Here is a 65730-nt window from a genome sequence, read left to right on the forward strand (position 1 = left end):
GATGGGAACTCAATAAGGCATATCCAGTAAGTGGAACAGGTACAAAAGAGTATACTTCCAGTACAAATGGATTTATGAATTACAGGCAGATGGAAGGGGAAAGTGTGCCTTTACAAAAGGGAATTATTGACTGAGGCACATGCAGTTTAAGAGATGGCTGCCTTCTTCCACCAAAATAGGAAGCATAAATTGAAGATAATAACAGATTAAGCATGAAGAGTGTTTACGAAATTTATGCCTATATGGAAATGACTGGATGTGTGAGATGTACTAGTGTTAGCTACAAAGAACAAACTCACAGGATCATCATAAAATTCTAGTTTATTAGACAGATGCAAAAGTCAGATCATAAACCTTGGGGCTGATCCCCTGAAACACACGCACATTCATGCGCGCACACATACTCACAGTAGCTACCTATGAACACTAAGCACCAGTGTCAAGATATACCTACCCCAAGTGCTGGAGTCCGTCGTTGAGGCCAGTTGAGGCTCCTTTCAGTGCGATGTTGCTTCAGAAGGGGGTTGCCAGCTGGTCCTTCTGGCTGGGCAGGCAGGGTACTGGTCAGGTCAAAAAGGGCACCCTTGGGGGTCATTCTTCACTGCCTTTTATCCCTCTCTGGCAGACTTTGGTGACTCCCCAGTTCTGGGGCTTACTCAATCCAGAGGTGGTTGACCTTGTGGGACATTCCCCTTGGTGGTTGCTGGATGGCAGCTGTCAGCCCCAGGGGTCATGTCCGCAGGTATGTACAGTCTTGAGAGTCCATTGATGAAGTTTGATTAATATACTGCTGTGGTAAATAGGGCTCTGGGGGCGGTTGATCGGGGAGTGGATTCAGTTCCAAGAGTCAGTCTTCGGTGTTGATTAGTTCAAACAGGGGCTTCTGTACCTTTAACAGTGAAGTTTCAGGGAGTTCCTGGCTCTTTATTGATCCTTTCCTTGCTGCTTAGTCTGTGGGTGTTAATTGCTGCTCATTAATCTGTTAGCCTGTCTTGTTACACAATCAATCAAGATTCATTCAGGGACCCTCTCCATACAAAGAAGCCATGGTTTGATTCCCACCATTGCTAACATTATTACATGGTACAACTGGCTTTTAAATTTAAAGTACATTTATTACAAAGTTAAAAAGCATAGAATATAAATCATAAAAGGGTGAAATGCCATGGCACATACAACAAATAGACCAAATACAATGGTGGGGGGGGACATACTGATGCCAGAATACTATTTTATACCTATAAATGCATCTACAAACTATATTTTTATTACAAGTACACCTTATAGTCTATAAAAATAATAATAATATAATAAAAGAAGAAGAGGGAGGAAGGAATAAAAGGTAGAAAAGAGAAAGCATCCCCAAAAGTGGAACAAATACTGCAAAAGGGGATTTTTGCCATACGGAGAGGCTTCACATTGGAGCGGGGGAGCAGGCAAAAAAAGTTTTCTTGCTACACTAGCAAAAGCAGCAAATGTTGCAATTCTGAATACAGTACAATCAGAGACTGTAACAGAAACTGAAATGAGAGCACTTAGATCCCATAGTGTTGGGCATTATATGAAACCCAAAATAAAATGACAGGTTTGACACAGAAGTATACACGCATATGTTATATGTATATAACACACAGCCCAGCATGCTCCTTTCACTTTGGCTGTGGTCTTCGAAGTAACATTGTCTTTTTGCATGTTTTAAGGTGCCCCACATGCACAACATGCTTTATGAAAAATAAATCATAATAAATTTGGAGTATCTTCATTTGTTTAAGGTAAGTTATGCACCCCTGTGCTCACACTGATACAATTATTTTTACCTTATCATCTTCCCCACTAAGAAACCTCCTAACTTTTCCTAATCACATGAATTTGACATTGTTTTGTCAATGTAAAATGTGAAAAGTAATGTCAAGAAGAAACTCAGAAGTTCCCAAAGACAAGTGGAAGTTACAGTGAATTTGGTTAAAAATAAATACTGGTAGCAAAGAAAGATTTATTCACTTCCTATAGAAACTAAGAAAGCACTGTTCTTGCAAAATGTGGGTCTTCAGCCAGCAAAATTTATGACTTAGTGGATGAACTTACAGCTCCCTCCAAATAAGCTCAAATTAATGAGCGGGTTAGTGGACTTAAAGCAGGAAACCGTGCTTCTGTAAGAGAGACTGGCAGCCATAGAAATTTCTCTGATGCTCAGGTGATGTGTAACAGCCTTATCTCCTCCAACTAGGTAGGATAGGAAATACTATGGTCTCTATAGTGCATCCCACATTGGCCTTTGCTGAGATTTCATCAAGGGGTTCAACTGTTATTGTACTTCAAGGACTGAACACTTGACACCAAGAATTAGACGGAGATAATTCATTTCAAATACTATAAAAATTCCTGGATAACTGTCAAATGGTGTCAGTTTCTGCCACTACTGACCTGGGCCGAATTGAACCAATTACCTAAAAATTGGTATTATGCCTATTTACACCAACTGAAGATATGACACACTGAAATTCTGCCATCATTCTGCTTAGTTAAATCCCTCTAGTGCTCTTCACAGATGCATGACATAAAATTGTAACTATATCAACCCTCTACAAACCTCTGCTAATACATGTGGGTCAGGAGGGCTAGAGGTATGATTCTTGACCAACAAGGCTGTGCTGGCCGAAGCCTTTAGTGGATATGCAGTTATACTGGCAAAACCATGCATTTGCCAGTATAGCTTATTTTATTTAAGGCAAAGTGTTGCCCTAAATAAGACAGCCCTTCACAGTCATACCAGGAGTGCTTTGCCCATATCACTATACTGGCAAAGCATTCCTAGCACAAACCTGGCTTCCAGGAAAAGTGGATGAACGGTAAAAATTACTATGACAGAATAACCTCCACTTGATCAGTCTGTGCTAGCATTAAGCTTCAAAACCTGTATTTACACAGCTGCCATCTGTTACAAACTATTCCATTCTGATTTTGTCGTTAATTGTACTTTGAAAGATTATAAAGCTCTGCCTGCTAAAATTACCTATTAATGTTCAGGCGTTCTCTGAGAGCAGTTTTCTACAGCAGGCCTCTTTTCATCTACAGCATCCTCCAAAATGGAATGAGTCATGAGAGCCAGGGACCTTGTTCAGAGAGCAATAGGTATGAATTCTCCACTTAAGATTCTGTAGGCAAATCTGAAAAATAAAGAAACACTATTTGAACTTGACCAGGGACTTCTCATCCAAACCAAAGACTTCTTCTGTACCCCTACGATCCAGATATAGACAGAACAGGAAATCCATGTTATTTGCATATAGGGTTGAATAAGACATACTAAAAGCCAATTTCAGATACACAAATATGGCTCAGGAATGGCTAATTTAAAAATGATGAGAATCTCCCACTAGGGAAAAAAGTAAACTATCCCCAGTGCTTTTCATAAAAAAATCCCCAAATATCACCATAGTTCCTTTTGAGAGCTTGCAAATAACCAACAAGGAACCAAGGAACTTGCAATGCAGCTAAAGTAAAACGTCTCTTCTTCAGGTGAAAAAGCATTTCCAGTGTTTGATGTAAACAAAGTAAGGTGGAGCATACAGCATCTCTAGCTGTGTTTTTTATGGAACAAAGCTAGATATTTCCGCACTTACTTTACTCATGGCATACACAGATCCAATCCTCCTTTTTGCTGATTTGAGCACTGGGGTCCACCCTTACCTTTGGTGGATTCTTCTAAGCATGCATCTGACAAATGGTCAACATGTTCTGAATACTGCAGTTCAGCATTGTAAGAATTTTCTACTACAGTCACATTTCCTCTGAAGCTAACAACCTAGGAAGATGACCTACACTTCCACAATCTCACAAAAAACATGCTTCTTTATGCAAGTTAACCTTGTGATTAGTAATTTTAAAAAAGCTTTTTAGGGCTTGTGTACACATAAAGCTATTCTGGAATTACTTCATATGTAGACATATATGTTGGAAAAAATACAAATTTATTCCAGATTATCCATTCTCTTCTAAATTCATACTCTATTTAATGCAGAATAATTTCCATGTGCATACAAGCCCTTACAATATGATTTTAAAAGCAGTCAGTGTTGGCCTAACTAGATTCCTACTGAAATCAATGGTAGAACAGAACAAGAGGACTTCTGAAAATCTTACTCTTTGGGCCTTTTATATAAGCATGTAACTGACTATAGTTCTGTACGGATGATATGTGGCTTTGTCTTTGAGTTGAGGTTGGGCCACAGGCTGAATCTGGCCCATGAAAGGATATTATCTGGCCTGCAAAGCTGAGGTGTTGGTAGCAACTTAGTGGCAGTGGGGATCAGCAGTGAGGGAAGTAATGGTAGCATGAGGATTTGTTGGCAAAGAAAGAAGTGGAGGCAACTCACTTTCAAATCAAGTTTTGTTACTTTGACTTGTTGCTGCTAAAAGGTTGCCAACCCCAACTTAAAAAGTAAAACAAAAAATTAATGTTGTAGAGAATAAGGTAGACTATAAAGATATTGAACATGAAACAAATTAATCCTATATGTAGAAAAAATGCCTAATTCTGAATAACAGTTCTGTGACATTTTAATTTACAAATAGGACTGCCTGAATGATTCTCTGTAGCCTGTACCCAGTTGATGGGCAAGATGTATACTGCAGTGTCATTTAATGCAGTATTTTTATGAATGTGACAGAAGAAGGTTGAATAGAGGTATGGCAACATTTGAAGTTGCCACAAGCTTTTAAAATTTGTCAAGACCAGAGAGAGCTTAAGGAATTTCAGACTGACCTACCAGAGCATAATTACAGATGAAGTTCAGTAAAGGCAAGAGCAAAGTGAAGCATACTGGAAATCCTTATTAACCAATCACCACTCCAGGAAGAGCCTTGGACATCCCTATAGAGAGAGCAATTAAAAATTATCAGTTCGTTGTGCAGCACCAATCCAAAAAATTGAGATGCTGGTTTCCCATGAAACAGAGATTGAATAATAGTGAAAATCTATTAATGCTCAATAGCGTACTTTATCTCGATTGCAGTGTTCCAGTTGGTTACTCAGGATTTTCAACAGAATCAGAATCATAAATGTTCTGCTTTCATTTTCACATTTTACCCTTGAAAATGCACACACAAAAAGAGTAAGCAGAAATAGAGAAAGCTCAGTGGTAACCACTGTATCTAGGTGCCTATGCCTCTTTAGAGGAATAAAAAAGATACAGACTGTTCACTTTAAAAGAAATAAACAAGAGGCGACATAGTGGATGTCAATAAAACAGCAAACGGTACACAGAAGTTTGCTTAGAGGTTGAAATAAATTCATTCTCATAACACACAAATAAAGTAGCAGCTAATTACATTCATGGATGGCAAACTTAAAACTGACAACAATCATAACATGAATAATTAAGCTGTAGAACTCCAAGCCATAAAGTTAGCATTCAGGTATAGAGTTTAAGAGAACTGTAAAAAGATTTACTTTTATATGAACAGTAACAAAATCTGCAATTACATCTATAAACCTGAAAAAGAACATCCTGTATTCGAAAGCTTGTCTAACTCTATCCCAGCTACACAGTTGGTCTAATAAAAGATAATCACCCTAAGAAACCCTTTCATCCCACATAGCTTAACTGTTGGGAGTTTATTGAAAGTGGTACAATTTTGTCAGGTAAATGAGGTTGTAGAAAGCCAGATCCTATTCTATCTATTGGATGTTTATGTGGGTGTGTCTATACATGCATTAGTGTGCTGTTGCTACTGTACATTTAGTTTAGTACCTCTACTATGAGGTACAGTAGCAATGGCACGCCATCTTTTTGTGATGCTTAACACACAGTAGACTAATTCTACTGCGCATTAGCACAGTTTTTGCTGTGATGCACTAATGTGCAATAGAATTAGTCTACTGTGCATTAAGTATCTCATGCAGATGCGCTCAGTGGCACTTTAGTGTGTACATACCATCCTGTGGAGTCTCTAAAGAGCCAGTAATGTATCTGCTTTTGTGAGATGCCTTCATCAAGTGGCTCAGGATCTGATGGCTAATTGCCTGTGGGTGCATCTACACATTCATTAATGAGCTGTAATTACAGTACATTAAGTTTAGTACCTGGGGCACTAATTAGCATGGGTTGGAGCAGACTAGATTAATGGAGTCTGCTACAAATCTGCTGGAGCATGCTAATTAGCGCACTCCAGCAGCCTCTATGTTGTGTATTCAGCGTCCCCAACACATTTCAAAATGGTGGCAGGGCCGCTTTAACTAAAGCTCATCGAACACGTTTTACTGAAAGCGCCCTTGCTAACATTTTGAAGCATGCAAGCTAAATATGCCTGATGTTACCGGCACTTTAATTAGAGTGGCTCTCAAAGCTACTCTAATTAAAGCACTCCCCTCCCCACAGGAGAGCCGATGCATACAAGCCCACATGTTATTACAGGGCATTTATACAAACACTGTTCCATGCCAGAGGTCCACTGCTCTGCAGCAGGCTCCACGAACAGAGCCTGCTCCACACAAGTGCTGACACGTGCCGCACCGCGCCGCCGCGCCTGCAGTTGTGTCAACAGCCAAACGTGTCAGCACACAGAAAATGGCAGCGGTGTGCTTTCGAACTAACATACCTCCAATGTGTTTTAGTTCAAAAGCGTGTCGCTGCCTTTTTCTCAGCAATGCTGGCGCTGCGGCACTTGCGTGCATAAAAATGCCCACAGGTACTAACGTAATGGGCTCTAACTGGCTACTATGTCTTAGTGCAGGTGAACACTTTTTATGTGATGCTTAATGCCCGCTGGACTAAAATCCTGCACGTTAGCATTGGTTTTGCCATCGGCTTTAATGCGCAGTAGAATTAGTCCGAGGGGCATTAAGCGCCTCGTGTAGAGGCGCCCTCCGTGTCTCGAGGGCAGGCGCCCTGGCTGGGTGCCGGGGAGGTCACGGACGTGAGCTGGAGGCAGGCGGGGCCGGGAACGGACTTGAGGGCGCAAGCTGACTTCACCGCGAGTTTCACAATGCGAAACAAAAGGGAAAAAACCCAAAACAAAAAAAAACAAATACGGGGCTTCAATCTGCTTTCTCATGTCGGATTTTCCCCGGGAGCAATGCGGATAAATACACAGCAGGGATGCCCGCAGCTCATTCTGCCCTGCCGTCCCGGGCCAGCCAGCCCTCTCGGAGCGCGCGGCGAAGGGGAGAGCGAAGCACAACAGAGGGCCATGCCGCGCAGTGAGTGCCAGCCCGCACTCCCCGCCCGCCCGCCGGCCGGCCGGCCGGCCCTGCCTCTCCGCCTGCCCTGCCCTCACCGCCCCTCTCTGTCTGTTTCCTCCCCTCAGGCGCCGCCTGGGCAGCCGCCGCCGTCGCTCTGCTGCTGGGAGCGGCGGCTCTGCCCGTGCCGGACTCGTCCGGGGAGGAAGACCTCGTGGACGAGCCGTCGCCCTCGCGGAGCTCCCCGGTGCCCGACTACGAGTCGCTGGCGTGGCTGCTGCGCACCCGGGCGGCCAGGCTGAAGCACGAGGTGAGTGGCGGGTGAGGGGGAGCAGGTGCCTGCGCCTGCCGGCTCCACCCCGCAGTCAGCATAGCTAGCACTTTCCCCCTTGAGCTGCACCATGGAAGAGGTGCAAATCCTCCCTGCCCGCTTGCCAGGACGGTGCCCACTCCAGAGGCCTTCTGACAACCAGGAAATGCCACTCCCCCACCCTTAGCCTGGCTCAGGCTGCGGAGCCTCGATGATAAATCATAGATAACCCCAGACGCTGGTCAGATTTGAAAGCTGTTTCTGCTAGGATCCATAGCCTCCCAGAAGGCTTTTATTTTCAGCCTATGTTGCCTAAAGGACCTGGGCCGGAGTCCTTAAAACAAGCCCCCTCTGAAACATATCTAGCTCCATCCTCCTCCAAACCCTGCTTCAGATAGTTGAAGGCTGCTATTAAATCCTCTTCAGTCTTCTCTTGCAGACTGAATGAATCGTTCCCTCAGCCTCTTCCAAGAAGCCAGGTGTCCCAGCCTCCTACTCATTTTCCTTGCTCTCTGCTAGTTGTCTACATCCTTCCTGTAGTGGAGGGCCCAAAATTGGACATAGTACTTCACTCACCTCAGTCAGCTGGCAATGCTTGTACAAATACCTCCTAGTATGCCGTTAGCCTTCACTGGGCCACACTGTTGGCTCATATTCAGCTTATTGTCCACCATAATCCCCAGGTCCTTTTGTGTAGAGCTGCTGCTTAGCTAGTCAGCCTCCAGCCTATGACACGCATGGGGTTGTTCCATCCTAAATTCAGGACTTTGTACTAGTCCTTAATGAATTTCATGTCCAAGTCCCCTGCCATCACTATGCATCACTACCTTGCCTCTTGCCTTGAATAAGGTAATGTGAAACAGGTGTAAAAACAACTCTTTTTCTCTTCACAGATGTGTGAAAAATTTACTGTGTGTGAAAACAGCATGGAAATGCTTGTCCAAAGCCACCTGAAACTCCCCAAGATCGTGGAAGAAGACGGCTGCTTACCGTCTGGATTCAACAAGGCAAGGAATCAATAACTTCACTAGTATAATGCTGTCCCTGTGTGACTGGTTCCTCTTGAGTCATGGGGGGCATATGCCCTCCTGCCATCAGCCAGCGATTGGGGGGGAGGGGTGTCCCAGCAGCCAATCATGCTGACCCCGGGGGGGGGGGGGACCATCCCCCACGGCCAATCTCACTCACCAAAAAGGAGCCACGCCACTTACAGAAGTCCTGTGGCCACTTCCGGAAGCGACACAGCCATTTTTGCTGGTGGCCCCGCTTCCCGGCCCGTGCTCACAGGGGGAGCACTGGCACTTCTGCCTGTCTGCCACCGAGCACAGCCTGATGGGGGGGCACCAGCGCTCTTAGGGGGTCCATGTGCACCCTGTGACAGCGTCAGTGGTGACAAATAAACAATGCTACATTTCTGGCTTGGTGCAAAGGCCACTAAAATCAATGGAAAGACTCCCATTGATCTTGATGGATTTTTGATCAGGCTTTCACAGTTGTGACCTAGTAGTCAACAGCAGCAGTTACTAGCGAACTGATCCAAAGATGAAGTGATCACCTCATTTTTCAGCAATAAGTAATTATTTTACTCTTCTTTCATTTCAGGAGAAATGCTTGACAAAGATCTCCAGTGGCCTTTTTGCATTTCAAACATATCTGGAATATATACATATACAAGAAACATTTATTAGTGAAAAACAAAAAATTGAAACCATATGGTATGGCACAAAGCACCTGGCAGACACTGTGAGGCAGATGGTGAGTTATCTACATATTTACCCATATATAAAACAATCACTTTGTTTTTAAATGAATTATATTTCAACAGGTCAATGTAGGATATATTCTGATCCCACTGGTTTCAGTGGGAATAGTTTGGTACTTCATACTCTCAGAAATTCATCAGGAAGCATATCTAAATTAAGAGGCTTTACGTTTGTCTGTGAAAGTTTAGATAGGAATGATCCTGCCTTGAGCAGGGGTGGTAAGACCAGATAACCGTGGAAGATCCTTTCGGTCCTGTTTTTCTACAATTCTAAGCAGTAGGCTTTTCATTCATCTATCTGTTGTAATCTGTAATTAGCACACCAGGTTTAGCAAATAAGTATGCTCTATTGTATTCCAAATGAAAAGAAAAAATATCACTTTGGGATGGATGATAGTCATTTCTTCTATTTTTTACCCTAGTCGTTATAGAATTGGGACTCAGTTCTAGTCTTTTCACACTTCAAACTCCTATTGAAGTAAATAAATGCATTCAGAGAAATAATAAAAAAGATATTTAAAACATTGTTAAAAAAACCAAAAACAAGCTTTTGAGCAGGATTATATGACACATTCTCAGATCTGTAACTTACTATCAAATGTACGACTAACAAAACTTATTCTGAAATTAAAAAGTTAATAATGTGGCTAAGAAAGAAGTGCCACCTACAGAAAAAAACACTTGCTTTTTGCCAGCAATCAGATTTACTGAAATCATAACATTTTATAAAAGCCTGAATATTTTTGAACATGGTAAATTAAATGCTGTTCATTTCTGATAGCAGTGTTCTGTGATTTGCAATGCATTTAAAGAGCATATTTTAAAAATCTTTCAGTTTCTACAATTCTTGTTCACATTAATAGCTCTTTATGTGAATAGATTCTTTATAGGCAGTGAAACAACCTGGGTGAGTAAAAACCACTCAGGTGACCAAAGGGTAGCAGGAGCAAGAATTACAGAAGTCATAAACCATTATGTCCTACAAAAGGTTATTCAGTGCTTTGAAAAGCCTATTGTACACAAAGTACTTTTTATGCAACATTCATTTTCATCATTCCGTAAGTGCAAGGGAGCTGAACTACATTTTTACACTTTGAAAGCCTTGAATAATAGACCTGTTATGAAAGATAACAGACTACTGACTTCACATGGGTATATTGCAAAAATTGGCTTGTAGCAGTTGTATTTTGTTTTATAACCAAGTGAGACTAGCCTTCCTGAAAAAAAAATAATTGAACAGTAAGAACTCAACGTCAGGGGACAAATACACAACTCGAAACTAAAACCTGTGGCTATGGAGACTATCAGAGATGGAGGGTAGTAGAACAAAGTCTTTCTTAATTTTTAGTTAGGAAGTAAGGTTTTGTGCCACCCAAATGGCCACCCTGTCTCAGCTGCTACTAAATGTAGGAAGCAGTAGTGGGTACAAGCTGTTGCTCATGTGCAACAGTTTGTAGTCAAGTGAATGAATTGGTGAGCATGGCACTCCATGGTACTCTGAAGATGCATCACCCAGAATCTCTGCAGTATGCATCAGCAAGTTAAAAGAAAAAGTTAAGATGCTCTTTCAGAATCCACCTTTTCAGGGGATCTAAGCAAAGAGAACATGCATTTCTTGTTGAATTAATTAAAGTAATATTGAAAGAGAAATGGTCTAAATGGTATACTTGCTTCTGGTATCTCTTAGATGGTGGTCGAGGACAGGGGTTGCCTACCCCTGGTCTAGGACCTCTGGGAGAAAGAAGCAGACTCTTCTGGCTGCTGGTCTTTATATTTCATTAGACTCATAGGACTCAAACTAAAATGGCTGTGGAGCCTAACTCATTCTCTCAGAAGTGCAGTAGTTTAGGCACTAAGGTGTCAGGTTTTAAAAATGTATTTGGGTATTTAACACTCATTGAAAGAAATCAGAGTTAGATACCTAAATACCTTCTAAAATCTTCAGTGAAGATACTAAGTCTTGTTCAAAGTCAACAGGATTTCATATCCCACAGTTTAAGTATCTTTAAAGTGGGAGTTTGACTGCTAAATCACTTATACATGCTCTAATGTTTCTCCTTACTATAACATTTGATTGTGTTTGAACACAGTTGTGAACTTTGGGGCCTCAAAGTTTAGTGGTCAGGAAATCATACTCAGCATTACATTGGTAGCAGAAATCACGATAAACAGTTGTCTTGGTCTAAATAGCAGTGTGCATCTGATTCAACGGTGCACACATTATATTCAAACACAATTTTGTTTAATGTCATAGACAAGACCTTATTATCAGATTCTAAAAAAGATTGCCAGCAAAAGTGGCACTAGATATAAATAAAAACAGGTATGTAGATGTGATGGAGATAAAGGTATTATGGATTACCCAGACAATGTCAGAATATCTGATGCCCCAACAGATGCATCAGTGGTCAAGCAGGTACTTTTCTAAGTATCTCCTGCATAAAGACAGATATTTTCCAAGACCATTTTACAGCACAGTAACCAATATACTTATTTTCTTTTCCATAGATGAAAAATCCTGATGTGGTGCCCATACCAGACCAAACCAGTCAGAAAACACTTCTTGAAAAACTGAAGGCAAATAAAAATTGGAGAGAGAAAATTGCCACTCATTTCATCCTCAGAGATTTTACTTCATTTATGGAGAAAACAGTAAGGGCTCTTCGATACATAAGAAAAACCAGGAGTTCAAGTGCTTGAATGTTTTAATTCAGACACCTTCCTTTTCACAAAATCTGTCATGTGGCAGATGACAGTGTTGTTCTATTTTAAGAACCAAAGCTCTAATAATAAAGGTTTCCATTTATAAATTGTAAAATCACTAGGATTTTACAATTTTGGGGAATATATTTATTATATTTAAAATATTTATTCGTTTATAATAATGCTTATTTATATTTCCAGTATTTACAGAAAATTTAAACAGAGTATCTATTTTATTTGTTTCTACTGACATTATTTGCAATATCAGTTGATGTCACTTCCTATATAGCCAACAAAAATGCACGTGGAAGCGCTGTAATCTAGAAAAAACTGAATGTATAACTTATTTTCTTCATGTCTGAAATTTTGTATTTAAATCTATTTATATTTTTTAAAAAACAAAATATAACTCTTTTAAAAGAAGTTTTTGGCATTTAATAAAGGTATGAAAATTCTCAAATATCCAAGTTTCTATCTCTACACCTATTTATATGGCAGTTCATCATCATTCAACAGCCATTCTGGAAGTATCTGATTGTTGCTTATTTTTGGAGTGAGGTGATATGAAGGGTTGGTTAGTTTTGTGGAACTAGATAAAAGCATAAAGAACTAGCAACCTTGCCAGAGAAAAGTGTGGAAAAATCTTAACAGCAATATGACAATTATGCTGGAAATGTGGAAACTGCGAAACTTCTTAACAGCAGTTATAAAAGCAGTTATGACAATTTGCCCCAAACAATGCAAAGACAGAAAAAAAAACCTACTCCCAGCAAGCAATAATAATTCAGCAATTTATACCACTACTTCCAGTGGAAACAGGAATCTTAAGTTTTGAGTGAGTAAGGCAAACATACCACAGAACATCAGACTTGATGCATAAATTCCTTTCCTGAAGTCCTACATAAGACCATCTACTAACCAGCAGGGCCAGCCTACACTTAAAATGCAGCAAGGAACAGGAAAAGGGAACAGAACTCCACTATAGATGCACATGCTTCATGCACCCAAGCTTGAAGAACATCTGGGCAGTGGTACACATATGGCATGTGTGTATTCTGACTCTGTATGCTGTGCATCTAGGGCAAAGCTGTCCAATATCTGAGTAGCTGGGGACCACAGGCCACCATGCGGTGCCACACACCATGGGGCATACACCATGCGGGCCACACACTCCTGGGCTACATGCCATGCTGTACCACAGAACCCCATTCACATGGGTCCCTGACATCTGAACACTACACATTGCACAGGCCACTAACAGGTTGTACAAGACCCCAACACTGAATGAACTCTTGATGTGCCATGCAAGCCCACCCAGCTACATAGTCCCTCCTCCCCGCAGCCCAGGCCCCTAATGCACTGGGAGAACCCCAACATCACATGGGCTCCTGATAGATGCGCTGCAGCGTGCAGGCCCCTTGTGCATACAGATATAATGCACTGCAACAAAGTGCAACTTGTGCCCCTCCACTGCACGGTGGGCAACTCCTGCTGCTCTGCACTGGAATGGATACCACATGGGGTCCCCAGGTGCCCCGAGACCTCCAACCACAGTCTTCCTCGGCCTTATGGACCATGCTGCTGTGCCCTACCCCCAGGAAGTAGGGTACACAGCAAGCTGGAAAAGGGAGTGGGAGTCCAGAGACTGGTAACAGCAGCAAGATAGCACCAAGTTGGAGCCAGTGCCCAGACAAGAAGCCTGTAGTTTAACCACCAGTTCGACAGCACTGATCTCAGGCGTAAAGGGCAGAGTGCACCTACCACACCTCAGCTTCCTCTCAGGTATACATGGGACTTTGAAAGTAGGGAACAGAGGAGGATATGTTATAGAAAATGCATGGAGGGAACAGAGGAGGATATGTTATAGAAAACCCCCACAACTGCTGGTACTGCAAGGACTTCTAGGTCTCTTTCTTCGTTCATACTCACATTTAGTATGGGTGACTCTCCCAAAGTAGTGAACAGTTCATTCAGAGCTGGAACCTCAGCCTGCAGAGAAAAGGGATTGAAGTATTGTTTTTGGAGGCTTCAAAAATTGCATAACGTCTCATGAATGAGTGAATAGTACTTGAAAGCAGCTTTTTATAGCTACTTAGGATAGATGTATTTTCCAGTAACATGGTGAATGTTGTTTAAGATATGGTAAGTGCACTTTAATAGTTGTAGAAAGATCTACAACGATTGAGAACCTCTGGGTAAAGGTCAGAGGGGAGAATAGCAAAGGAATTGTGGGCATTGGCCAGAGACTACCAAACCAGCAGAAAGAGGTGAATGAGGCCTTGTTTAAACTGATAGAAGTTCCAAACTGCAGATTCTCAAGGGTAATTTTAATTACCATTAAAGGGAAACATAGCAATGCAAAAACAGTCCAGCAAATTTTTGGAGTGAGTCACATGTAACGGAAAGTTCAATTAGGGAGGGAAGCTCTTCTTGACTTGCTGCTCACAAACATGGAGGAATTGACTGAGAATATGAATATGGAAGGTAACTCGGGTGACAGTGACCACGAAGTGATACAGTTCAAGATCTTAAGGGGAAGAATGAAGGAGAGCAGCAGAATAGAGACTGGACTTCAAAAAAGCAGACCAACTCAGGGAACTGGGCCTTGAGAAGCAAGGCTGAAGGGAAAAAGTGTTTAGGTAAGCAAGGTGTGCTTTAAGGAGGCCATTTTAAGAGAACAGGAGCAAAATATCCTGATGCGATGAGAAAATGGGAAATGCAACAGAAGACCAGGCTGGGTAGAGAGCAGTATTTTCAATGGGTTGTAACTCAGGAATCCTATGACAAGTGGACAGTATAGGAGTATTGCTCAGCTTTGCAGAGAGAAAAATAGAAAGACCAAGGCATGATTTGAGATGCAACTGGCAAAGCACATAAAAGGCAATAAAAATGTCAGAAATAAGAAGATGATCAAAAAAAACCATAAGTCTCCTGAACAATTCAAAAGGCAACCCAGTCATGAACAATACAGTATTTAAGGCTGAAGTATTTAATGGTTTTACTTCAGTCTTCACAAGAGGAGCAGCTACCAGATGATGTGTGCAGTTGGCAGCAAAGACAGGGAAAGAGATAAACAGCCTAGAGTAGTAGAAGAACATGGTATGGATTACTTAGACAAGCAAGAGGCTTTCAGGTTGGTAGGGCCAAATGAGATGCAACTTAGAGTACTGAAGGAATTGGTTGACATAATTTCAGAGTCATTGGCTCTTTCAGAATCAGTAGAGTTCCGGTGAAGTCCTGGATCATTGGAAATTGGCAAATACAGTGCTCATCTTTAAGAAAGTGAAGAAGGAAATTGTAGACTGGTCAGTTTGACCTCAATACTTGGAAAGATCCTGGAGGAGGTCGTCAAAGAATCTACTGTAAAGCACCTAAAGAAGAGAACAAGGTGATCAGGAACAGGCAGTATGGATTCACCAACAGCAAGTCATGCCTAACCCATCTGATTTCCTTCTATAAGGTGGGAGGCCATGTAGAGGAGGAAGAACAGTGGATATGACGTACCTTGATTTTAGCAAGGTCTTTGATACCATCTCCCATGGCATTCTTGTTAACAAGCTAAGGAAATATAGACTAGATTAATAAGGTGGACAGAAAACTGGTTGGATCATCATGTTGCATGAGTAGTTATCAGTGGCTTAATGTCTAGTTAGGAAGAGGTATCAAGTGGAGTTCTCTAGAGGTCTGTCCTGGGTCCATTATTGCTTAACATCTTGTTTAAAGTTTATGATGATAGGACTGAATGTTTAGTGAACCTGTGGATGACACCAAGTTGGGTCGTTGCAGACACTCTGGCGAGCAGGGATGGATCCAGAATGGCTTGGATAAACTAGAGAAATGGTTTAAAATCAAATTAAATTCACCAAGGACAAGTGCAAAGTCCTGCACCTTGGACAGAATTACTTGTATAAGGGCAGACTGGGGAATGACTGTCTAGGCTGCAGTACTGAAGAGGGGGATCTAGGGGGTTACAATGGAACAGAAGCTGAATGCCAGACAACAATGTGTTCTTGTTTCAAAAAAAGGGAAAAAGCATACTGGATTGTATTAAAAGGAATGTCACTTGTAAATCAAGGAAAATGATTCTTCTGTTCTATTCAGCACTGGCAAGGCCTCACCTGGAGTACTCTTCCAGTGTTGGGTCCCATACTTCTAGAAGAATGTGAACAGATTTGGAAAGGAACCTTGCTGCAAAAAAGTTTTAGGTTGAAGATTAGGAAGAACTTTCTGACTGTGAGGATAATCGAGGACTGGAACAGATGACCTATTTGTGGAATCTCCATCCCTGAAATTTTCAGCAGCAGGTCAGAGAGACACTTGACTAGGCTGGTTTAACCAGGGATGATCCTGCCTTGAGCAGAGAGCTGGATTAGGCATCTCATGAGGTGCCTTCCAGCCCTATTTCTGATAATCTAATCTGGCTTTCTGCTATGGCCACACATAAGAGTGATCTACATGATTTTGTAATGTGCAAGCAAAAAAACAAAATCCAGGGGTAATCTTATATCCATGGTGTAAAGATAGATACTTCTGTCCTAGAGACATGAGACTGTAGAAGTTGGGAAGGTGAACCTGTTATTTCAGCTGGAACTCAGTGACCATTTGTGGCAGAAATTTAGGGTGGATTTTTAAAAAGACACCTTATTGGGATGGAAAACTCTAAGAGGGGTCTTAAACCTTCTCTACTATCCTTGCTGAGGCAACAGCTATCAAAGTAAGGCACCATGTGGCACTGTGAAGAGTAACTCAGCCCTGTGCCCGGTGAATTCATCTCATGATACTTTGGTGCTGTGATCAAAATGTCATGAACCAACAAAGAAGAGATCTGCCAATACATGACAGCCATCCAGCATTTGAGCCTGGATGGCTAATATCGCCATTCTGAGACCAAAAAAATCTAAAAAGAGGTAGGACTTTGGATTAGAGGGATGGGAAATCTAGAGCACCCCAAAACAGAACTCTCAGCCACACTGGGACTAGTCGAGATCAGTGGGCTGAGTTTTGTCTGATTTCTTAAAGTTCTCTGAAAATCTAAGGGGTTCTCCATGCACTGAACAGGGATCCTATGTGCAGGCTTCTCTGGAACAGAAAATGTAGCACTCCTTGTTCTTTGCATTGAACAAGTCCTCCCGGAGGCATCCCCAGTATAAGAAGATGATTTGGTGAAACAGAATCTTTGATACCCCACTCATGAGAGACATGTCTTCCTAAACTAGCCAGCCTGCAGAACAGCTTGGCAGATAAGTGCATCAATTGCAGCTTGATCATCCCTTCTACCAGAAGAAAGACTTTGTTTGTTGTAAATCACAGCAGCTGTATCCATAATTATCTGTACTAATCACCATGCAGCAAGGACTCACAAACTGCAGGCTGACCTGATATCCAATGGGTTGTTTGCTTCCCTAATTCCCACTAATTGAGAGGAACATCCACATGTCCTCTGTTCCTAGTAATGAACCAAACTTCACTGCAGTATCAGGTCTTAGAGAAACAAAGGGAATTTATCCAGAAGGTATTTGCAGGGTCCTTCCATAATTTCAAGTATGGCAATATTACCAGGGGCACAATTAAAGGTATGCAAAAGGTGCCTGGCTAGGGTGTACATGATCTTAACCAGCATTGCATGCAAGGTCAAATGACCCAACAACACATAACAAGCTTTTGCTTGTGAAGTTTGGAATCTAGTTATGCTATCAGGTCAGTCAGGTTCTGGAACCTGTCCTGAAGCAAGAAGGGCACGGCCCTTGGGGAATTTAGGTTAAAGGCAAATTACTTTTGTGTCTTTGAACTGGAGTGAGGTTTTTTTAGGTTTCTTACTTTCAGGCATGAGTTCCAAAGCAGATGGATTATAAAATTAGATTTCTGACCAATGCTAATAGTTTCACAGCATCAAGAAAAGGACTATTGGAGAACCTGATGTCAAAGACAGTGCAGACTATGGTACTATCACAGCAAAAGGGAGAGGAATAGCAGTTTCCTGTTAAATATGCAAGCCACTTATTTTTTGAGCCTAATTCAGTGCCACTGGTTAGTTCATGGCTGGCAAGTGAGGGCTGACTTGAAGCTGTTTCAGAAGCTGAAGGCATCAAGCTGGGGGATGACGAAAGGACTTCCTACATTTCTTGGAATGTCTGTCTCTTGGTTTGACCCCTCGTGTTAGGTCCTTGGCACCATAATGAACACGAGGGTTGAAGTGAGTCTCTCATGGCCATGACGTTTTGATAAGTAAAGATCTGCCTCTGGAACTCTCCCTTGCCTGTGACCTCATTCAATGAGTTTTTCTTGCCCATTTTTGATGGGACCGACACAGGTGTTTTGTGCAAAAGAAAGTCTGTTTTTAAGTTCTCTGGAGGCATGCTGGGGGTCCCACACTTGCCCAAGAGGTAAATCTGCAGTCTGCAGCCTAGCCTCCTTTTAGATTCAGGACCTACAGTGAAACATTTTTTCAGGAGAGCAGGAAGTGAGGGGGGAGAGGGGTGCAATCTTTTTGGCAGGTATGCCACAAATTAGCCTGCACCCTTCTCTGGTCTGCTGTACACCACACACACACACACACACACACACACACACACACACACACACACACACACACACACACACACACACACCCCCCCCCCCATCCCATTTGTGCACATATGCTACAGGTTTACTAACCGTGTACTAAAGGCACTTTCAGGTATCCCTCAGTAGCTGATGGCTGTGCTTCATGAAGAGCAAAAAACTTAAATCCAGGTGACTTCAAGGCCATTCTGGAAACAGAATTTTTTGTTTTTCTTAGAAAATGATTTTTGTTTTTCTTAGAAAAGCATCTAACTGGGTTTTAACAGACAACTCAGTATAGTTTAGATTTAATTAAAGTAGGAGAAAAATCACTCAAAAACAGTGAAGAAAGCAATAGTTTTCCTGCAGTCCAAGCACAGATTATAAGGAACTCCATTTAAGACAATTATGAGGAATTGCAGTGCAATAAAAAGTGCAACCTGTCTTCAAGGCAACCTCGATGTCAGCATGAATGAGGTACACGAACTCTCACAGTGAACATGCCCAAGGACACTCACTCACAGAAGAACTGAGAAGTATATAGCAGGAGTTGTCAACCAGAGATACACAGAAAACGGCTAGGGGGTATGTGCAGGTTGGCAGGGATGGAGCACCACCACCAACCATCCTGCACCACCACCTCCCAGGAGAAGGGCTGGGGGGCAAGGGCAGTGGCTCCCCCCTACAGGCCGCACAGGCGCTGCCCAGCCAACCAGACATTGTGGGGCAGGGGAGAGGGGCTCGCACACAGTGGCCACTGCATGCAAACAAATTACTTGAAGTTGCAGCAAAATAGGTTTGAATTAGGTATCAGGAAAAACTTTTTTTTTTTTGCTATTTGAATAGACAATTAATAGACTGCACAGGGAAGTTGTGGACTCTCCATCATTGGAGGTCTTCAAGAGGTTGAACAAGCAGTGATCAGGGTTGATCTATGAATAGCAATGCCTATATTCTAAGGGTAATTCCCATGCTTCAGGGCTTTTCTAGTTACTACATGGGACCTGGAGGGAATTTTTCCCCTTTTGCTGCTACATGTGTCAAGGTTTTTTTAAAGCCTTACTCAGAAGCTGCAGCTAAGGTTCAAGATTTTGACTGGGTGTGCCAGTGCTCCTGCTGGAACCTGTTGGTTCCTGGTTAGAGATCTTGCCCTTCCACTCAAGGTCAGAGCAATCACCATATTTGGGGTCTGGAAGGAATTTTACACCATTATCGGATGAATATGGACCATGGGGTTTTTTGCCTTCCTCCATATCAGGGGGCATGGCTCTCTTTCTTGGATCCCTTGAGCATATTTCAGCAACCTTTTCAGCAGCAGGATGTTGTCTGCACAGTCCCCCTGCTTTACTTGTGGCAGATTAGGGTGTTGTGCTCTGTGTTTGTCAAGGTTGACTGTAGTTTTGCAATAGGTTAGACTAGCAATTTGTATAGGATGGTTTGGATAGGGATGATCCTGCTTTAGGCAGGGAGTTGAGCTAAATAATCTCTGAAGTAACCTTCCAGCCTTATTTACTTGCATTTAAACTAAAGAAGTAACAAGAGAGTTTTGGAAGGTAAGCAGCAACCAAAATAAAAACATCCTGTGATTCAGAGAATTCAGAAAACTCTGCCACACGGTCTGAAGTTAGACTGCATAGAGATCCATCTTCCCACTCCCAACCCCCCCACCCCCACCCCAAAAAAAAAGATTTCAGGTGCCAGAGAAAGCCCTAACCTGTTATTTAATTCTACCTCAGTATAGAAGTTAAGGCTATCTGAAACAGCAGCAGTTACCGAACAAATTATTAATTGAATGCAAATATTAACAATTGGTATCTATGGATAATATATTTTACTTGTATAAAAAATAAAATGACAACATGGAATGTAACTAGCCACTGAAGTCAGTGCCTGTTGATCCAGTAATAGCAATTGTTAATAAGAACAGCTTCATTTATTTATTTACTTTTTTAGTCCTCATGATTGTAGGAATAAAATGCAAGATGTATAGGCTCAAAAAATTAAATAATAGACAAAAAGAGCTAGAAATGCATTAATGTATAAAACCTCCTTACATATAACAATACAAGTGCTGCTTGCCTGTCAAGGGAAATTGTTCTTCTACTCTATTCAGTCCTGGTGAGGCCTCAACTGGAGGATTGAGTTTTCAACTCTGAACTTTAAGGAGATGTGGACAAATTATAAATGAGACCAACCCATCTAGCAAAAACATTAGGAAGTGAAAGAAAAAAAACCCATTCCATAGTGGGAAATTGATATCCAATAGGTTTGGGGGTAAAGGCATTCACCCAGCATGTGAGAAAGCAAGATAGCAAGTCCCTGGCCTGATTCATCCCACAACCCTGACTACTAAGGCTATTTGCTACATGTGCGCCTCACTGTCAAGTAGACTAATTAGCTCCGCAATAAAGCTACACTGCCTATGTCTGTGCTGGTATTACATCACAGTAAATTAACTCTACCATAACATAGTACTGTCAGGGACAGAATAATTATGGCAGAGTAATTTACTGTGCTGAAATACATACGCTTTACCTCAGCTCAAATTGCTGCTGTTCTGGGAGCATGTGTAGACATGACATGCAGAAGAGTTTTCTCCACTTCAAATGGCTCTGGAGTTTATTGTGTCACATTAATTGTATGTGTAGATACACTCACAAAACAGCAAAATGTATTATTAGTCTAGGAAACACGTTTTACAAGGAACTGTTGGAAGAACTAGGATTATTTAGTCTGGTAAAGAAGATAATGAGGGAGAATTGGATAAATGTCTTCAAATATCTGAAGGGTGGTTATAAAAAGGATGGCAATAAATTATTCTGCGACTGCAAGGGACGGGACAAAAAGTAATAATTTTAAATTGCAGTAAGAAAAGTTTAGGTTGGCTTTAAGTGGCTACAGGAACACTTGCACAGGATGGTTTAGATGAGAGTGATTGTGCCTTGAGCAGGGGGTTGGATTAGATCAGTGTTTCTCAACCAGTAGGTCACAAGATTTTAAAAAGAGTCACAAGGAGGTCTGAGTAGGGAGGAGAGGAGGGCACAGGGGAGGGCAACATAAAGCAGCAGAAAAGGGAAGGAGGGGGCCGGGTGCAGCAACTAGAGGGAAAGACCGGAGAGAGGGCAAGAGAGACACTGTGGGTCAGGGACCAGGAGGGTGTGGGTCATGGCAAGCTGATAGTTACGGTAATGGGTCCCACTGTGAAAAAGGTTGAGAACCACTAGACTAGATGACCCTTCTCTCTCATGATTACTTTGAGGTACAACTCATGAGTCTTGAATGCTTGGAGGCTAGCATGTATGAACATACTAGGAACCTGTTAAAACTTAGAACAAAGTTAAATAACTGGATTAAAAAAACCAACACTATGTCAAACATTTAAGCCAATGGTCCCTAACTCAAGGTTTGCACACAACACATTGAGAGATCCTTCAATGTTGATCACAATTTAAGAAATGATTTGCAACAACAGGAAATTTCAAAATTAAAATTAAGGATTGACAGGGGAGAAAAAAAGCACAGCATGATGTTTCCTGCAGCTTTTTACTTGTTCAGTTTTGCTCATCCGTCAACAAAGGTTGAAGATCACTAATCTACCTTAGTAGAATACCATAGCTTCATAGTTAGTAGGGTCGGAAGGGACCTGAGCAGATCATCAAGTCCGACCCCCTGCCACGGCAGGAAAGAGTACTGGGGTCAAGTGACCCCAGCCAGATGTTTATCCAGCCTCCTTTTAAAGACCCCCAGGGTAGGAGCCAGCACCAATTCTCTTGTAAGTTAGTTCAAAAATCCTAGCCACCCTGACAGTAAAGTAGTGCCTCCTGATATCTAGCCTGAATCTACCCTCTGCCAGCTTGTGACCATTAGTTCTGGTCACACCTGGTAGTGCTCGGGGGAACAGGGACTCCCTCAATGCCTGCTGATCCCCCCTGACCAGTTTGTAAATGGCCACTAGATCCCCGCTCAGCCTTCTCTTGTGGAGGCTGAACAGGTTCAGGTCCCGTAGCCTCTCCTCTTAGGGCCTGCCCTGCTGACCCCTGATCCTGTGGGTAGCCCTCCTCTGGAGGCTCTCCATGTTGTCCACATCCCTCCTGAAGTGCAGCGCCCAGAACTGGACGCATTACTCCAACTGCGGCCTACCCAGTGTCGCATAGAGGGGGAGGATCACCTCCTTGGACCTGCTTGAGATGCATCTGTGGATACATGACAAGGTATGGTTGGCCTTCCTGACCGCATCCCCACAGTCGGCCCATGTTCATATTGACCTCCAAGATCCTTCTCTGCCTCTGCACTGACAAGAAGGGAGTTCCCCAGCTTGTAGGTATGCTGCTAGTTCTTCCTCCACAAGTGCAGTTCCCTGCACTTGTCAATGTTGAAACCCATCATGTTCTCTTCCGTCCACCCCTGTAGCCTGTCCAGATCTGATGTAGCCTATTCCTTCCTTCTAGCGTGCCCACTTCTCCCCACATCTATCATCTGCAAATCTGAACAGGGTGCATTTTATCCCTTTGTCCAAGTCACTGATGAAGATGTTGAACAGTACCAGCCCAAGGACCAAGCCCTGCGGAACCCCACCGCCCACATCCCTCCAGGTCAAATAAGACCCATCCACCACCACTCTCTGGGTGTGGCCCTCCAGCCAGTTAGTGACCCATCTGACTGTGTAGGTGTCGACACCACAGTCTCTTAGTTTTTTAAATGAGAATGGGCTGAGAGACAGTGTAGAAGGCCTTCCTAACGTCCAGAAAGACTATATCCACCACAACACCTGCATCCAGGGATTTGGTGACCTGGTCATAGAAGGCCACCAGGTTAGTCTGACAGGCCCCGCCTCAAATGAACCCATGTTGGTTGGCCCTAAGCATAATCTCCCCTGCTGGCCCCTTGTGGACATGCGCCAGGATAATTTTCAAAAAGCTTCCCAAGGACCAAGGTAAGACTAACGGGCCTATGGTTTCCTGGGTCTTCCTTCCTCCCTTTTTTTGAAAATGGGAACCACTTTGGCCCTTTCTAGTCCTCCAGCATATTGCCAGAGCACTGTAAGTGCTCGTAAAGCTGTGCCAGAGGTCCCACAATAACATCTGCTAGTTTCCTCAGCACTCTGGGATGGAGATCATCAGGACCTGCTGATTTAAATACATCCAGTCCCTCCAGAAGTTCCCTGACTAGGTCCTCACTGACCCTAGGCCTCAGTATGCCTCCCATGGGGCCTACAGGGGTCCCGGGGGGGGGGAGGGGGCAGAATGACCAAGTCCCTACTCAGAATGTAATTTACAAATGGAGTTTACAAATGAAAATGAACATCCATGTAGAATAATAAGGGATTCAAATAATGGATTAAAAACCAACAAAAATAGCGTTAAGAAATGTTAAGAAAAATACCTAAAAGCCAGGTAGACAATTCACCTTTCACACTGAATTCGACCTGATTGTTCAGTATATAGCTAAATCAACATAAATTATTTAACTCTTCTCCTACTGAAACCAGTGACAAAATTAAATGGGAACAAATTAAAATAAAATTCAATTGTCTTGAAAGCAGCGACTGCAAATAAAAAACCACCACTACACAATATTTAAATAATAACAGCTCTATAACCCTATGCATACTTATACAAGTATCTCTGGAACTACTCTATGAACAAACACTTAATACCCTCACAGGTGGTAATACTGCAGAGGGCATGAAGAGCCCCATAAAATGTAACTCAGGTCAAAATACCAAAATAAGAAAATTATTTACTTTTTCATACTAGAGCACAGCACTAATACACATGTGGGAGGGAAGGCAAAAATATATATTATCCAGTGCTACAGAACCCTCAGTCAAGAAGCATGTCAGACTAATTAATCACAAATTACAAATAGCTAACAAAAGACCAAAGGTACTGCTTAAGTTTCAACCTAGAAGGAATTCCCAAATAGAATGAATGGGAATATAAAGCAAAAGGGGAAGGTGCTTCCAAAAAAAAGCTATATAAAGAAAAAGGGTACATGTAATTTCTAATCTTGTTGGAAAGGCATCTGCTGACAGTTATCAGTAGTAATGCTTTGGGGTCTGCTTTTATTATAAAGCTGACTCAAAGAAAATTCATTAAAACTCAACTGGAAGGCAAGGTTCTTTGGGTAACTAGCATTTGCGCTCTACTTTATCTGGAGCTACTGTAACCACCCACCAACTCACAGCACCATTAACTAAAAAGTAAGTTAAATAGATCATTTCATGACCAAAAAAGGTATAGGAAATAACTTGCCTTTGTTCCTTCAACAGACAACCTCCAACCTTCATCTCCCAAACAGAAAAATACCACAGTAATGTAAGAGGCTGGAAGTACTGTATATGAACCTTGCACCTCATCCAAGAAATGCCTAAATGAGGTCAAGAACTCTTAAAAATTAGTTAACAAATCACTTGTAAAAATTAAAGTAGTCATGAGTTTTTTTAGGATGTGATCTTAAATCATGTTGTGAGAAAAAATGGAATGAGATTTTATTTCTAGATTTCATTGCGACTACCATTATGGAATTGGTCCCAATTCTATAGTAGTGTTTCCAAAAATTCTTGGAGGATGACTTTGACATTTTAGGTATTTTCATTTTCCACAGAATGTGTTACTTCCTCAGTTTTACGCATTCAAAATACATACCTTGTGAATCAGTTTGTCATCTACAGACACTGCCAACTAGTCTTTTCTTGCAAAATATAGCCTTGCACATTATTTCCACCAAAATATCACAGATATTTTTTGTGTGCGCTAAAGACAGACATGTACCTGCTGAAAATTTTCACATAATGAAACATTGAATTAAAACACAATTTGATTTGCAGTTTGGAATTTTTTTGACTATGGATATGGACTTCAAGGCTAATGTCATTTTTATTGATGACAAGCTTCCTAAGGATAAGATTATGTATACGTTAATGACTGAAGTGACAAACCCAATACAGGGATCTCTCTTATCTTCAATCCCACAAGGGTTTTTTAAAATAATGAAAACAATTAACAATATTTCTGGTCGACATGTTAGCCAAATGTTGAACAGTAGGAAAGTTTTCCCATCTAGCAAAAACATTAGGAAGAAAAAAAAATCCCATTCCAAGGTGGAAAAGTAGTAACCAAGAGGTTGGGTGGTAAAGGCACTCACCTAGAATGTGACAAAGCAAGATGCTGAGTCCCTGGCCTAAATCAAGCCACAACCATGACTGCCAAGGCTATTTGCTGTTCTAAGATGGGGGACTTTCTCTCTGGTTCTGACCATCCCGGACCAAAGAAACCTTTCCCAGCAAAATTTTAGTCCAGAACTAGTACATTTCCACAAGGGCATTTAGGTGAACCTGTATTTTCTAACAAACTTCCATTTGGTCAAGATTGCATAGCAGCTCTTCTGATCAAGTCTTAGAACAGCTATGTAGGGTCTCCTTAAAACCAACAACCATCTTCAAAACAACTGTAAAATACAGGACATCACTAATAATCTTTTATTAAAGCTGAAAATTATGTAGAAAACAACCAGATGTTATAAGAGAAGTAATGGGATATAAGCTATGAAATACTAACGTTTAAGGATACCCCTTATTCACTTAATCTCATGCACAGAAATTATTAGTTTAATTTAAATGTTAGTTATAGAACCAGACACACACATAACCCTGCACTTTATAAACCTGAAGATGTAAGAATGCTCAAAGTACTGAATTTCAATTAAACATGGTCTAACATGATCTGCATATGAAGCATACTGAACCCTTCCTGGTTTAATGGTAAATGAGAAATTTAAAAACATGACCAAGAATGCATGATAATGGATTCTACTGCATCTTTATTTTTAAAGAAACAGCCAATCTGATGTGTATCCATTCATAGTAGCATTACTAAATTAGCACAAATTACCTTTAAAAAGACTATTTCCATTTCACCTACTTCTCATTTTAAAGTACAACGCCAAATAAGGCATTTTGAATGACATATTAAACAAGCAGTCATTTTAAAACTTTAAAAAGTTTCAGTGGAAATTTTCTGCAAGAAGGATACAGGATCGGGCCATATATTTGTGGCATTTTTTTTTCTTAAAACATGCTAGACTGCCCATTCTTCTGCATATTGCAAAATGTTGCTGCTTTTAACTATAAAAATGAGGTCCAACATAAGGCACCACCTGGAATGTGGAATATCTCACTGCCCGCTTCTTGGTTTGCCTATTTGAAAACTGACTACATTTCTTCTATTTTGAACATTGTGCAACCAACAAGGGAAAAATGATTTACCTTTAAAACCCAAACTACTTTGGTACTGGTCTTGCTGCACACTGTTGGTATTCTGCTGAAAGCAATGGAAAAGAAATGTGCCTGCTACTTCTGTATAATGGTTAAAAAAGGATCAAAATATTTACCTGCTCTGCAGTAGTATTAAAAGAAACCAATCAGAAGTGCTAGGAACTGCAGAAACAGGATGGTACACACTGTGCTAAGGAGGGACAAAGACCCAAGTCTTACATTTCTTTAAATATCTTTAGACATGTGTGGTCACAATGAATTCAAATTAACATTGAGAAAAGAGAAGTCATGGAACAATTATGCTAACCTCTTGAGTTTTTCCCCCCTCCCTTCCAACCAGCAATTTATTAACATTAACTGCCTCTGGCTATCAATCTATTTTGCCAACCTTTGTCTTCCTCCACCGCTCCCCTTTTAGGCACCAATTCATGTAACAGCCATTATGGTATTTTCTTTTTTTTTTTAGACACGCTATATTTACTTGGGTTTTGCCCATTTTTGGCTCCTTCAGTAGTCTCAATATCCTACGTTTACCTACTTTCTTAATTCTTGTTTATTTTTCCCCACTATTTTTCACTTTTGCCTCCCCCATTTTCTATTTATAAATTTTCATTATGATTTACTTCATTACTGCACATTGACCCATTTTCTTATATACAATGGGTACAGTGAATGTTTTTGATAGCAGATAAAAAAGGAAAAAGGTCTCATTCCACAACAAATACAGCTGATTTACTAATATTACTGTATCACAATTAGAGCTGCAAAATACTAACAAAAAGAGACAATATATACTGTAATAATTTAAACAAACTCTGTGCCTGTCAAAAAGAGAAAGCAAGTTATCTATTTAAATAGGTTGTATTATATTGCTGCTTGAGAATATAAAGACATCGTTATTTTATAACTTCACAAATATAGACCAGCCTATCACATTTTGGAAGAGACAAGCTTTATCAGCCACTGCTACTTAACAGATGCAAAGACCTCTTAACCTACTTCCAAAAGCAATGCTTTGTTAAATGTTTTTGCTTTAAATTACATTCTCCCTGGACCTGTGGTTGCAGAAAAAACTTAAATGTACATCTCATTCATTACAGTTTCCCTCCATGTACAAAAGTAACTTTCACTAATATTAATAAATTAACAGATTTTATGCAGTTTATCAACTCACAAAAGCTATGGCACAAAAATATTGCCTCCAGGATCAGCAGAATTTAAGTTTAAGGACTATAAGATGATAGTTCTTATAATTTGAGGGGAAAAATACAATATTGTTCAGTACAAAAAGAGAGCCTGAAATAAGAGTTTTGCAAAATGGTGAACTGCTCCCATTTGGTTCTAAATCTCACTGATGATAATGAGAATTCCACTGTTGTTCACTCTATTACTGATATTCTAGCACAAATATCCAGTATAATTAAGTCTTTTTATTCTCCTCTATATTCATTTTCTCACTCTCCCAGATGTACCTACAGACACAAATAGTACCATTACCTTGTGTCTCATACAGGCTAAACAGCTACAGATACATAGTTTGAAGGAACAAATATCTTGTGTAAAGCTCACTGATACTACTACTTTTCAAGTCTGAAGAAAATTCTGATTCTTACATTTAAAGAATACAGCATTTTAAAACATTATACTTCAGAATACCTGATGAACTAATCTATACAATGAATGATAGGAGTCATAATAAGCATATCATAATAAGCAAGACTGAAATATAAAGGCTGAGTCATGATATACCTGAGAACACAGAATTAGTCAGAGAATCCTCAATTCTATTTAGCCAATAATTGGTGCATATTTAATCCCGTACATGGACATTATGGAAGTAACATTCCAGATTAAAAGGAATGAAAGTTTTCCACCAAAAAAACACTGATATATAATTTTAAAATATTAACTAAAAAAATTCAAAATGACTCCATATTAAGTGAATCTTAAAGGATCAGAGAGGACACACACTGAATCAAAGTGTATTTATTTAACTACAGTGCAAAGCAAATAAATTACATCAGTAGAAATACATTTTGTCTTATGTACATCTATGTCCTCAGGATGCTATACAAGCTAGTCGGTGCTATTGGCAAATGTTCTCCTTATCCTGTGGAATGTTCATTTTTTCTGCCCATCAAATGATTACAGTACTGTAGAGCCAAATCTTTCATCCCCAAAGAAGACTGGAAGAAAAGGAAAAAAAGTCAGATCTTTAGCATCACGAGTTGATATAAATGTTCATACCGAAGAAAGCAGATACATAGCTTATGCTGGACAGCAGGGATGAAACAATACAGCAAAAGTATTGTTCACCCTGGTATTTTTTCACCATACAGTACTCATTTCACTTTGGTTTTCAATTCAGCTCAGACAGGACCAGCCTTTCCCACAAGAACCTGGAGTTTTCCGCTGCCTACACACCCCAGACTCAAGGCAACTTAAAGCAGGAGGCAGTGGTGATCAAAGGGCTCACCCAACTCCATGGATGGAGTTCCATAGATAGGCCTTCCCAGCCTAGAGAACTGCAGCATGTAGAAACATGAGGCAAAGACACAGTCTGCAAGGTGCATGTGGTTTGGTGCACGCAGGACAGGAACAGTGTGCTAGCAGTTCTCAGGAACATTTGCACAGCCACAGATTGGAGGATAAAGTAATCAGCTTGGCAATGGACAGGGAGGGGAGAACCAGAAAAGCTCCTCAAGGGAATTGCCAGGTACAGCTCAGGAGGAGTTGGCCCAGGGGTAGAGCAATTTGCCTTACTTTCTTTTCAGTGGATTCATATCAGAAAACAAACTGTGTTATGAGGCATATAGGTTTCCCTTGCCAACCACAGTTCTGAGTATCCATGCTTAATATTCTAGATACCATTTTGACCACCACGGTATACAGTTTTGAGTAACCACAATTTTCCATAGTCGCGCATCAGCCCGCCACCTGCCATTTTTCCCCATAAACCTTTTGTCTTGCCAACCACAGTTTTGCCAAACATAGGAACTTTCAGGAACTTAATCACAGCAGTTAGTGAGGGAAACCTGTACTATTTTACTCCTACTATGTATCTACGCATATTAAGTTGAGAAAATGACTTCAAAGGGCTAGTTAGGTAAAAACATCTGTGGAGACCATCTGTGTCAGATCCAACCCGGTAAAATATACACTTAACTAGGTCTGGCAGAATTTAGGTGTCCAAGTCACAAAAATAATGAAGAATGCCTTTGCTCTAGTGGCCACACAATGCGCTGGGGCACCTAAAGTCATCTGGTGCCCACATTTTGATGGCAAAGATTCTCAGATTCCCATACAGGTACAAAAGCAACCTGAGCAGCTACTGCATCCAGCTCCAAGCTAAACTCAGCTGCAATCCAGAACAGACATGAGGCAGTGTCAAAACACTGTCTAGTGACCCAAAAGGTCTGATCCATTACACATGCTCTAAGCCTACCCAAGGTACATTTAATTAAGCAAAAGTACAGCAGGAGTGGGAGTTCTGCAGTCTGGTCCCTGCTCCTAGGACTTCAAGAACTTTACATGAGACAATCAACATATAAAATGAAAAATAAATTTTGGAGAAAGGATCAGAACCTAAGACTCTCCTTTCTCTCACCCTTCTAGAGGAATTTCCTCATCATTAGACTATAGGCATGCTCCCTTATTTTTTCTCTGGCTGAATAATTCTTGAATTCTTGGCTGCACAGTAACCCAGCCTCAAGGAAGGGTGAATGTTATTCCATAGTATGGTAGTAACAGCATTCTCTTGGGAGATGTGGCTTTGCATCTCCTCAAGCTGAGGAGGGCCTATGCTTTTCCTGGGCAAGTGATTTAACCACGAGGTTAATATGTGTAATGTGTACACCATAATCATCACATCGTGCTCAATTAGACAACTACCCTTAGACAACTTGGTACTTTGGACTTTGCGTCGAAAGAGTTGTCTAGAATCTAGAGAATCGATGGAGTTCAATTTCCTATTGGCTAGCTGAAGGCAGTTCATCACTCAGCATCCGAAGTTTTGGAATCCTGCTTTGGGGTACATATTAAAACTTGCAGGCAGTGGAAATTCCAAGTTTGAAAAGGTGGCTCAGATTTCAACAAAAGCTTTTCTACATCACAGATTCCTGAAAATGGAATTCCCCTACTGTTTAAATAGAGGGAGGCTAACAGAGTTAACATCTTTTACATATAAAAGTTTAAGCTGTCATTGTCTTTAGCAACAAAATTGATAGATGATGCAATATTTCCTACCAAGGAATAACTGAAGTTTCCATCATGAAAAGGAGAAGTAAATGCAGTTTCACTTTCAAGTCTCTTACATGGAAAACTAAAACAAAAACACAAAAAACTAAAAAAAAAAAAGCTGAGTAAACTGGGCTTATTTAGTCTGCAGAAGAGAAGACTGAGGGGGGATTTGATAGCAGCCTTTAACTACCTGAAGCATGGTTCCAAAGAGGATGGAGCTAAACCAGGGTTGGACCCATTACAGACTCCATTTCCCAGTAGCCCCTGGCCATGGTGCTGAGGACAGTTTCCATAAAGACTCCAAGAGCAGCAGGAGGGTGCCAGCACAAGGCCAGGGTTTCCGTGGAGACTGGCCCCAGCATCCCTCGCAGGGAGCACAGCTGGGTGGGGAGTTGCTCTAAGACTGGCATCCTGGGGTAGTGACAGCGTGGTCCAGAGCTTGGCAGAGCTGTGATCCACTGCCCACATGCCTCAGGCAGGGGCGTGCAGGCAGTAGATCACAGCTCCGCTCAGCTCTGAACCATGCTATCACCACTGCAAAATCCTAGCCCTAGCCCAGGTGCAGCTCCCCACCCAGCTGCTCTCCCTGCCAGCGCTGCTCAGGCCAGTTTCCATGGACATCCTGGCTCCATGCTGTCAGGGTGCCGCTGCTACTAGGGTCTCCATGGAAGCCAGCTGCTGGCTGGATCTGCCATTTTGCCCACCCCTGAACTAACTATTCGCAGGGTGACAGATGACAGAACAAGAAGCAATAGTCTCAAGTTGCAGCAAGGGAAGTTTAGGTTGGATGTTAAAAAAAATCTTTCTTACTAGGAGGGTGGTGAAGCACTGGAACAGGTTACCCAGGGAGGTGGGGGTATCTCCATCCTTGGGGGGGTTTAAGGCCCGGGTCAACACAGCCCTGGCTAGAAAGAGCTAACTGGGGATAGTTCTGCTTTGAGCAGGGGGTTGGACTAAATGACCTCTTGAAGTCCCTTCCAACCCTAATTTTTTATGATTCTATGAAAACCTGAATCTTTACAAACACACTTCAATAAAATCAAAAAGTAGAGATAACTATAAAAATACTACCAATGCCAGGATATCAGCACCATGCAATAAGAAATTAGTATACATAAATGCAGCAGAGGCAGGGTGGATTTGATTTAAATCAAATCTATTTAAGTCACTGGTCAGGAAGTCTTGATTTAATCACTGTTTGATATCTTTTACTCAGTTAACTTCCTGAAACTTTTCACTTTTAGAGAAAGGTAAGGGCTCGACTTGTGCACACAAACTTGCAGAGAATTAAAGTGTTTTAAATTAAAACTATCTTTATACGAGTTTTGTTTTTTTAAAGCATCTTAACAAAAAATACAATTAAATAAAAACATCTAATTTAAATAAAAAGAATCCCTTTTTTTTTTTTAATTGTTGATTTTTATCCACCCTGAGCAGAGGAAAATTTTAATAAAGAATGCACTTAATTTCAAAATGTCAAGTTCATACTGAATCAAATTAATAATCAATGATACTCAATAACATCTAATTATTTATTTTATAAAAACAGTGCGCCATGCTATTTCATTCCCTCTTTCTGTAAGCTGGCCTGAGCCTGTTCAGAAGGACAAGTAAGCCTACTAAACAAGTTAGATAAATGTGATCATACAATGATCCTATTATCACACATACATGAAGAACTAACCTTAACTTCCACTTTCTGAATTTTGAGTGCTTAACTCCAAACTGAAGTCTATTCAGATTGTCCTATCTTGGTCAAAGGAAAATCCAAGGATGAAATATTTGTTTGGATAGCACTAGAATAGACTTTCTAACATAGGGGGCCTTACCAACATAATACAAGTGTTTTCCAATTTACCTCACAAGATCTGAAGGCTACTCTAGAAACCTGTGGGAACCTGCCATATTCCAAATCAGTAGATGAGTCTACATGAGATACTTACTGCACTTTAGCCTAGTAACACTGCACAGTACCATGCTAACAGCCTATTGTAGAGTGTTATTAGGCTAACACGTAGTAAGCATCACAAATAACCATATGCCAGCATTACTGCACATCCAGTTAGTACTTTATTAAGCAAGTACTAAACTAAATGCGCAGTATCTAAGGCATGTTAATGAATGCATAGACGCTCCCAGTGTTTCCTATCTGCATCTTCTTCCAAATGCATAGCCTAAAACAGTGGTGCTCAACCTTTTTGCCTCAATCCAGCTGTGCAGGGGGAAAAGGACATAGCTCAGCCCCAATCTGGCCTCACTGAGGGAAGGGCTGGGGAGAGGGGAAGAGGCATAGCCTGGCCTCAATCTGGCCAGGTGGGGCTTGCGAATTTGACAGCAGGAGAGGTGCAGCCGTATTAACTGCCACTGCTCATTCACTGCCAAATTTCTCAAATTATGGGGAGCCCTGAAGCCCAGATGCCATGGCTCTGCAGGTTGGATTTAGCCTGGGGGCTGGGCTTCCCTGGCCTAAAAAGGTTTGCAAAGCACTGTCTATGAATGAAATGTGTACTCCTCAGGGCAATACCTTGACCTGTTTTCAGCTTTTCACACTCCAGAAAGCAACAAAATGTATCATAGGCATAGAATTATGAGATACAAGGAAAGATTAAACTAAACAGCTCCAATTTTTTCGAAGAAAAGATGAAGGAAGGACTAAGTTTTTAAATGCATTAAGGGTTATTGTAAACAATATAGAAATTGACTGTTCCCTATGTTCACAGGGGACAAGTAACATTTAAATTGCAATTAGGAAGTTTTATCTTTAATATCGTGAAGAACTTCCTAAACATGAGGATGATTAAGCATTGAAAAAGATTACCTATCTCCCTTATAGGAAGTTGTAAGTATAGGTTGGATAACTATTTTGCTTCAGGTGGTTTAGATAGGGATGATTTTGCCCTGAGTAAGGGAATGAACTATACAACAGTATAAAGTTCCTACTAGCACTATTTTTCTAATACCCTAATACAAGTACTCAGAGTGTGCCCTCAGCCTCTGCTCAGGAATTTGCTTTCATTAAGATGCCCTGAGCCTGTTGGGATCAAGATGAATTCCTTAGATTGTTAGTCAGAATTCCTTAACTTTACTACTACCCCTGAAATTGACAGGACCTAGGATCTAAACATCAGCTGTCACAAGGAAGAGCCAGAGTATGCATATATACTACTTCTATATATACTACTTCTGACAGAGTCCAGTACTGCAGTTATTCTGGGAGGGTACAGAGATGCATCTTGAGGCACCAGTTGTTAAAGGGGCCACATTGATCACTTTATGACCTGCGGAGTTGATAAAAGTGATGGGTTTTACTGCCACAGAAAAGCCATAACAAAAGACACCCACTTCTGCTAACAGAACCTGAACTATTTTGGTTAAACTACATGATTTAGAAGATCCTGGTCACAGTTTCAGGATGGAGTTTCAACAGTGACAGCAGTTGTAATGAGCTGGAGATCAGCCACCCATCCCCACAGGTTGGATAATTTTCCCATTGTGAAACAAGTGCACCGTATGCTACTTAGACTAACCGAGTGCAGGACAAGTTGGCTCTGAAGTCAGCATAACTCTTTGGAGGAGAGATTCTATCTGCTGTGCATGACAATCCCCATCTCAGAACATTATTTTAATCTAGACAAGAAGGCAGTAGAGAAATTCAGAGGTGCAGGAACAGCTCACACAAAGGAGTTATACTAAGAAAGAGAAGAGCCAATAGAGTTCTAATAGTGTAGTAAACTTCTACATCCACACAAGATTTAAGAGGTGGATAGCGATGCGTTCTAAAGTGTTTTTCCCTTCTTAAAAAAGAAAGAAAAAACAACTTTCAGTTAGTGGACTGACTGAGAAATACTCTCCCACCCCTTTTGCTGCACAAATCTTTCTTCTCATTTACCAGGATAGCTGAACAGTATTCTGCACAATTGGACAGTCAGAAAACTGGAAATCTCCATTTTAGATGGACAGCCAGTATGAGTTTCTCTTTGGCCATTAGAACATTTCTAACAATGCTGCAGTAGGGCCCTTGTGGGGGGTGAGGGAGAAGTGACAGCAGGGTGGGTGCAGCTTACAGTTGCCAGTCCCAGCACAGCACCCCACCAGCGAGCAGCTGCACCCAGGCCTCAGCTGGAGGGGAAGCTGGGAGAAGCAGTAATGACAACGGCACAGCTTGAAGTTGCCCAGCACAGCTCCTTGCAGCTTAGCTCTGAAGCAGACATAGGTAAAGCCTGTGGGCTCTGCAGGCCTTACTCAGTGGCTCTGGCAGCTGAACCCATCTTTGAGCCATGTGTTGACAACCTCTGCTTAAAAGAAGTCTAAATTTTTGTTTTAGTTCACTGCTCTTGCATGTGTAGTTACAACGTACATATACCTCATAATGGTTGGTTCAGGCATTCCAGGATCTGCACCTCTCTTGAAACCTGAAAAAATACAAATATATTTACGTATGCATATCAACAGCTAATCAAAACCAAAGCAAGATTGGATTTATTTCCTCTTGATCTAATTATCCAACACAAAAACTATATAAGCAGTGTTTGTTGACAAAGTCCTTTGACAATGTCAGAACAGAAATCTGACATTATTCTCATTGATATTACACACAATACTTCTTTTTGGTATTATTTTAGTAGACTGACTAATCCATTTGCACAAAAATTCAGAAGTGATTAGCTGCTTGAGAGGGGACAGCCTCTACAACACAGGCTAAAACTACATACACTCTGTCTTGTTCAGAAAGCACCACTACATTTAGAACAAGTCCTTCTTAGCATGTTTTAATTAGTATACACAGGCCGCATGTTAGTCATGATGTGGGTAAGGAAGAAACAGGAGACAGTTACTTCAGTCTACAAAAAAGGACTGGGAAAATCCCTTGGAGCTCCCTTTCAAATTCTGTTTCACCAGGGCCATGTCATGGAACAAGATTTGGAGGGGGCGGGGGGTTGAAAGAGAAGGAAATAAAAAGGTCACTCAGGATTAGGTTATGAAGAGGGAAATATAATCCCATATAACCTCTATCACAAGCCATGATACTCCCCCAAATTTTATTTGTACGCATGAGGAGTCTGGTATTAATTGATATGAGGAGTCTGTTCAGTTTTAGCAAGTGATTAATTCATATAACCCTTTCTACTAGATAAATTAGTGAGGATCTGCCTGATCCCCAAAACATTAAAGCCAATTAGAAACATTTCCATTTTCTTCCAGGGGCTTTTAAGCAGGATTTGAACAACCAAACCAAAAGATCTCAAATGAAAACTAAAAAAAGAATCTAAACTATTTTCAGTTGCCATATTTTCTATTTCGCATTATGGCTAGTTATTCAAGGGAAGACATGAACCAGTATTCCTACATTTGATTTTAGACCTATTTGGTTTGCATTCAATTGGGTCAAAAGCAAAAAGAAAGTTGTTTTAAAATGCTGATTTACATGTTAAAATCCCACTAGACGCAAGTGGAAACCAAAATTTTGCCCTTCAACTTCTCATTTTGAACTACTATTCATAGCATCATAGGAAATGAGGGTTGGAAGGGACCTGAAGCGGTCATCTAAGCCAACCCCCTGCTCAGAGCAGGACTATCCCCAACTATCTAATCTGGGGGTGAGCAAAATACAGCCCATGAGGCCATTCTATCTGGCCCACTGGACCTCTAAAAAATGATTATTATTTCTCTGCCCTTGATTCCTGTAAAAAAAATGACAGGAACCAAGGGCAGTAGGACCCAGGGGAAGCCCAGTGGGCTCCAACAACAGCAGGGCCTGCCCAGCCCTGCTGGAAGCCCCTGCTGGGCTTCTGGCCTGGGAGCAGGTGGCTGCCCTGCACTGGAACTGCAGGTAAGCGTGGGGGAGAAGAGCAGGGGGACCCTGGGCAGGGAAGGAGTGAGGGATGGAGGAAAGCAGCCCCTTCCCCACCCCTTGTTCAGCACCTCGTACTGCAGCTGCTCGCAGCCCGCGTGGGGCTGCCTGTGCCTGCTCCCGACAGCCCCGTGTGAGCGGCTGCAGCAGGGAGTGCCAGCCATGGGGCGGGGGAGGGGCCGCTGTTCTCCACACTCAGCTTTTCCCTGGGCTTCTTCCCTGTGTGGAGAAAAGTGGCCCCTTGCCCGCCCCATGGCTGGTGCTGCCTGCTGCAGGCACTTGCAGCCCATGCGGGGTTATCTGGAGCAGGCACGGGGAGTCCCAGGCAGGCTGCGAATGGCTGCAGCGTGGGGTGCCATGCATGGGGTGGGGTGGAGAGGGGTGGAGAGGGGTTGTCCCCCCCCGCCGCCCCCACGCTCAGCACCAGCTTGTAACCCAGCCCCACTGCCAGGCTGGCAGCGGGGCCCGGTTACAAGCTGGTCACCTGGCCTGGGGGCTGTGGGCCAGTCCATTCTATCCGGCTTGTGGGGGCCCTAAAAAATTTAGATAATTAGTATTTATCTGCCCCTGGCTGCCTGTCATTTGGCCCTTGATGGCTTGCTAAAACTCAGTATGCAGCTGTCCGCCTGAAATAATTGCCCACCCCGGTCTACATCCTGTCTGTAGTAGGAAATAGTCACTTCCCCTAATCTGCTGGCAATGCTTCTACTAATGCAGGCCAGTATGCCATTAGCCTTCTTGGCAACAAGGCCACACTGCTGGCTCATTATTGTCCACTGTAACCCCCAGGTCCTTTCCTGGAGAGCAGCTGCTTGCTTAGACAGTCAGTCTCCAACCTGTACAGATGCATTGAATTCATAGGTTCATATATTCATAGATGCTAGGGTCAGAAGGGACCTCAACAGATCTTCGAGTCTGACCCCTTGCCTAGGCAGGAAAGAGTGCTGGGGTCAGATGACCCCAGCCAGATGCCTATCCAGCCTTCTCTTAAAGACTCACAAGGTAGGGGAGAGCACCATCTCCCTTAGAAGTTCATTTCAAATTTTGGCCACCCTTACCATGAAGTTTTTCATGATATCTAGCCTAAATCTGCTCTCTGTCAGTTAGACCTTTATTCCTTTTTACCCCAAGAGGCGCCCTGGTGAACAGAGCATCTCCAATCCCTTGCTGCATCCCCCTAACGAATCTGTAAGCAGCCACAAGATCACCTCTCAGCCTTCTCTTGCAGAGGCTGAAGAGGTCCAGGTCCCTCAGTCTCTCCTCATAGGGCTTGTCCTGCAAGCCCCTAACCATACGAGCTGCCTTCCTCCGGACGTTCTCAAGTCTATCAGCATCCTTCTTGAAGTACAGCACCCATAACTGACACAGTACTCCAAATGTGGTCTGACCAATGCCGCACAGAGGAGAAGTATCACCTCCTTGGATCTATTTGTCATGGCTGATGCACGATAAAGTACAGCTGGCTTTGCTGATGATTTCATCATACTGACAACTCATGTTCGTCTTGGGAGTCCACTACGACTCAGAGATCCCTTTCCACTTCTATGCTGGTGAAAGGGTCACTTCCCAGTCAGTATATGTGCTGGATATTTTTGCACCCTAGGTGCATCACTCTGCACTTGTCCTTGTTGTACTGCATCCTATTGTGTACTGCCCACCTTTTTAACCTGCCCAGGTCTGCCTCCAATCATTCCCCACCCTCTGCTGTGTTCACTTCGCCCCACAATTTAGTAACATCTGCAAACTTGGACAGAGTACACTTCACACCCACATCCAAGTCACTGATGAAGACATTGAAGAGTACAGGTCCAAGGACTGAACCCCATGGGATCCCACTACCCGCATGCCTCCAGGTCAATACCGACCCGTCTACCACCACTTTCTGGGTACAACCACTAAGTCAATTCGCCACCCACCACCTCATGTAATCATCTGTCACAGCGTCTTAATTTATTTATGAGAATAGGATGAGATACCGTATCAAAGGCCTTGTTAAAGTCCAAAAAAACAACATTCATTTGCCCTTAGGCTCCCCTGGATTTCCCTCTTTAGCCAAGGATTGTTCTGCCCTAAGTGCAGGAGTTTGCAGTTCTACTTACTGAACCTCATAAGGCTTCTTTTGAAATAATCCTTCAATGCCGAGGATGTGCTCAACATTTAAACACTGAACATTTTATGAAACTGCCTACAGAAAATGTATAATCCTAAAGAAAGATGCACTTTTAGCAATAAAAAAGGTAATTATATTATATTATAGCAGGCAGGACAGCTATTAAGATTTCTTTTCTGACCACTGTTAATAACTTGCAGTTTTAAAACTCTGACTTTTCAAACTGAAATTTTATAATTCTGTTCTCCAACTGACAACTAACATATTTTGTAACTTCTTTAGAGTTGGACACTGGTGCACAGTGGGCCAGATGGCAGTGCCTAATCAGCCCAGATCCAGCTGATGGGCATGGTAAAATTCCATCCAGCCACATGGAAGAGGGCATGGGACAGCTCAGCCTCAACCTGGCCCCATAGACAGTGGGGGTATGAGGAGAAGGAGTAAGGCACAGTGGAGGGGAGGAAGTTGAAGTGGCTGAACCTGACCGTTCTGCCCTGATCCAGCCACATGGTGGGGAAGCAGCTTGGAGTTTGAGAATTTGGCAGCGAGGGAGGGTGGCCGTATTAATTGCCACCACTCCCAATGCCAAATTTTCCGGCACATGTGGAGCTCTACAGGCTAGATACCACTTCCGGCAGGCTGCAGACTGAGTACCCCTGGAGTAGGAGACTGAGAAACTACTTATAAATATGTTTACTATATATTTGAACAGTTGTAATGGACATATTGATAGGGTTACAAAGTTGAAACGTAAAAAAATGTAAATGGAAGTAACCTTCAGAAATATCTGACAACAGTGAAAATGATCTACTTAAAAGATTCATAAGAAAATACATTTAACATGGTATTTGGGCACAACTTGTGTTTCCAGTACTTTTCACAAATAAAACAAGATAAAAGGATATTGTTCACAAGTACTGGAGCTAACAACTACTTAACAAATGAAAGAAAAGTTATCACTTCAAACAGGTGTAAGATGAGCAAGACAGAATTCAGAGCAGGTACCTGAACCAGGAGTCTCTCACACACTACAGAAATGCCTAACTGCTAGACTACATACCAACCTCTCCCCTTCTGTAGGCTAATGAATATTTAAAATATTTAAACAAAATGGAATATTGCCAACAGGAGAAACTAAAACATCCCCATCCGGTTCTACATGACTTGGAGCCAACACTTGACCCTGGGTCTTCCCTTTCCTAATTGAATAGTTCGCTCTCATGACATTCTATCCTGTGCCCGAGAAAACGTCCCAACGAAACAGTCATCAAAATTAGACCTTTCCTCCCTAAAATTCAATTAAACCAATCCATCAAAAAAATTCCCAATTAATTTTATGTCCAAGTATGGTTTACTTTCTATTTGACACAAACAAACAAGTCCTAGTTTGTCTGGTTTACCAAGTAACAAACTATATTAGGGCCAAGCCCTTTGGTCACTGCCACTTTCCACTCCTTGTTGGTGGAGTCTGAGCATCACAGCACTATATAGGACTCTCGAAGGATCACCCCATAGAAGTTTCTATAATATTCCCAGTATCAATGCCAGCAAAGGTGGCCCAGCCAGAAGGGATATAACCAAGATGCCCCTAAACTGCACAGAAAATTTAGCCCCTTCAGACTATTAAAGCAGCTCGCATAGTAGAATAGCAGTAGTGGCTCCAGAGTCAGAAGCACAAAAGTGATATTTGCTACTTTTGCACTCCATCTTCTCTTCCACTTGTACAACTGTTTTCTACAAACAGAAAGTGCAAGTAGTTTTAGGTTAATCATTTAAATTAAAAATTAAGTTTACTTTGATGTGTCATAACAGGAAATTAAACTACTCTAATAACAGAGCATGCAGCTTATACTCATTTGCAAGTATTTTACATGCTTAATGTGCAATCTAGTCCTATGCTCAACCCCATGCCTTGACTCTGGATTCAACTGCCTGCTCCATCACAAACTAGTTACGTCCATGTTGCTCTACATTAGTGGCTCTCAAACTTTATAGACCCATGGCACTGCTTCAAAAGCAATGGCTCATTTTTTGACTACAGTAAAACAACTGAGCAAGTCTTCTGTTGCAAAGAAGTTGGAAATCCCATAGCAGGGCCGAATGTTTGTGACACTATTGATTCTCATTCAAAATTTTTGGGTTTAGCTTGTGACTTGTGTGTAGGTGTCTGCAAACCTAAGAGTGATGTGGCACCCCATGGCTCCCTCAAAAGGCTGTCCAGGGCACTGCTGCAGAAACCTGGCAGAGAATCGCTGCTCCACACTCAGATGTTGTTACTGGAGTTAGTGTCCACTCCTGAGAAGCACTGCATAGCAACTGAGCTTGCTAAAAAGCTACTACTTACCAGTTAAAGCTAAGCAAAGCAGCTGCAAGTTTGGTCATAGTAGAAACTTTAACCAGTGCAGTGAGAAGATGTTCAGAAAGAAAAAAAAGAACAGAAAAAGTATGCTAGTCTGGGTATGTTGGGTGTTTGTGCCTGAAAGATTGCAAAGAATAATTTTTCCAACTAGTTGGTCTAATAAGAGATACCATATCTACCCAAAGAGCCTATGTCTTTAGACCAGGGATGGGGAATGTCCAGCCCATGGGCCGGATCCAGTCAGCCAGGAACTCCATTTTCCAGTTACCCCTGCCTGCATGGCTTGTGCCAGTCTCCATGGAGACCCCAGACTCAGCCATGCCAGCAGCGCATGCAGCAGAGCAAAGAGCTGCTCCGGAGCTGCTGGGAACATGGGATCCAGAGCAAGGGCAGAGCCGCGACCTGTCGCTTGCATGCTCCAAGCAGGGGCACGCATGCAGGGGACTGTGGCTCTGCCCCAGCTCCTTGCAGCAGTGACAGCCTGTCTAGAGCCAGGGTAGAGTCACAATCCCCTGCATGTGCACCCCTGCCTGGAGCGTGCAGGCTACAAACCATAGCTCTGGAGCAAGCTGCCCCTCTCCCACGTTCCCAGCTCCGGAGCAGCCGCATGCACTGCTCTGCTGTGCGTGCTGCCGGCACAACTGAGGCCTCCATGGAGACTGGCACAAGCCATGTGGGCAGGGGCACCTGGGAAATAGAGTCCACAGCTGACAGGTAGCCTGGAGGTTCCCCATGCCTGCCTTAGGCCAGCACAGCTACAACCAACAGCCCTTTAAACATAAAGGGTTTAAAAAAAAAAACCCATACCCAATGGCAAGGACTCAATTATGCCAATCACCTATAAAGAGCCAGTAACAGAGCAAACAGGGTACAACTAAAGCATGCATAAGTAACAAAAAGCATGACAACGGCCCTGAATGTCCCAGTGAGACCCTGGACTGTCTTATCATCGGAACAGGGAGCCAGACTGGCTGCAAGGTAACCAGGTATGGAAGTGGTGCCTGCTGAATACATTGACATTTGTGCAGGAGAAACTCCTGCCTCTGGAGCAGCGGTTCCCAACCCCCTGACCTCAAACGGTTGGCCACCAGTCTGCAGGATTGGCTGCTGGACCAGAAGTGACTGAGTATAAAAAAGGGCTGGCTGCCTGCCTGGAGTATGCCGGTCACTGGAGGTCCTCAACGTAAGATGGTTGGGAACCCCCGCTCTGCAGCGCTCTCTCTCAACCACCCGCTGGTTCCCCAATCCAAGGCCTTAAAGTACCAGAGCTAGGATTTTAGTGAAGAGAAGGCCTTGTGTTAGGCTCGGGAGAAGCTGAGGCCATGGGGCGCTCGGGACAGGGCACGTGCGCGCTCCACCGCCCTGCCCCACGCGTGACCGGAGCGAAGAGACCCCGCCCCGCGCAGGCTCCAACGGCCGTTGGACGCCCCCCCTCCCGTTCTAGAACCCCCCTACAACGGCTGAGGGGCGGGGTCGAGCGCAGCGCATGCGCAGCTCTCCCCGGCGGCTGCAGGAGACCCTGCGCTCTCTCCAGCGGCCGGTAAGCGCCCGCCCTACCCCGCCTGCGGGGCGTTCCCATGCCCGCGCGCGCCCTCGGGCTGCCCCGGGGACTGGCTGGGTGATCCAGGGCCAGCCGGGGCTGACGCCCGCCCGCGACTCGGCGGTGGGACTGACCTAGGTAGAGCACGACGGGGATAAAACCCCAGCGGATGGCAAACTGGCCACCCTTGAAAAGCTGCTGCAGCCGCTGCTTGGCCTCTTTGCTCAGCTTCGGCATCCCGACGGCGCGAGTGAGGGCCGGAGAGGAGGGGCTTGGGTGCTACCGTCACTGCGCCTGCGCGGCGGGGCTGCGGCCTGGCCTATGGCCCTGCCTTCCTCCTAAAGGCAAGGGTGGGACCAAGGTTGCGAGTCGCCCCTCCCCTCCTCTCCCGCTGCTGGCGTGCGGCGGGGCCGGGCCCGGGCCCGTAGGGGGCGCGCGGGACTCGCCTGTAGTTCGTGGCCGCTAGCGCTGACGGTTGTGAGGGCTGGAACACCCGTCAGGCAGCGGCTGGCCCTGAAGTCGGGTTCAGCCAAACCCATTGTGAAAAATGAGTCCCTGAGCCTAGAGAAGGAGGACGTCGCTCGTGACAGGAAGGGAATGGCCTCCCAGGCCGAGCCTGGCTTCTCTATATTTAGGCTTTGCAGTGCTGCTTGCTGTGTTGCCAAGTCAAGAGAAAGAAAAAAAAAAGGTACTACCTTTAAAAACCAGGCCAACCCACTTCAAAGGGAGGGGAATGGGGGCGCTTATCAGCCCATCTCTCAAAAAATTAAAGCGACTTTTTAAAAAGAAGCCCAATTCTACTTATTATAAGTGGACTTGGCTACGCTAGCCGCTTGCCGCAGCTGCAGACAGAGGAATCCTGCCCCACTGGACACAGGCTAAAAAGGGCAGAACAGGAGGTGCCAGCTATGCACTGATGCTGACTTCCTCCCATGGCAGTGAATCCCTCCACCAGCAGCAGCTGAAAGGGCCAGAGTCAAGTGTAAAGCAGCTCCCTTTAAAATGAGTAAGGCTGCGATTTTGAGGCCAGCCCGACATCTGGGATAAATAACTACCTTCCCTGGGCGCTGCAAACAACTGGCACTGCCTCCTCTCTCACAGAAGTTGTTACGATGTTACTGAGGTGAACAGGAACATAACTGAAGTAGGGAAAACAAGAGGTCACCCCTACATAGAGCAGGCAGATAAATAAAACAGGCATCTGTACCACACCCCAGGTTGTATTCCTTTGTCCATCAGAAGTTCTGGCTAAATGTCCTGTTGACACTCCCTTTCTCCTTGAGGACAAACTTGAGCAGGGTGTAGTGAATAGATAGCAATGTCCCAGCCTGACTGAAAACAAAGCTGACTCTGCTCTGTTAGTGTCCTTACCTGTGCTCCCACCAGTTACATTGCCTCTTGTTGTAATGCCATCTTTTTGTCATTGCCTTGCACTGTGACACCATCTCTAGCCCATTTTCCATAACTGTCTTTGCACTGTTTTTCCCCACCCTGCTCTTTCCAGGCAACCTCATATAGTTCTGTTGCCTCTCACCATGGTGCCAGGCTCCTAAAGTGGCTATAGTGAGAGTCTAATATATTATTAGACAGTGATATATATAAAATATTTATAGTGAACCTAATATATTAGGTGCTTAATGTGGCTCCTGATATGGCTATAGCAAGACCAGGCTCCATGGTCTTTACGGTCCTATTATAGCTAGAGTGATTACCACTTTACTAGTGCTGCTTGGATGGATGGTAGAGCCATGTTATTCTGTGAACAAGGTGCAGTGACATATAAGACCCTTGAGAAGAGTCCTCATTATTAGGGATTCTTTCTCTTTGTCTTCTCAAGGACAAGCAGAGCTATGCAGTGGGCCACAAGCAAAGTTCTTGTGTTAACATCCTCACTTGGGACACATTAAGAGCCCTACATAATTCTGTTGCCCTTTAGTCACACAATAAAGATAGCAATATTTCATTACAGCCAAAGCAACCACATGCAGAGTTTCAACCAAAGTTGTCTGCCTTCGGTTTTTCACTTCCTACAGTACGTCAGTAATTGGTGCCTGAGATCTCCTTCTATAGCACAAAACAGAACATTAATAAACATACTGCACCCCCTCTTCCTCCTCCTGCCAAATTACACATATACATGCAGTCTTCAACTTTATGACATCAGTTTCAACTTTACAATGCTTGATCCAATGCAACGCCACACCAGAAAACAAGGTCGCTTAGCTCCCTGGAGAACATCTGTCCAAACTTCCTTGGATACTTTCTTTAAGAAAGCAGACGAGACTCCAGAAAAACCTGCAGACAAGATTCCTGAGAAGACTCTAGCCAAGAACTCTTCAAAAAGTCCAGCAAAGTCACCTCAAAGAAGTCCTTACAAATCGATACATATCGATTTACAATATAAATACATTGATGTAGCTATATTATTTATCTATAATTGATCGAGTACAAAATTCTGGGGTATTTTTAGTGAAAATTGGGCCTTGGTTCTGGAACCAATCCCCCATTTATAACATTGTTTCTTATGAGAAAATTGGTTCTGAGCTGCAACGTTTTGACTTAAGATGCAGTTTTCAGGAACTAATTGTGTCGTAAGTCTGAAGACTACCTGTATTATTTCCACTTCATTTTCAGAGGGTCTTAAACAGCTTGCTACTGTTGCCAAAAGCCTGTGAGGTAAGTGTACTGTTCCTGGCTAACTATCATGGCTCCATGGTAAGTAACCTTCTTTCCATCCTGATAACCCTGCCTATTGAGAGTGAGGATTACATGAGCAAATGGGAATGTTTTTTAGAGTAGTGACAGTGAAACTTCCCTTAAAAGACTCATGTATTGGCACAGTCCTTTCTGTATCCTATTCTCATGTTGGAATTTCTAGGAGATCATCAGCTGCATGTGTGCTTGCATTGTCAAGTAACATACAGGTCTTGCCAAAATCCTTTCTTTTTTCAAAGAGATCTGGTAAAAAAGGTGGAATGGACTTCTCTTTCTGGGCTGGCATAGTGAGGACATCGTTGTGAGCTCAGTGGGCATAAAGGCATTTGCCATGGCCGTTAAGACAGAAGAGCCAGAGCTCTTAGAAGATGTGAGAGACTGAAGCTCTAATGTGATTTACATTCTAGGATACATTATGGGATTCTCCTCATTAAACAGATGTTCCTAATTACATGCATAGGGTCAAGTCAAGTCAGTCCAGAGGCTTCTGTGACCGTTGGGGCACCTTAGATGCTGTAACAACCCTCCTAGGTTAGTTGAATTGCTTTGCATCATTGGTGATTCTTTGGGGAATGCGTAGGGTAGAACCTGATTATTCACTGAAGTTCTATTGCAAAATTTGAGCAGTGGTTTCTTTCCAGCAGGCTCTTCTTGCTAAGGGCTGAAGTTAGACTGTTTGAGACAGTATGTATGTCAGTGATTCCCAAAGGGTGTGCCAACACCCTAGTGTTTCACAATAGCAACAGAAATATGCTGTAAAAATGGGCTGAATGAGACCCTGGCTGGGCCAACCTTACACAGCTAAATGAGGTTCCAGCCATGCCAGAACCACGGCCACCAGACTGGCCTTGAATGGCTGGACCAGACCCACACAAAGGGATCAGGTCCCAGACACATTGGCCCCATACAAAGGGATCAGGCCATGCCTGGATCAGCACTATGCATGGGATTGGGTCCATGGTCTGGATCCAGTCCATGGACTAGTGAACAAAGTGTACCACCAATTTTAATCCAGAAAAAAAAGTGCCCCAGATATCAAAAGTTTGGGAAGCACCGCTGGATGGATAGGAGAAGATTCTTTGGTCCTACCTTTATTGGAACCGATCTTATCCTAGGTTTGCTCCTGTAGATTAGCAGAGTTCTTTTGACTTTTCCACTAGCAGTAGCATAAGTAATACCTTAGGTCAGTCTTCCATCTTGTGCTTTCCAGCAGCACAAGTTTCATAACAGAACTTTTTCCTCTAGAGCGTGTTGCTGAGGATCATGTTGGTACTTATTTCTGTCTGAGTCATGAATTAGAACTATATTGGGTTGTAAGTATCTCTTAATTTCTCTCTTAGTTGAGCAACTAAGCATAAATTGAGGTAATTGGTTAATTCAGCTGACACACCGAAGCAGAAGTCTGAGGGTAATTTGGGTTCTCTTGAAGCATAATACAATTCCTATAGAAACATTCTTTGTAGCATTGAATTAATACACCAATGATGCAACATGCTGGCTCCAATTCAGCTTATACTCTGAGTATGAGTCCTCATCATGTTCAGAAATGTTAAACTGTTCTACCTCAAGATCTCCTTGTGGGTGATAAAAAGTGGTTCAGGAGATTGTAATTCTTGCTCAGATGCTATGCTTCCCTTCAAGAGGAAAATACCCTTTTCAAAATTCCTTCTTTGGTCAAAATGTATCCAAGCTAGAAATCCATCCAGGGAAAAGTGTCTCCCTCAGCACTTGAACTGGGCTGGCCTCTGGTCTTACTTTGGATATGCCTGCACATAGCATGTAAAATGGTCGTTCACTGGAATATTCCCAGTATTATTTTGATCCACTTCTAAAGACAGACAGAAAATTGGGGCTTACTGGTTTTGCAATAAGTGCTGTGTTCCAAATATACTGCTCTGGAGAATAAAGCCTTTCTTTGTGAGCCAGCTGGGGACAGCCTTCAGCCTGTAGTAGATCCAAACACCCTCCTGTCTGTTTCATGTGACCTTGTTTGGGTAATCAAGGAGTAGTTCCCTACTTGATATAAACAGTCTTTATTATAGCAGTTTCTTACACAGCTGTTACAGGGCCTGCTGTTCTTTCCTAGCCTCTCTAACTCTCTTCTTCCTATCTCCTCCCCCTCATTTCCTGTTCCTCCTTCAGACTCCTCCTTTCTGCTGCTGCTAGTTTACTTCTGAGATCCATGCATACTGTTATACTGTCTCCCATTTAGATCTAGGCCTACAATAAATGTTCCTAACTGGGGATGAATCATCCCTCTGGCAGCCATTCATTTGCTAGTATAATTGGCAGGAAGCTGACCCATGCCAAGCAGCGTCAAACCAGTAGAGGAGCTAGTGATGATCTGTCTGTACAATAAGTCTCCTAATAACTTTATAAGCTGCACTGACCCCTGCTACCTGTGTCTGGTTTCTGACCTTTGGCTAGCCAGGCAACAACTCTCAACTCCTGACTTCTGGGTTGTTCCTAATTTGCAGCTTCCTGGCCCCAACTTGAATTGCAGTTCCTTGACTTCAGTTTGCCCCTGATCCTAGCCTGTTCCTGACATCCAGATTTTAACCATCATCCTGTCCTGACTTCCCATTCAGATTCCAGTTCTTGGTCCTAACTACTAGGTATGGCTGCCCGTGTTCTTCTCTTGGCATTCTGTGGACATTCTGTCATTTCCTGCAAACATTTTTAGCCATAGGATCCAGACAAGTTCTAGGGCTCAGTCTGTTCCAAACATTCAGAATCACTGTGCAAAACCATCCTGGCAAGGGCTTTATACTAACTTGGTAGCATTAGTTGTATTTGCTAATTGTCATTCAAAGCAGCATTCCATTAATCAGTATTAATTTGTTCCAGTCCTTCAGGAGTAGTTTAGTGTCTGTGTAGATAAAGAAAAGGGCAGAAATGCAGATTATCCCTAACAAGCAGAAATGTCCTGGTTATCACTAAGCTGGCATCTTGCCAGTTGGCAGTGTTGAGCCTTATCAATAGAAATTGAGCCAGCACAAAATAATGCACTAAGGCTAATATGACACTTATAAAGGCAGTCCCAAAATTTGCATGACATACCTATGAAGACGATTCTAGGACTGGCAAATACACAATCAGCAATCATGTACCTGTTGCAAATGAGCTCCTGATATACTGGGAAGTGGAAGGTATTTCCTCTGGTACATTTTTTCAATTGTATTAAGGCAGGCAAGGTTCTTTGAGTAGATGTGATACCTTGTATTAAACCAGCTGAGTAGTAAAAACAATAATGTTTGTTTTATTTGTAGAACATTCCATTTAATACATAAACTGTGGAACTGAATGCTTGTACGGCAGGGTATGTACAAGACTGCCACACTTTTACCAGCTGCTGCCTCTTTTTATTCCTCACTCTGAATTCCAAGAACGAGATTCCTTACACAGAGGCTTTTCCAATGTCTCAAATTTCCTCCATTTTGGAATAAATAGACTAGAATTTCTAGTAGGTTTGTTTCACACAGCTATTTAAATACAAGTCAGCAGGACTGAACTGGAGCATTTATTTGATTTGTGGGGAGCGAGGTAAAGAACCACAGATATTGCAAGCCTTGATATGAGTGTGGCACAGACGCTTTCTGGCGAAGATAAAGTCCATTCTTGACAGCTCTTAACCTAAATTTAGACTGTAGCCGAGAAGAGACAGCTGTATACTACAGACAAAGAGAAATTACTCTCCCGCTCACATCAAAACAAACTCACGGTCTTGTGCTGCTAAACCAAGTATAATTTTTTACAGTGGAGTATCTTTCTTTTCCTTCAAATCTTCTTCTAGTTGACTTCATCAGGATTGTACAAAGAGAAGTAAACCTACCAAGATATTTGAGTTGTAAACAGCATTGTAGTGCCCTTTGTGCAGAAATACCTTGTGCTAATGAGCTTGGGCACACTGCTGAATACAGAGCAAACCCAGTGCAAAAGTATCTATGAACTCCAGCAGTTTCATCTGTCCTTATGTGGCAGTTTTTACATTTAGAATGGTAAGCAGATAGGGACCTTTTCAGTTCTTTACTGAGATGGATGAATCACTCTCAGGACAGGTTTTTGAATGGTGAGAGAATACAACAAAAGCTATTTAGGCGTTGTTCTAAATACTAACCTATAAGAAAGAAAGCCTGTGAGCTATCTATGTCTGTCACATGCCAGAGGGAAGAAACTTCATGAACAAGGACCTCTGGCTGCAACTGCCTGGGAAACAGCTTGAAGATTCACTATCTAGTCAGGTACTTAGAAGCATTTGAGGCAAAGGTTCGCAGTCATGCTGTAGGTACTATTTTATAGCTATAACTTACTGCTCATTCTTCTTACTAAAACAATTATGTTTTAGTTAGCTTGTATTTAGTTATCTTCTCTGCATTCTTAATGAACACAAACTGAATTTGGAATGGATGACTGGTACTGTATTCACGAAAAAAGGAAAATTGACTTTTGACCATGAGGGTGAAAGAAGCAGAGCAGAAATAACAGTGTAAACCTTTGCTACAGAATGCAAATCCTAAATCAGTCAGAGCAGCAGGGGTGTGAGGCAGAGATTTCAGCTTCGTACACAGTGCTGTCAGACACCTTCCCCTTTCCTTCCCCCATACAAATTTAATTTAATCTGAGGAACATGATAAAAGTTATAACACATAAAAATACAATATTTAAAACATCAAATATTAGAATGCAAATGTAACCTGGGAACACCCAAGGGTGTGCCCATCCTTAATTGGAAGGGATAGATGAGGCAGGCAACAGTGTTGTGAGAAGGACACCAGTGATTTGAGCACAGGTTCCTCTTTCCTCTATAGAGTCAACTCCAAGCCAATGCTCTTAATTATTTACAGTTTATTGAATTATAATTTACCTAAACATAAAACTAAATATCATATACATATATTTACACAGTGAACATTTATCAATAACCAAGGTCAAACCCTAAATAACACTGTGGGAAAATTACTCCCAACCACAACAGAGAAAACAATACGCCCACAAAATAAAATCAGAAATTATTTTGTTCTATGATAACGTTATTTACACATCACAACCAAATAATTGCAGCAACATCAATACAATACAACATCATAATACAACAACTCCATTACAAAATAAGGCGCAGACACAAACATTCTTAATAACATCTATCCCTTATATATCCCTGCTCAGAGGGGTAGGGGTGTCCAGGAAGCACCACAGGCCCCCTCCCCTTAGGCCCTTGCCTGAGCAGGGGACTGCTCACCCAGCCACTTTCTCTGAGTTGCCTGCCCCAAAGGACCTTCCCCAGCGAGACCAAAGGGCCCAGTGACTCACGCTTCCTCAGGTGGTGGTGATCAGGATGCAGCTTGATAGGTCTCCTCTGTGCTGCCACTGAAGTGCCTCTCCAGGCCTTCCTACACTGCTAGGCCTCTCCCACCCTGTACCCTGCTCTGGGCACTGAGGACTTGTCTTCTCTCAGCTGCTGTGCTGCTGCTGCTGGCTCCTGGGTCTCACGCCACAGCACTATTTCCTTGTGCCCTGGCTTTGGCACTGAGGGCTCTTTCAGTAAAGGCTGGGCTCATCTGGCTTCATGCTGGATGGCTAACCTGAGCCTTCACTGCTCCCTGACTCTGCTCTCTCATGTGCCCCTTGCACACCTCCCTGCCAGCAGCCTGCCGGAGTTAGGGGCCTGAGCCTCCCTGCTGCAGCTCCCAAGGTCTGGGCCTGTGCACCACCCTGCACATTGTGGAACCTGCTGGCCCTCTGGGGTTGCAGGCTTGAGCCACTGCTCACGGCTCCCAGAGCCCTAGCTTTGTGTGCAAAATGTGCACTGTGACATCGGCCAGGGTTGCAGGCTTGAACTGCCACTTGAACAGGCTCCCAAAGCCTGGACTCTGTGCACTGTGATGGGCCTGAGCAGTCTCACACCGCTCCCAGGGGTAGATCTCCGTGTACCATCGCCAGGTGTCATCCACAGCCGGAGTGGCCTCACACCACTCCCAAAGCTGCTTCTCCAGTAGCAGCTTCAGGAGCCTTGGGCCTATTGCACGCTGGGGGAGAGCTCCCCAGCTTTTCTTGCTGCACCCTTCTTAAGTCCCTCACCGCAGCTGCCCACCATGCTGAGCACACTGGGCTTTTATCTACACTGGAGGCCCCACCCCTGAAGTCTGCTGGACCTGTAAAGTGCAGTCTTTAATCAGGTCCAGGGGGTCCTCTCCACCCTCCCCAAAAAAGGGGGCAGGGCAAGCCCCTCCCAGCTGTTACCTGGTTGGTAGAAATGTTCCACCAATCCAAAGCATCTTTCTCCAAGCCAGGCTTGTTGGCACAAGCAGTAAGCCCACCACACAAAAAACCACATCAACAGAACAAGGTATGATAATTACCCAACAAAACCAGCTCTGCTGTATTGAGAAACACCACTGGCACAGAATGATACTGATTTAGAATCCTTTTGTAGCTGTATGTGGGGCATTTGTGGGGTGGGGTAGTGGATGCAGGATGTGCTTGGGGAAAAGAGCTTTGTGCTAGAGTAAAAGTTGTGGTATGAGTATTGAGAGAGGGTAATTAATGAAAATGTTTGGTAAGGGAAGTGGGGGTGTTGTGTGTGTTGCAAGTGTTGGAGAGGGGAGAAGTATATACTGTGATTTTGGGGGATGGAAGGGGTTGTGATGGAGAAGGGTACGTGTTTACTCCCCAGGAGTTCTGGGGACATTTGTAGGAGTGAGGACATATCCAGCTTCTAAAACAACCCAGTCTATCAGTGTGCCAGGGGACAGCTCTAGAGCATTGGTTGTAAGGTGCTGCACAGGCTCCAGGCACACAGGCTTGTCTCCCTGCTTGTGAGCTAATAAACAATGCTCCACAGCAAGCATGATATCCAGGAGACTTACTGGGATTAGATCTGGGACAATTAGGCTGGGTACATGGATCCCCAACCTCAGGGTACTCCAGTTCTTACCCACTGCCCTATAACCATTACCCACACAGGGCACCCTGCACCTCAGGTGTCCCCAGGGTCTATTGAACCCACATCTTTCCCAGATCCCTGCTTTCTCACCAGTTGACCACTACTGCCTCAAAGGATGCAATGGTATACCGCTTTCTATTCACCTAGGTATATGCAGTTACTAGCTGGGCATTTGTTTTTCCACAATCATTAATTCAAGCAGGCTATGTAAAAAGCTACCCTCTTACTGGAAAAAGTGTATGAAGTTATATACACTTCACATGCCTGCCTATACCCATGGTCAGAGGACAAGTTTCGGTTACAAAAATTTCTGTTCTGTCTAGCTAACTTGCAGTTCATGCGGTCAGTTGCAAAAGCTGTCTGAACTGAGAGGTCATTTCTCACACTGGTGGTAAAAGGATTTAACTGGGACTACATGAACATGAAATTAATACCAAGTAAAATGTTTTATCAACAGTTATATACAGCAAATGGTTTAGGAACCATCTCATTTTTCATGGTGAATGAATAGTTAAAGTAGCTCATAGTAAGCACATCTAAGAAGTCTGACTTCTAAAAGGTGAGAGAGTAAATCCATGTTCTTGTAATAAATGCTGGATCCCATTCTTTGCCTCAGGGAAGTAAGGAAATTTTGCAGACTGGTTTATGCTTGTAAGAATGATGGAACTGATAATCTTATTTATTCTGAGCATATAGCACCTTTCATTGCAAAGAATTCCAGATGCTTCAGAAACTAAATAAAGGAATTCCGGAGCATATAAAAGTATCATGGCATTAGTCCAAAAGTGCTGTCTTTTACAATAGGATCATAACAGTGATCTGTTTTATTTAGAAACATTAGAAATGTAGCCATTTAAGCACTGCTAGTGAATGAAGAGGACAGAGGAGTGAATATAACCAAGGATTTAGTAAGAGCATTATCAGATCTGCCAACACATAGAAAATAGCTTGGTATCTCTGCTCTTCCATTAAAGACACAGTTTTTTAGATTTTCTCTTACTCTAAAAAAAGGCTGCATAGAATTCATCTGCCTTTACATAAAGGTCTAGTCTGATCCTGGCTTCTTTCCCAGACCTGAAAAGACACCTTGTGGCTGAAAACTTAAGATCTCTCACAAATGTAATAAGTACTTAATATTTGATGCTTAGACCACTAATCACTGTGGGTAAAACTCAGACCAACATCATATATCAACTGGTAGCCTGCACTGTAACATCGGTGAAGAACGGCTTCCTCTCACTGCTAGTAGATCCTGTTAGTATCAATGAGGAAGTTGTTTCCTCACCTGAAAGTAGATGCAACGTTTGGCAAATTGGCCAAGTGGGTTTGGAGAAATTGAGGTCTCTATGAAGGTAAAGGTTTAGGAGGGCTGCTGCTCTTGTTTTGCTTTAGGGGTGTGAAATCCAAGATATCATACTGGGGATACTTCTGGCATTTGAAAAAAAATCAACTAATGTTTCTTGTGTTCCCTCCTGAGGGATGAAGAGCTTGACCAAATATCTAGTGTCAGGATGCTGCAACAAGATGATAGTTACTGAATGGAAGCATTGATGAAGTAGATGTGGTTCTGTTGGGCTAGCCATGTCCCATGCACGAGTGATGAACACATGCCTAAGCGACTGCTTTATGGAGAAATGGAATACATTCAGCAACAGCAAGGGGGACAGAAAAGCATTTCACACCTGCTGAAGTTCCATCTTGCCAAGATGCTGACTCCTGGGAGCCATTGTTTGAAGATGGACAGCAAGGACATGAGAAGATCTGAGGGTGTTGATTACTCTGAGCAGCAACATAATATTGTTCCTGAAGAAAAGCATGCTAGAGTTAAGGAGCAAAAGCAGCAGAAATTGCAGACCGTACATCTGCCACAGGTACATGGGTAGCATTGTAAGGAAGGTGCTTGAAGCTGTTACACATTGGCTTGGTGATTTGTGTGTTCATTTATTGCAGCACTAGGAATCCAGTTGATATTTCTTCAGACTGAGATAACTAGATATATTGATTGGGCTTTGGTTTGGCCTGGCCATCACTGAATCCAGGGGATAAATGGAAATTATGACAGCAGCTACATATGAAGGTAATATCACAAGAGTTTACCTAAGTACTTTGCACTTTAAACTTAATGTAGATGCATTTTATGGTGAACAGAATTTCTGGCCAATGATGAAAGCAACAGTCTGACTGCATACTTGCTTAAAGACCAGGTCTGATGGATAAAAGGATTTCCTGAGGCCAGATATACATATGTTAAGATAATTTTGTTTTTACATTAAAATTTAAATTAGTTTTTAAATTTCTACTAGTGAAATAAATCCTGTTACTGTTCGAAGATTTTCATTTAAGTACTGCTGGTTATAAACTGCTAGTTTCCTAGCAGTTCCAGAATTGAGCTTCTGGAACTGAAGAATATATTCCTGTAATAACAGCAACTGAAAGGATTTACAAGATTAAGTAGAGCACTCTTCAGCTATGTTTTTGCTGTGATATTGACAAGAGCAAACAAATCTTGCACAGTCTAAAGGAGCCTTTGTTATTAATCTAGTATCTTTTAACACCAATCTTTGTGAATTATGTTTATTCAGTGCACCTTAAACAACTGCATATGTTAAGCATTGCACTATTCCTTTATTTTAGATATGTTGACAACATTTTACAGTTTCATATCCCCTTTTTACATAGTTATAGACTGTATGTCTCTTCATATAAGAGTATGCAAGTGAAGCACAACTTTATTAGCTTCAATACTGTGCATTATTTTAAGGAAAAGTATGATAAAAAAGGTGATCAGATAGCACTTAAAGTGATGAGCATATGCCAGAGTATATGAGACATCAATGCATATAACCTAAAGAGAAGCAGCAGATTCTCAAAGTAAATTTCTCTTGTAAAAAGGACAATGTATATAATGTTAACAGACCCTCCTAATGAACAAATCACATCACCTTCCTTCATTTTAGTTCTTTATTAAAACCGTTGGAGGGCAGGCTTGACTTGACTTGGAAGCTATTTTTATTACTTTCAATAACAGTAACCTAAAATACTAGTTAGTCCTTTGTGCTCATAGATGATGGCAGTCTTGCCAGTTCTCTGCTATTCTAATTACTCTTGTGTGCTGGAGAAGAGCCACTTTGTCAAAGCAGTAATTGTAAAGCAAGTGTTTTGCTATGTCAGAATCAGAACATTAAGTGTTTAAATAAAGATGTAAATGTAGGAAGTGGGTGATTCAGAGTATTAGCAGCTGCAAATTATTTACTAAGGAGCATACACAGTTTAAATTACTAATCAAATATCTCAAAGTCCTTTACAAATGCAGGCAAGTATCATTATTGCTATTTTACAGATGGAGAAACTGAGGAAAAGAAGAATAAAGTAATTGGTGGGTCATCCAGCAGGCCAGTGACAACCCAGAAATAAGGCCCAGAACTTGAAAGGCATACACCACTGCTCCAGCAAGGACACACTGCATGCTCCTCTCATTTTCTCTTGGAAAAGTGGACATGATGAAGAAACCTTGATAGATGTCTCATTTGTAGTCTGTCTTGTGTTTCTATCGTCTACCAGTGATATGACCAACATACCTAGCTACATATTTAAACTTTGAAAACAAAACAAAATTGAGAGAAATGGGCATTCAGTAAATATTTTTTTAAATAAATTATTTGCCTGTGCATTTATTAGCTGCTTTAAACAGTTAGATGCGAGCTGGTGTCTTCCTTTACAAAATAAATAAAAGGAAGAAAAAATGCTGGCTTAAAAATCTATATCACCTGGGTATTGACTTCTGTGAAACTTTCAAAGCAGGAGGAGCAATAGGCATAAGTATTTGTTTTGTTCAAAGATCAAAAATGTAGTATTTGTTAAAATAAGTTCAGCAATGTGCTAGGTATTAACAAACACACCAGCTTCTATGAACTGTTCAGGGAGATGCATTTCATTTGTTCCATGTAGTTTAATGAACAAGGTGAATTAAAAAAACCCAACTACAGTAGTATTTATTTAAGTATATGGTGTATAAAATCATCATTTACAACAGCTTTGCAAACAGTGTATATTTTAACAGTATATTCAACAACAGGAAGAATGCTTGTTGTAATAGTTAGAACCCCAAGAATTAGCATTAAATATTTAGGTGAAAAAATAAGCAGCCATAGAAATTAGGGTTTGGTGGTTTGGGCCCTTTAACACCACATTCTTTCCTGATAGATGTTTTGAAATCAGAATTCATTTAATGTTCTGTTCTTAAATTTCACATGAAAAGTCATCAACCAACTCTCACTGCCAGGTAATTTCTTGGCAAGTGTGTTGAGTTTTGCCAACATTTCCATTACTGCCTCTATGAATAGTAAAATAAAGAACTATAAGAATTGCACATGGAAGTCTTTTTGTGATGAGCTTCAGGTTTGTGGGGGGGTTTTGTAGCACTTTACTTATGCTAAGAGATTAAATTAAAGAAAAAGTATAGGACATACCAGTTGTCAGTAACAGCATGGAAATGGTAAACAACCACCCAAATTGTTGATGCTGAGAAGATAAAATGATCACAATGAAATGCTAGCAAGATTAATTAGGTAGTTTGCAGGGCTGTGTACAACCTTGACGAATCACATACCTGATTCTAGAATATTCCTTTTGAAGAAAGTGGAGTCAGAGTCAGGTCAAGTGACCGATGACAAGCCAGTATTTAATTCTAAAAATTTAAATTGTATATACTTTTTTCTTGCTTTAAATTTGTATAATGTTCTCCTAATGGAATGGAAAGGCCCATTCTTGTAGCCATTTTCAATCCACTTTGAATATAGCACTACAGAACCTATTACTGGCAAAAGAAGGATTAAAATGGCTGGTAGTTCCCTTTCTATCTTTATTATTACTGTTTAAAATTAGGAGAACTCTAGCAAATTCTCTACCTGTAGAAACCTATGGGTATCCAATACTGTATATTGTGGTTATACCATTCACTATTCAGATGATGAATATGTGAATGGTTAAATGCCTTTAATGATGATAGAAGAGTTTTTTAAATGCTGACAGCACATGAACCTTAAATAACCTTAGAAATAATTTAGAGGTCCATGTTTTTTATATCCCATCTGAAGGATGTAGGTATGTAATAGTACTTTTTTTAAAATCATAAAAATGCACAGGATGTCTTTAATACACAAACCATCACTTGCCTACAAAAATCATTTTTTCCATTTTTTTTTTTTTTGGGAAATGCTTACTAGCAGGGTGCTGTTATGGTCTTGCATTATTAAGAATTTTACCTGAAAATGCCAGACAATTTAATGGCAATTATGTATTTAAGATACATTGATTCCATTTTTCAAATAAATGAATACACAATGTATGCTAAATTCTTTTTTTTTTGCTAATTTCCAAATTTGCAGTAGGGGTTTTAGCCATTGGTACAAATTAAGAATGTTCTACTATACTGCAGCAATGTCTCTTGCTATTAGAGGAGTGGTTTTCAAGCTGTGGTCCACAGACCCCTGGAGGTCTGCAGACTATGTCTAAGCGGTCCACAAAAGAAGACTATCAATCAAAAATAGGTGAATACCTACACTTACAATTCAAAGGGGTTGGCACTTTCATTCAAAATGTTTAGGAGTCCATAAATGAAAAAAGGTTAAAAACCAATGTATTAGGGCAGTGATGCTCAACCTCCAGCCTGCAGAGCCATCTCTTCTGGTTCGTGGAACAACCCATACGTGGGATCCAGCTGCCAGAGCTGAGCACCACTTATACTAGAGCATTTTATGTATGACCAGAAGAACCACATAGGAAATCACAACTTTTAAATATGCATAAAATGAAAGCCTCAGACCAGACTTTTGTCTGGTTTTGCTTTTGGATTTAGTGAGGTTGAACCAAGGCGTGATCATTGCTAGTTGAAAACTTTTCATGTAGACTTTGTAGTACTGTGATATTCACGTTAATTTTGGTTAGGAAATTATACTGTGTTAAATTGGAACAAAGGCTGAGATTATATACCATTAATTCAGGGTAAAGGATATCACAAGGGTGTTGTAATCATTCCAAAACCAAGAACTAAGATCAAGAAAGTCCTCCTGAAAATACTGGAAGATGTCAATCTTTCTGAAGAAGTACAATTTTTCATGGAATACCCATATAGTAAAGGATTGTATGCTTCAGCTGAGGGAGAGTTTCAGCTGGAAAGAAAATGAAAAAAATTAATCAGCAATTAGAAAGATCTCATAGTGGATGCTAAATTTTGAAAATATAAACTTTTAATTTATTTTAATCACTAAACTAATTACCACATTTACTTGCAGATTTCCAGAAAAATTAGTCTGTAGTCAAGGAGCAAGATCTGTAACTTTGGCAAAGATAAGAATAGTATGTATAAAGGCTGCTTGTAGGTTTTTAATTGCAAAACTCAACTCAGTGTTAACTTCAGTGCAACTATCTATGCCTTAATAAGGTGCTTAAAGTTTGTATAAAATCAAAACAAAGTAAATACCAAAAGTCCTGATAAGTGAAATGGTAATAAATAACATAGATAGCAAATTGTCATAAGAATAGGCTGAATATGTTAGAAAATATGGACTGATTTGATAATTCCATTAAAGCATCTATGTTCTATTCAGGAAGAGAAAGTTAATTGCTGTGGGTTTCTTTGCAACTGTAGTGGCTTATCACAACTGGTTAGGGCTAGATATAAAGAAGGAATGTACATGTGTTAAGAGGAGGTGGATAGATGCAGTATAAAGAGCTGTGGTTCTGTAAGTTTCACAGCCTTCCTCACACAGTTGTAGCTCTAGATTAACCTTTGCTGGGTGTGTGTACACAAGATGTTTTACTCCACTTTAAGCTAATTTACTACACAGTAAAGCATCATTGTCTACACATGAGCAGCAATTACTGTGAAGTAGATTAGTCTAATGTGCCATTTTCTAGTACCTTTAGAGAGAGAGACTTATCTGTCTATCAGCACATCAAGGCAGTCATGGCCTACAGCAGGCATAGCCCTGAAGCAACACAGCACTGCCTCATCCAGAGTCTGTACATGCCGAACAGGCCGGGCCGGGCCGGGCCCACCCCACCCTGCCCTGCTAGTGTGCCTTTGGATAGGAGCTGCAGGTGGTGGCAGGAGCTGTCATGGTCCTGTCGAAAGGCATACTATCTGGGCAGGCTGGGTCAGATCTGTTCAGGTTGTGCAGCCCCCAGATCTCAAGCAGTGCCATGCCACCACAGGGCTGTGCCTGCTGCAGGCCATGACTGCCCTGACAGCCAGTCCCAGGGGTTGTGCACCATGGGGGGGTGGGGGGGCATGTGGCAGCCCCCTCCAAGCTCCCCTCAAACCCCACACCCACAAATGGCCCCCACAAACCCCATATACCCACAAACCCCACATCCCCCCCACACAAGCCCCTCCAGAAACCACATAGTTGTCCCCCCCAATCCCTATTTACCTGGGACAGCACCTGGGTCCAGGGCACACTGCAGACTTGACCTGCTCTGCCATAGAGATGCTCTGGCCAGACGTCACAGTATTTCTCTGTAGGACTCAACCTCCAGTTGCCTCAGGGCACACACTACGAGCATGCTCTGGACTGCTTCTCCTCCCCTCCCCCCCATGTGGGGTTTTTTTGGGGGGGGGGGGTGTTTTTTGGACAATGGGATTTCCCAGTATCAGATTGAGCGCCTGTTGTACAAACATGCAGCATAGAAAACATTTTTGTTTTTAGCATACCTCTTGTGGCATCTCAAACTAGTTTGAGATGCCGCAACAGGCACATAAACACTCATCTAAACGTACCCACTGAGAGCAAATTGCTCTTAGTCATTCTTGGCATTAGGCATCCACAGGTGGCAGAGAGAGCTGTCCAAGCTCAGCATGATGCTGCCTCCCAGCCACGTGGAGTTGGGGATGGGTCCCAATCTCCACGTGGCTGGGAGGCAGCTGCCTGGCAGCTAGGACAGCTCTACCTTGGAGATCAGGACCAGCCCCTGTGCAGCCTGGCAGCCCACAGCTGGCACCTGGGGGAGCCTTGAGCTTCCACTGGCTGCTGCAGAGGGTCAGAGCAGGGCAGGAGCAGCCCTGGACTAGACTGCTGTCATCAGGAGCATGCTCAGATGCGTGTGGGGTTGCAGTTTAATGCGCCTGAATTTTCTGCACAGAACATTCAGGCACATTAATTGTACATATAGACACACCTGCTGTTCTAGTACCCACCAGCCTGCCAATTAGTACTTCAAATAGTGCCATACAAGTTTTTGTCTAAGATGAGATCACCTAACTGCACTTTTGAATTCAATCAAGCTTTGATCCTAGATCTCCAGAGGTGAAAAGCTAATATGCCGACCAGCTGTGTCAACCCATCCTGTGCTTTCTTCCCATGTGTTTATTTTCACAGCATAGCTTAAGAATACTTAATTTACATGGGGTAATTATGCTACATCAGTAACAAGTGTCATGCTCACGTACATCAGTATTCATTCTTCTCAACAGGCCCAATAACAGCTATGAGGGAAAATCCTGGTAATGCAATATAATTGTCTTAAAGCATCAGACGTTGCTGGAGGCAGACTGGCTACAATATCCATAAATAAAGACTCAAGTTAATTAACCATGTGTATTATCGGAATGAAATACATGAAGTACAATACAAATTGCCACGTGCGTGAGAGAAGGTAAGTTGTATCTGATTAACAAGGAGTTATCATAGTTTGTGGTAAATGATAATGAAAATATATAAACAAACAATTCAATACGAATCTACTGCCTATACAGAAGATGCAGTACGATTGTGTTTATAGGGTGAGTTGCTGTAAGTTAAAATAGTTATACAAAATCATCTACTAGGATGATAACCTTACTATTGTTCATAATCTCATTTTTAAAGGAACACAAAGTACTGAGCTTGATGTATCAAGTTGCTAGGTACAGGGCATTCATCTTTCAGTACATTGAGCATGCTTACACAGAAGAAGATGGATAATGATTCCTCCGAAGGCCAAACCATAGTGTTTTCCTTACGTTAGTAAAGAAATTTGTCCCATAGTCCTAAAAAGACAGAAACACCCATGTGAGTATACCAAGAGGACAGCCACTGACACCCTGGCATGCTTTACTGAGTTAAATGTCCTTTTACTTGCCTAGTCCAAGGTATTTCATTTCTCAAAAGACACGAGACACCTTTGTAAGTGTATATTCTCTCTCAAGATTATAGGCAGTTTCAATTCCATTTTGTCATCTGTCAAGAGTAAATTAGTTTAATGTGTGTACAGTAGTTTTAAAATGTTAGCTGTTATTTACATATTCATCACCATATCTGAAATATGAGAGAGAGAGCACACACACACACATGCATAAAAGTACTTGCATATTAAATGTCAGGATGGAAAGTCAAGCATTCAAGTGTCAAAATTAAGGTTGTTCACTGTGCAACCTTAGTGCTGCCTCTTTGTATTATGTCATGGTCTTTAATTACATGATCACATACTACTGTTTTTGAAAGGACAGCAGCCTCATTAGTGAAGAGATTTTTTGTTTTTTATCCTTGTCATACAATATATGGGCATAAGCCCTAATTAAAATATACCATACACACTGCACTGAACATAAAAAATGATTTCCTCTGGGGATCATTCACCAAAACAGCCTTCTCTATAATGGAAAGTCAGGCAGCCTTGATGATGTACCTTGCTACTAACCTAGTAACTGATATAATCAATTGATATTCACGTCACATATCCTCGGTTTGCAAGTCAAAAGTTTACTTTTCTATGTAGCTACAAATAGACACCTGAGAATATAAACATTAATCTAGCATTTTGCTTCCAGTAGCACTAGATAGAATGATCTGACACCTACAGTTTACCTGATAATTTTGTTAATGAGCTGAAGAGAAGCCAGCTTGCTCCTTAGTTATGCTGGTGTTTCCAGTGTAAACTAACAAAAGAATGCTCATTTCCCAGTTACACTGCAGATATCTGATATAATTTCATTAAATACCAGCACAAATAAAAATATGTATATAACTATTAAATATTAAATGTAAATATTATTTTATTTATATTTTGTTATAAAAATAAATCAGACTAAGATACAGAGGAAGAAGACATGTTGATGAAAACATGCCATTAGCACATACCAATTATCCCTATTCTGACCATAAAACAATAATGATCAGAAACAGTGATTTAACAGCTTTTAGAGTATACATTCATTCATTCGTTCACAGAGCCCCAGCTTGCAGTAGGTAGCCCGCCTCTGCCCCACACAAATCTGGGGGTCACATGCCCTCCATACCACCCCCAGGGGTGTGTGCAACAGCAAGGAGCCATGCCCCCTCCACACCCCCATAGATAAGCCTCCCATGTTCTGGCCCTGGGGCCTCATTCACCCCAGCCTTATCCCTGCTCCACTCCCTCCATCACTGTAGGGGACTCAATCTGCCCCCACCCACTCATTCCGTTCCCTCTTCCCCTGCCCCTTCCCCTCCCTAGACTTACCTGCTGGGTGTTGCTCTACACACTGCTGGGTTGCATTCCTTTGGGATTACCATATTTATGGTTATAAAAAAGGACACCTGTGTGGGAAGGACAGTGATGTGCCCATGCCTATGTCCTGCTGCTGCTCTCCCAAGCCAAAGCCCTCTGAGCCCTGCTGCTGCCCCTCACTTCTGACCCAAAGTAACCCACATTCTGTCAGGGCATGTGGGTCCGATGCAAATCTTGATAGGGTCAGTCTGCCAAAGTAGGCACCTAGGTGACCTCTTAATCTACATGATAGATTACTCAGTAGCATTACAGAGAGGGTGACCGGAGCAGCACAGCCCCAGGCACCACCTTTGGTGAAGGGAGGCGAAGGGATGCAAAAATAGCCACTGTAAAAAATGCCACAGTAGCAGCTAACTGCATAGTTGCAATTGGTACTGCCACAGCTGGCACTGCCCCATGCATCACAGATGCTTTGCTAGACCTCTGCTTTAAATGAGAGACTGGACAATTATATACAATTGCTTTTCCAAAAAGACAAAAAACAGAAGGGGGAAAAGTGTTAGCCTTGACATCACTTGCAAATTCAGTTACAGGAAAAAGAATGAGATTACTATGAGGACAGTTTGTGATTCATCTTGTAAAGGATTATCAGAGTAAGTACAAGAGCTTGGGAAACAGCCTCCTACAGACAGATTTCAATTAATCACCATTGGACCAGTTGTGTAACAAACCAATTAAAATTAATTGGGACCTTAAAGCGTTCTTGAAAGTATCAGGTAGTATCACATCCCAACACAAGCTGCTAATTGTAGATTCCCCACTGTTGACTCTGTACCTGGGGATTAGCACTAATAAATCTCAACTCTGGGAAGCAAGGTCAAAGTCAGATGAGGATCTGGTGTCTTGATGGTGCTAATGCTTAACTCCCATAGTCATTAGTAGAGGATGACCACATACAATGCGACAAGAACTGATCTCCTGAAGAGCCAGCAAAATAGGAAAATGGCCCCTGGAGATTTAATAACCTTTTACATACCCCTTTTGTTACAAAGCATATGCAAAGGACTATTATTCTATTCTCTGACTTCTGGCATCTCCAATTATAACTGCTGTGCAAGATGGTCAGTAAGGGATGTGGTACAACTGGGGTGGGCAAAATGCGGCCTGGGGGCTGGATGTGGCCCACCAGGCCATTCTAATCCAGTCTGCAGGGCCCCTAAAAAATTTAGAAAATTAATATTTGTCTGCCCTGGGCTGCCTGTCATGCAGCCCTCGGTGGCTTGCCAAAACTCAGCAAGCAGCCCTCTGCCCAAAATAATTGCCCGCCCCTATGGTACAAGTTAGTGCCCTGTACCCAAAAACAGCCAATGCAAACAATAATGGATTCACTTAAACTAACTTTAAATCTTCATGGTAAGGCACTAAGCAATGGAGGGTCTGCTCTTCTCCCACCAATGAAAGATTTAATTTCAGTAACTCCCCATTAATACCCACAGGAGATGTGTTTAAGTCACCTAGGTGCCTACTTTGGCAGACTTACCCTGACTTTTTTATTACTTAGCTTTTTCCTCTTGATAGTCATCTTTCTCTTCCCCCTCCCATGGTACTGATATGAGTAGCTTCATCACATACTCATTAGCACTCTAATTCTTTGATAGGTGGGTCAACACTTTAATTGTCAGTCTGTACTTAATAGAGAAAAAAATACTGGAGGCATTTCCTCCTGTTATGTGTAACGTCTCTTGTACACTTAGAAGTTTCAGGTACCTTTTGACAAGGTATTGTCATGCATGCGGTTAGCATTTTACAGCCAATTGTGGCACAAATTAATATAGCCAGGAGAGAAATATGAACTTCTACCAGAAGAGAGAATTTCATCCAAAGATAAATGCACAAGTGAAGTCACTTGCATTAAAAGCTTGTATCATAACCCATCTGAAAACCCAGATATTTATATTCTTGATGTGTTCTTCTTATAGTTACACTCATACCCAGACATGGCATAAAGATAGAATTAATTTCACTCTACATATATGCATTAGTACCAAAGTGATCATCTTTCCTCAGTTGTTCCTACTATTTGTCTAACTACACTAGATTCCACAGACAATACATTCTAGAGTTTATTTTCTACAGTTTAAGTTCTACAGACAATATGTTCAGATCAGGGCTCAGTGTTACCTAGGTTACAGGTAACCTTGCAGGTTGGCTATTGAGAAAAGAGATGAGACAGGTCGACAGCCCAACTTTTTATTGCTTGCATCCCAGAACACAAAAACAGTTATACCAAAATCCATCTAGCCACCCATGACAAAACAGCATAGATGGCATACATAGTAGCAGGGGAGATATAAGAGTGGGAAGGAGGATGGTGCACAGGCTAACAACAGGTCTTCTTGAATTTGCTAAGTTCTCCAAGATTCCCTCCAGACTATGCCCTATGTAGGCAGAGCAAGGGCACCCAAGCGGATACTTGCATGCCTATACACAAATGCCAAAAGCCTGGGGAATAAACAGGAGGAACCTGTTCTCCTGCTAAATGCAAATAACTATGATGTCATTGGGATAACGGAGACCTGGTAGGACTCCACCCATGACTGGACCACAGGTATAGTTGGCTATACCCTGTACAGGAGGGATCGAGTGGACAAAAGGGGCGGAGGCGTAGCACTGTCGAGGAAAGCTACAAGCCGACATTGGCACCCATGATGGATGACTTGAGACCCTCTGGGTTAA

General features: G+C 42.3%; 2 protein-coding genes and 2 long non-coding RNA genes across 6 annotated transcripts in view; 3 read left to right on the plus strand and 1 right to left on the minus strand.

The window, feature by feature from the left end:
• LOC109321573 overlaps nucleotides 1–951 on the plus strand; it is a 17517-nt gene extending 16566 nt beyond the window's left edge. Inside the window, exon 3 of the long non-coding RNA XR_002104104.1 lies at nucleotides 830–951. This is a non-coding gene — a long non-coding RNA (uncharacterized LOC109321573). The remainder of the gene's footprint in view (nucleotides 1–829) is intronic.
• Nucleotides 952–6680: 5729 nt separating this feature from the next.
• On the plus strand, nucleotides 6681–12417 carry IL6 (interleukin 6). The gene is made up of 5 exons (XM_019532107.1): nucleotides 6681–6690; nucleotides 7207–7490; nucleotides 8384–8497; nucleotides 9093–9245; nucleotides 11761–12417. Exons 1-5 carry the CDS (start codon nucleotides 6681–6683, stop codon nucleotides 11950–11952), a joined length of 753 nt encoding a protein of 250 aa, XP_019387652.1. The 3' UTR covers nucleotides 11953–12417.
• A 16323-nt stretch (nucleotides 12418–28740) lies between these two features.
• Nucleotides 28741–43192, minus strand: TOMM7 (translocase of outer mitochondrial membrane 7). Its single transcript, XM_019534482.1, has 3 exons — nucleotides 43004–43192; nucleotides 35373–35421; nucleotides 28741–28956 (listed from the first exon to the last, which is right to left on the minus strand). The coding sequence occupies exons 1-3, from the start codon at nucleotides 43104–43106 to the stop codon at nucleotides 28941–28943; spliced, it is 168 nt and encodes a 55-aa protein (XP_019390027.1). The 5' UTR covers nucleotides 43107–43192; the 3' UTR covers nucleotides 28741–28940.
• On the plus strand, nucleotides 42787–57870 carry LOC109309677. Of its 3 annotated transcripts, XR_002101007.1 has the most exons (4): nucleotides 42787–42869; nucleotides 45504–45545; nucleotides 54005–54604; nucleotides 55868–57870. It is a non-coding gene; the product is annotated as an uncharacterized LOC109309677 (long non-coding RNA). The 3 variants fall into 3 exon arrangements; XR_002101004.1 differs by lacking the exon at nucleotides 45504–45545 and having other exon boundaries at nucleotides 42802–42869; XR_002101003.1 differs by lacking the exons at nucleotides 42787–42869; nucleotides 45504–45545 and having other exon boundaries at nucleotides 51412–54604.
• Nucleotides 57871–65730: the final 7860 nt, after the last annotated feature.

The sequence above is a fragment of the Crocodylus porosus genome, unplaced genomic scaffold (genome assembly GCF_001723895.1).
Source record: "Crocodylus porosus isolate Cpor-Errol unplaced genomic scaffold, CroPor_comp1, whole genome shotgun sequence".
NCBI classification, from domain to species: Eukaryota; Metazoa; Chordata; order Crocodylia; family Crocodylidae; genus Crocodylus; species Crocodylus porosus.

Coding starts and splice junctions, on each gene's coding strand:
- IL6 (XM_019532107.1), top strand. Junction 7,491..8,383: donor CGGCCAGGCTGAAGCACGAG/GTGAGTGGCGGG, acceptor TTCTCTTCACAG/ATGTGTGAAAAATTTACTGT. Junction 9,246..11,760: donor CAGACACTGTGAGGCAGATG/GTGAGTTATCTA, acceptor TCTTTTCCATAG/ATGAAAAATCCTGATGTGGT.
- TOMM7 (XM_019534482.1), bottom strand. CDS start 43,106: ATGCCGAAGCTGAGCAAAGAGGCCAAGCAGCGGCTGCAGCAGCTTTTC. Junction 35,422..43,003: donor CCCCGTCGTGCTCTACCTAG/GTCAGTCCCACC, acceptor GTATTTTTTCAG/GTTTCAAGAGAGGTGCAGAT.